The sequence below is a fragment of the Elaeis guineensis genome, chromosome 12 (assembly GCF_000442705.2).
Source record: "Elaeis guineensis isolate ETL-2024a chromosome 12, EG11, whole genome shotgun sequence".
NCBI lineage: Eukaryota > Viridiplantae > Streptophyta > Magnoliopsida > Arecales > Arecaceae > Elaeis > Elaeis guineensis.
In genome coordinates, this window is record NC_026004.2 from 46,844,397 (window position 1) to 46,916,485 (window position 72,089).

Below are 72,089 nucleotides of genomic sequence, written 5' to 3' on the forward strand. Positions count from 1 at the left end.
GATCTCCTTAAAGATGTTTCTACAATAGGTTCCGAATTTGATCAAATCAAGTCCAACTCTATGGGTTTACTAGATTGTGTCAGTTTTTCTACTGATCGAACTTCATCAAATTCAAACTTTGAGGCATTAGTTCCTTCACCAAAGAACTCTTTTTCTAAAATGACTGTCCTATTACTGACGAACACCTTCTGTTTGTAAGCAAGGTAGAAGTAATATCTCCTGATCTCTTTTGGGTACCCTACAAATAGACACTTATCAGACCTAGGTCCAAGCTTATCAGTTTTCAAACATTTGACATAAGCCAGACATCTTCAGACCCTAAGGTGAGAGAGTGCTAGCTTATGCCCTGTCCACGTCTCATGTGATATTTTACTTACAGACTTACTCGAAACTTTATTTAAAATATAACAAGCTGACTCGAGTGCATATCCCCAAAAGAAGATCGACAGACTTGCAAAGCCCATCATGGATGGAACCATATCTAATAGGATTTGATTTCTCCTTTCTGATACACCATTATGCTGTGGTGTTCAAGGAGAGATCCATTGTGAGAGAATTCCATTTTCTTCTAAGTATGTCAGAAACTCACTGGAGAGATATTCTCCTCCTCGATCGGATCAAAGAATTTTAATACTCTTTTCAGTTTATTTCTCTACTTCATTACAGAATCATTTGAACATTTCAAATGATTCTGACTTATGTGTCATTAAGTAGATATGCTCATACCTCAATAGATCATCTGTAAACATAATGAAATAATAATATCCATCTCTGGCACTAGTGTTCATCAGTCCACATACATCAATATGTATCAGACCTAGAACTTCACGGCTCGCTCATCTTTTTCAGTAAAAGATGACTTGGTCATTTTTTCAAGAAGACAGGACTCACAGGTTAGGAGTGATTCACAATCACTGACTTCGAGGATTCTCTCTTGTGTCAACCTGTTTATTTTGATTTTGTTAGCATGACCTAACTTATAATGCCAAAGATTGATATCGAAGACATCACTAATTCTAGGGTGTTTGCTAGACGTGTACATTACACTAACTGGTTGTGATAATATGTAAATACCATTGTTCAGTTGTCCATTCATCACATTAATACCATTCATAATGATATTAAAATTATTTTTTTTTATTAAAATTTTATAATCGTACATGGCCAAAAGGTCTATAGAAATAATATTCAATAAAAAGGAAGGACAAAAGTGATATTTACTTAGAACAATTACATTAGACTTGAATACAAGCTTAATAGTCCCTAACACTTGAACTGAAATTGATCTTTCATCTCCAACATTAAGGAACCTTTCACCTTCTTCAAATCTCCTACTGACTTGTAGATCCTACAATGAATTATAAATATTAAAAGGACTTCTGATATCTTATACCCAAGTAGTAGAATCATAAATTAAGAAATTACAAGGTGTTATTATATAATTACCTTGTCCAGTAATAACTTGCTTCTTTCTCAACCTGTTCAGATCCAGAGAGGCAATGTATTGAGGATAATTTTTCTTCAATGCCCCTACTTCTTACAGTAGAAGCATTCTGCCTGACTCTAGTTGGACTTGAGTTTCTTGATCTGACAGGGCTTGGGTGCCCCAGTACTTTGCAACATTTTTTTATTCTTCTTGTTCTTCTTCCATTTCTTAAAAAATTGACATCCAGAAGAAGACCCTCCAACAACATTCACTGACTCCTTATGGAGCTGGTGATCCTTCTCAAAGTTCTACAGTAACCCCAACAAATCATGGAAATTGATTGCAGACTTTGTCATTCAAAAATGAGTAAGAAAAGAGAGTTCAGAATAGCATCTTTCCCCAACTGCTCATGCACAAGAAAGTCGAGCTTGCTTAGGTACTCAATCATCTCGATCATGTACAATACATGATCAGTGACTGATGCTCTTTCTCTCATTCGAGCATTGAAGATGGCACAACTAATCTTGTGCCTCTCAATATCGTCGGGTATGTCAAAAGACTCATTCAATATTTACAACATATCTTATGGCAGAGCATTCTCAAAATGATGGCTGAACTCATCATTAATTACTGCCAGTATATTATAAACAATTATGGTTCAATCGTTGAGCCATTTTTGATAAGTGTCTTTGACCGTGCTACGTGCATTCGGAGCTGGCTCCTCGGGTGCTAGATCTGTCAACACATACAAGATCTGTTCGTGCTCCAGGATAATTTTGAGCTTTCGATACCAGCTATTGAAATTTGATCCCATCAATTTTCATTATCTAATAGTGATTGGAGCGACAAGGTGGTCGCAATAACTGCAAAAGGAAAACTAGAACCCAATTAGTATATGAATTGATTAAGTCTAAAGATATAGATTTTAGTCCAAAGGTTCTCTCACTATTTTATTCAAATTGATAGCCTCTATCTTCAATTCAAAAAATTACACTAATTCTTTAGTGGGTACTAGAATCCACATGGACTGCACATGGGCCTGAGTGTGGCTCAGCCAATCCTTGTGCACCCATGGGTAGGTTCTTAACAAATTATTTCACCAAATAATTTTTAATATTTAATTTTATCTCAGACACTTTTTCAGCAGGTGTGTGGCACCTCTAGTGAAAGTTCTGATTAGGTCTAACCATTAACATGCCAGAATTTAGTACATCCAACAAATGAGTGAGAGTGTGGCTCGACCAACCTGACCATCATTGGAAAGATAACTAAATCAATATATTATGAATGATAATTCTGACAGTCAGATGAGCACCAGGTGTGTGGTACCTTTAATGATCATTTAAACTGTTGAACTCATTATCACCCAACTTAATAGGAGGCTATGATCTAGTTATCACTATAACTATTTCATTTTTAAGGACCTAATAATTTTAAAAGATTTAATTAGTTGAATTAAGAGAAGAGAAAAAATTTGATCAGTTAATCTTAATCCTCCCACTGACTTCACCAAGTCAGATTAAAGAAGATTAGACAAAAGCTGGTCCAGCCAACCAGTCATAAATCCTCCCATGGACTTCATCAAGTCATGAAGAGGACTCAAGATAAGTTGAACTAGGGGCACCTAAATCAATCATACTAATTTTCTAGTTAGTATGGGTCCACTCCGATCATTAAGTGATCTAACCAAAACATAATTTACCATATTAGTCAGGTAAGTCAGATCGGTGGGAGGGATATGCCATTAACTTGACATAGACTCAATCTATGTGAGTGGCTCCCAATTAATAACCATCGATCAAAGCTGCCATACTTATCTTAGATACCAACTGGTTAGTCATTTTCAATTTGATCAACTTATAGATTTGATTCGACCATGGAGCTACAATCAAAGTGAAGTAAATTTTAGTGCAGGGGTAAAATGATAATTTTAAAATTTTTTCAAAATTATAATTTTACAGTAAAAATTATTAATTAATCTAATTAACTAACATATATTAACTCTACATAAGGATCTAAATATGATATATATAGCATGCATTTAAATTTGAAATTCAAACTTCTACAGTAAATATTTTACTATTATGTGTTCAGAACACATTACCTTCGTGCGAGTAGTCGATCGCCGCAATCTGATCACTGTCGGAAGGGTCTGATCATAGCAATACAGCCACACAGTGTGTCTAGCCTCTGTAGATCACCCACACGAAGCTCCTGGTCTGATCGGCTCCTCACGAATGCTAGTTCATTGCAGAACCCTTTCGACGGTCGATGTTGATCGAACTCCTTCGATCTTGATCTGCTGACTCCTCGGATGCTCCAGATCATCAACAGATGTACTTGAGAGGTTGATGAAGCTCTTTCTAAAATCTTGTGGTCTCACAATACTCGTAGCTTACTTTCTCACTTCTCGAACCCTATGCAGAAACCCTAGGGTGCTCTCAGAAAACTCTGTGCCCACTCTCTTTCTTTTCTTTCCTCTCGAAATTTTTGAACTTTTCAAAATCATGCAAAAAGCTTCCTCACACCCACTTTTCTTTTTCAAAAATCTCTTATGCATGCCCCATCTTCTTCACTCTTTTAAAACAATGCAAGACGCATCTTAAACACGTGAGAGGATAAAGCTAGATGGTTGCTCATTTGAATTCAAATTGAATTTGAATTTAAATGCCAACCAACCCATCCTTATCCACTCTTGGCATGAGAAGAGAAGGGCGTGGGCTCCCTTGTGCATGGAGAGTTTACATGAGAAACTCTTTCTCGTGTAAAGCAAATGGCGCACAAATGGATAAGGCTAGGTGGCGCATGGATTAGTTGCCCATTCAAATTCAATCTTCATTTGAATTTGAATGGCCAACCAACCATCTTTATCCACCCAAATGGTGCACAAATGGAGGGGCATGGAAGGCTTCTTCGTGGGAGAAAATTTATGAGAAGTTGTTTCTCGTGAATTGAAATGGGCGCAGATGAGTGAGGTGGCGCAGGGAGAGAATTCAAAAGGTGGTTTCAATCTAATTGAGCCAATCTAATCAAAATAGATTAGGCACAATTAGACTAAGTTAAATCTAACTTAATTAGACTTAATAAAATCTTAATCAAATCAAGAATTGACTAAGCCCAACCCCTGATTAGATCAAGGACCAAACCACCTTAGCGATTAGGTCAACACTTAACCTAATCGAGTCAAACCCAACTGAATCCAATTCAATTGGACTTGATCCAAAAATAATTACTCAATCAAATTGAGTTAATTAGTGATCAAATCACTAATTAAATCTCTCATAAATACTGAGTCCAAATCCGTTGGGCAATCGGGCATCAGAGTCCATCGATATGAATCCCTGATAAAAAAGTCTCAAACCAGTGAGACTCTTGACCCCGGTACCCAAAATGTGTGAAACTCATGATTAGAGAATCCTAATTCTCGATCACAGAGTTTCAGACACGTAGGACTCAAAGTCCATGAGCATTAGGACTCTTCACCAGCCATCAGATCAAATAGGAACCTCTAATGTGTGTGACCCCGCAGGTCGAACCTAAGCCGGTAGCACAGGAACCAATTTCTATACTAATCGAAGTGACCATCTAGCAATGGTACCCAACATCTGGATAGGTTGAATAGTCATAATCGCAACACTCAGAACCTACGCGAATATGGTTACTGTATAATTCATCCCTTTTGACCCTTATGTTTAGGATGACTCAAGGTTAAACTGTCAACCCTGATTAGATCATCCAAATCGTGCTCAACTCAAACAGTCCTATGACTCCTCACTAGGACTACCCTGACCAAGATTTTGCTAAATTAAAATATGACTGTACACAGCTTCTGAACTGGAGTGGTCAATCCCATCGTGACACACGCACCGACAAGTTAAGTACTTGACTACACCCAACAACCTTCCATCACTGAATTATAAATTCAGGTAGTCCAGTGCCTAAGTGCAGTGAGTTGATTGCAAGTCACCGTGGCGGTCTCAGATCGGAGAGATAGTTATACCCATATCCCATCGGAGCAAATCTTGACAGCAGAAAAAAGCTCTGAAGTCGGTCACGTTCAGTGCAAATGTACCCTTACATCTCACATGTATGCCATACCAGTGTCTCCACACTCCTTGGTTAAGAGGATAACCAACCCATATGGCACACAACGACCTATACTTGATAAACGTTGTTATCCTTGGTAACAACGTATCATTTGGTCGCGAATAGATTTAAGGACTAAAAGATAAATCCTCCTTTGTCGAGTCTAAATAGTCCTAAAGACTTCACCACAACATAGGAGTTCATTAGAAGATGAAACAATTTGTGATGAAAAATTTCAAAATAATTTTTATTTATTTATAACTCATATACTAATACAAGAAAGAGCATAATCGTCAACAGGCTGATGATTGGCTTTAGGACACTATTCCCAACAATCTTCCACTTGGCCTAAAGTCAATTGGTGCAGTATCTAATACCCATCTTTGACTTGAAGTCATCGAACTCCTTCACCGCAATGGCTTTAGTGAATAGGTCGGCCAGGTTCTCCTTTCTGTCGATCATCTGAAGGTCGACGTCACCTCAATCCACGATTTCCCGGATGAGATGGTAGCGGTGCAGAATATGCTTCATCCGCTGGTGTGCCTTCGGTTTCTTCGCCTGAGAAATGGCTCCAGAGCTATCACAGTAGAGCAGAACTGGACCAACAAGGGAGGGTGCTACTCCGAGCTCGGTGATGAATTTTCTCAGCCACACCGCTTCTTTGGCAGTATCTGATGCAGTGACATACTCTGCCTCGCAAACTGAATCAGCCACTGTGTGCTGCTTGGAACTCTTTCAGCAGACAGCCCCACCATTAAGGGTAAAAACAAATCCCAACACACTCTTGCTGTCATCATGATCAGACTGGAAACTAGAGTCTGTAAACCCTATATGTCTCAAGTCTGATTCACCATAAACAAGCCACTGGTCCTTAGTATTTCTTAAATACTTCAGGATGGTTTTAACAAAATTTCAGTGATTCTCTCCTAGATCAGATGGTATCTACTCACTACCCCTAGTGAGTATGCCACATCTAATCGTGTACATGTCATGGCGTACATGATAGATCCCACTGCCGAAGCATATAGAATTCTACCCATACGCTCTCTCTCTTGAGGTGTTGTCGGACAATCCCTCTTCGAGAGAGAAATTCCATGGCCTATCGGTAGATAATCTTTTTTGAAATTCTCCATGCTGAACCTCTTCAGCATAGTATCAATGTACGTAGACTGGGATAAGCTAAGCAACCTTTTAGATCTATCCCTATAGATCCTCATCCCTAGGATGTAGAAAGCTTCTCCCAGATCCTTCATGGAGAATTGTGATGACAGTCAAATCATTATTCCCTATAATGCAGGGACATCATTCTTGATTAAGAGAATTATGGGGAAAATCAGTGTAGGGGTAAAATAGTAATTTTATTTTTTTTTAAATCACTATTTTATAGTAAAAATTATTAATTAATCTAATTAATTAATAAGAATTTAGCCTGCACTAGGATCTAAATATGATATCATGTATGCATTTAAATTTGAAATTCGAATTTGAACAGTAAATACTTTACTGTAATGTGTTCAAAACACAATACCTTTGTGCGGGTAGTAGATCGCTACAATCTGATCACCATCAGAAGAGTCTGATCATTGTGATATAGCCACACAGTGTGTCTGGCCTCTGCAGATCATCCACACAAAGCTCTCGATTTGATCGACTCCTAACGAGTGCTAGCTCATTGTAGAGACCTTTCGACGGTCGATGCTAATCAAACTTCTTCGATCGATGTTTGTCGATTCTTCAGATACTCTGGATCATCAGCAGACATGCTTGAGAGGATGTTGAAGATCTTCCTAAAATTTGGTGGGCTCACGACATTCGTAGCTCACCTTCTCACTTTCAGAACTCCAAGCTGAAACCCTGAATAACTCACTGAAACCCTGCGCACACTTTTTCTTTCCTTTCTTTCTTTTTCTCTCGGAAGGATATTGACCTTCACCTTGCACACAAGGATTCCCCACACCTAGATTTTCTCTCCAAAATTTTTTCTTGCACACGCCCCCCTCTTCTCCACCTTTTAAAAAAATGTCAAACGTCTTGACCACATGAGAGGATAAAGATGAGTAATTGCACATTTGAATTCAAATCAAATTTTGAATTCAAATGGAAATAAATTTATCCCTATCCATTAAGGGTATGAGAAGAGGAGGGCGTGGCTTAATTTGTGCATGAGTGATTTCATGAAAAATATTTTCTCGTGTAATAAATGGGACATTAAAAGAGGATAAGGTCAAGGTGCTAAGATTGGTTGCTCATTCAAATTCAAACTTTGTTTTGAATTTGAATGGCCAACCAATCATCCTTATCCACTCATAAGGTGCATTAAAGTAGGGCGTGAGGAGGGCTTTGCGTGAGGAAAAATTCATGAGAACTTCCCTCTCGTGAATTCAAATGGGCGCAGTGGAAGTGAGGTGGCGCAGGGAGAATGGGTCAAGGTGGTTTCATTATTTAAACCAACCTAATTGAACCAAATAAGTTAGGCCCAATTAGACTAATTTAAACCCAAATTAATTAAGCTTAATTAGGTTCAATAAAATTTTAATCAAATCAGAAATTAATTAAGCCCAACCCCTAATCATATCAGGGACCAAACCATCTCGACGATTAGGTCAACTCTTAACCTAATCGAGTCAAACCCAACTGAATCCAATTCAATTGGACTTGATCCAAAATTAATTACTCAATTAAATTGAGTTAATTAGCGATCAAATTATTAATTAAATCTTTCATAAATATTGAGTCCAAATTCGATGGGTAATCGGGCATCATAATTCATCGATATGTAACCCTGATCAAAGAGTCCTAAACCAGTGGGACTCTTGACCCCGGTACCCAAAATGTGTGAAATTCATGATCAGAGAATCCTGATTCTTGATCATAGAATCTCAGACATATAGGACTCTTCACCAGCTATCAGATCAGATAGGAATCTCTAATGTGTGTGACCCCACAGGTTCGAACCTAAGCCGGTAGCACAGAAACCAATTTTTGTACTAATCAAAGTGACCATCTAGCAATGATACCCGATGATCGGATAGGTCGAATGGTCGCAATCGCAACACTCAGAACCTACGTGAATATGGTTACTATATAATTCATCCTTTTGACCTCTGTGTTTAGGACGACTCAGGGTTAAACTGTCAACCCTGATTAGATCATCCGAATCATGCTCAACTCAAACAGTCCTGTAACTCCTCACAAAGACTACCCTGGCCAAAGTTTTGCTAAATTGAAATACAACTGTACATAGCTCCTAAACTAGAGTGGTCAATCCCATCTTGACACACGCACCGACAAGTCAAGTACTTGACTACACCCAGCAGCCTTCCGCCACTGAATTAGAAATTCAGGTAGTCTAGTGCATAAGTGCAGTGAGTTGCTTGCAAGTCACCGTGGCGGTCTCAGGTTGGAGAGATATTTATACCCATATTCCATCAGAGTAAATCTTGACTGCAGAAATAGCTCCGGAGTCGGTCACGTTCAGTGCAGATGTACCCTTACATCTCACCTATATGCCATACCAGTGTCTCCACACTCATTGGTTAAGAGGACAACCAACCTATATGGCACACAACGATCTATACTTGATAAATGTTGTCATCCTTGGTAACAACATATTATTTGGTCGTGAACAGATTTAAAGACTAAATGACAAATCTTCCTTTGTCGAGTCTAAATAGTCCTAAAGACTTCACCACAACATAGGAGTTCATTAGAAGATGAAATATTTTGTAATGAAAAATACCAAAATAATTTTTATTAATTCATAATTCATGTACATATACAAAAATGAGCACAACCATCAACAGGCTGACGATTGGTTTTGGGACACTATTCCCAACAATCTTTCACTTGGCCTAAAGCCAATCGGTGCAGTATTTAATACCCATCTTCGACTTGTAGTCGTCGAACTCCTTCATCGCAATGACTTTAGTGAATGGGTTGGCTAGGTTTTCTTTTCCATCGATCTTCTGATGGTCGACGTCACCTCGATCTACAATTTTTTGGATGAGATGGTAGCTGCACAGAATATGCTTCGTCCCCTGGTGTGCCTTGGGTTCCTTCGCCTGAGCAATGACTCTAGAGCTGTCACAGTAGAGCAGAACTGGACCAACAAGGGAGGGTGCTACTCTGAGCTCAGTGATAAATTTTCTCAGCCACACCGCTTCTTTGGTAGCATTTGATGCAGCGACATACTTCACCTCGCAAACTGAATCAGCCAATATGTGTTGCTTGGAACTCTTCCAGCAGATAGCCCCACCATTAAGGATAAAAATAAATCCCGACATACTTTTGCTGTTATCATGATCAGACTAGAAACTAGAGTCTGCAAACCCTTTAAGTCTCAAGTCTGATTCACCATAAACAAGCCACTGGTCCTTAGTATTTCCTAAATACTTCAGGATGATTTTAACAACCTTCCAGTGATTCTCCCCTGGATCAGATTGGTATCTACGCACTACCCCTAGTGAGTATGCCACATCTGATCGTGTACATGTCATGACATACATGATAGATCCCACTATCGAAGCATATAGAATCCTACCCATACGCTCTCTCTCTTGAGGTGTTGTCGGACAATCCCTCTTCGAGAGAGAAATTCCATGGCCTATCGATAGATAGCCTTTCTTGGAATTCTCCATGCTGAACCTCTTCAGCATAGTATCTATGTACATAGACTGGGATAAACCAAGCAACCTTTTAGATCTATCCCTATAGATCTTCATCCCTAGGATGTAGGAAGCTTCTCCCAAATCCTTCATGGAGAACTGTGACGACAGTCAAATCTTTATTCCCTATAATGCAGGACATCATTCTCGATTAAGAGAATATCATCCACATACAATATAAGAAATACTACTACTGGACCATTAGCCCACTTATAAATGTAGGACTCTTCTCCATTCTTAACGAAGCCATACATCTTGATCATCCTATCAAAATGTATGTTCCAACTCTGGGATGCCTGCTTAAGTCCATAAATAGATCTCTGTAGTCTGCACACCTTAGACTCATCAGTGGATGTGAATCCTTCAGGTTGTATCATATACACCTCTTCATCTAGCTCTCCATTTAGGAAAGCTGTCTTCACATCCATCTATCAGATTTCATAGTCCAGATGGGCAGCTATCGCAAGCATAATCCGAATGGATTTGAGTATTGCCACAGGAAAAAATATCTCGTCATAGTCTATACCATAACGTTGACGATATCCCTTGGCAACCAGACGGGCTTTATAGGTTTCCACCTTTCCATCTGCGCCCCTCTTCCTCTTAAAGACCCACTTACACCCTATGGGTTTTACTCCTTCGGGTGGGTCAACCAATGTTCACACATCGTTGACCTTCATGGACTCCATTTCAGATTTCATGGCCTCTAGCCATTTCTCAGAGTCGGACCTCTGCATTGCATCCATGTAGGTGATCGGATCCTCATCATTTTCATCAAGTTCGATAGGATCATCATCCCGGATCAAGAAATAATAGTATCTGTCTGGTTGACGTGGTACTCTACAAGATCGTCTTATGGGTGCTTGAATAATGGGCTCCGGATCTGATCTAATCAAATTCGATTCAGATTCAGCAACTTGTGTCGATTTTTCCACCTGTCGAACTTTGTCAAGCTCGACCTTAGAGGAAACAGTCCCTTCATCAGGAAACTCTTTTTTCAAAAAGATTGCCTTATGGCTGACAAACACCTTTTGCTCATCAGCCAGGTACAAATAATACCCTTTGGTCTCTTTTGGATATCCTATAAAATTATACTTGTCAGACCTAGGTCCTAGCTTGTCTGTAATTAAATTTTTAACATAAGTTGGACACCCTCAAACCCTAAGATGCGAGAGTACTGGCTTACGTCCTATCCATATCTCATATGGCATTTTGGTTACAGACTTACTCGGAACTCTATTTAGAAGATAACAAGCCGATTCGAGCACATATCCCCAGAGGGAGATCGGCAGACCAGCAAACTCCATCATGGATCGAACCATGTCCAACAAGGTCTGATTTTTTCTTTCAGACATACCATTATGCTGTGGTGTTCTAGGAGGAGTTCATTGAGAGAAAATTCTATTTTCCCCAAGATATGTCAGAAACTCATTGGAAAGGTATTCACCTCCTCGATCAGATCAAAGAGTTTTAATACACTTCTCAATTTTTTTTTCTACCTCATTTCAGAATAGTTTGAACATTTCAAACGACTCCAACTTATGCTCCATTAAATAGACATACACAAACCTTGATAGGTCATCTGTGAAGGTTATGAAGTAGAAATATCCACCTCTTGCACTTAAGCTCATGGGTCCACATACATCAAAATATACCAGACCCAAGAGTTCACTGGCTCGCTCACCTTTTTCAGTAAAAGGTGACTTCGTCATTTTACCAAGAAGATATGACTCACAGGTTGGAAGTGATTCACAATCACCTACTTCAAGAATTCCTTCTTGAGCCAACCTGTTTATCCTGTTCTTATTGATATGACCTAGCCTACAGTGCCAAAGGTAGACTTCTGACATATTATCTATTCTAGGATGTTTATCGGAGGTTTGAACCACATTAATAGGTTGTGATAGAAAGTTGTCCAATAAATATTGAAACACCATTCAAAATGATATTGCAAATATTTTTTTATTAAAAATTGATAACCGTTCATTGCCAAAAGGCCTACAGAAATAATATTTAATAAAAAGCTTGGACAATAGTGATATTCACTCAGAATTATATTTTGAGAATTGATTACAAGGTTCATGATTCCTAATGCTAGAACTGAAACTTTGCATCCATCTTCAATGTTCAGGAATCTCTTGCCTTCATCAAATCTCCTACTGACTTGCAGACCCTGCATCGAATTGCAAATATGATAAGGGCTTCCAGTATCCAATACCCAGGTCGTAGTATCACAAATGAAAAAGTTGCAAGGTGTTATCATATAAGTACCTTGCTTCTTCTTCGGCCTGTTCGGGTCTAGTGAGGCAATGTATAGAGGACAGTTCCTCTTCCAGTGCCCCTGCTTCTTGCAAAAGAAGTACTCTACCTGGCTCTGGTTGGGCTGGCACTTCTTGGTCTGACCCTGTGCAGACATCCCAGCATATGGCTGCACCATCTTATTCTTCTTCTTCTTGTTCTTCTTCTCCTTCTTAAAGGGTCGGTGACCAAAAGAAGACCCTCCCACAATATTTACCGACTCCTTATGGAGCTGGTGGTCCTTCTCAAAGTTCTGCAGCAACCCCAACAAGCCGTGATAGTTCACTGCAGGCTTTGTCATTCAAAAATGAATAAGGAAGGGAAGGTAGGACTTGGGCAGAGAATTAAGGATCGCATCCTTACCGAGCTGCTCATGTAGGGGAAAGCCCAGTTTACTTAGGCGCTCAATCATTTCGATCATGTACAGTACATGATCAGTGACTGAGGCTCCATCCCTCATCCGAGCATTGAAAATGGCACAACTAGTTTTGTGCCTTTCAACATCGTCAGGCGTGCCAAAGGAGTCATTCAACATTTGAAGATCTCCTGTGGTTGGGCATTCTCGAACCTGTGGCTGAACTCATCATTCATTGCTGCCAACATAATGCATCGAATGGTGGTGCGGTCGTTGAGCCACTTCTAGTAAGTATCTCGGACCACCCCTCTTGCGTTCGGGGGTGGCTCCTCAGGTGCCAGATCCGTTACTACATAAAGGATCCGCACATGCTCAAGGACGATTTTTAATTTTTGATACCAGCTATCAAAATTAGGTCCCATGAGCTTGTCATTATCTAACAATGACCGAAGCGAAAGGGTAGTGGCCATAGTTGCATAAAGAAAAACCAGACCTATATTAGTACATAAATTATTAATACTAAAGACTTGGACTTTAGTCTAAAGTTTCTCCCAGTATTTTTACGAACTGGTAGCCTCAACCACCAATTCGAGGAATTACTTTAATTCCTTAGTGGGTACTAGAATCCACACAGACTATACACGAGCCCAACTTTGGTTGGTCAACCCATGTGCATCTATGGGTAGGTTCATAACTAGTTGTTTCTCTAAACAACTTCTAGTAATTGATTTTGCCCCAGAACCTAATCAGTAGGCTTTGGCCTCCACTAAAAAGATCTAGTTAGGTCCAACCATTAACATGACTTGATTTGGTGAATCGGACCAATAAATGATCAGGCCCGACTTTGGCCGGCCAACCTGACCACCATCAGAAAGACTCAAACTAAATTATCATATTATGAATGATAATACCATTAGTCAATAAACACCAGGCCTTTGAGCCTCCAATGATTATTAAACTAATGGACAGATTATCACTCACTTAATGGGAGGCTATGACTTAGTTATCACTATAACTTAATCATTTTAGGGACCTAATAATTTTGAGGATTTTGTTAAAGGATAGATGAGAAGAAAATATCATATCTAGCCAATTTCAATCCTCCCACTGACTTCACCAAGTCAGATTAAAAAAGATTTAATTAAAGCCGGCATTAGGAGCAACTAAATCAGTCACACTGATTTACCTAATGACATGGGTGAGCCCTAATCACCAAGTGATCTAATCAAAACCTAATTCACCAGGTTGGCCAGATAAGTGAGATCAGTAGTGGGGATAAGTCATTAACTCATCAGAGATTGAATCACTGCGAGTAGTGTGAGAAAATTCAGTGCAGGGGTAAAATGATAATTTTAAAATTTTTTCAAAATTATGATTTTATAGTGAAAAAATATTAATTAATCTAATTAATTAATATAAATTTATCCTACACTAGGATCTAAATATGATATACAGCATGCATGCATTTAAATTTGAAATTCGAATTTGAACAGTAAACACTTTACTGCAATGCGTTCAGAACACAATACCTTTGTGCGAGTAGTAGATTGCCATAATCTGATCATCATCGGAAGAGTCTGATCATCGTGATACAGTCACATAGCATGTCTGGCCTCTGCAGATCATCCACACAAAGCTCCCGATCTGATAGACTCCTCACGAGTGCTAGCTCGTTGTAGAGCCCTTTCGACGGCCGATGCTGATCGAACTCCTTCAATCGATGTCTGTCGATTCTTTGAGTGCTCTGGATCATTAGCAGATTTGCTTGAGAGGATGTTGAAGATCTCTCTAAAATTTGGTGGGCTCACAACACTCGTAGCTCACCTTGTCACTTCCCGAACTCCAGGCTGAAACCCTGAAGAACTCACTGAAATCCTGTGCATACTTTTTCTTTCTTTTCTTTCTTTTTCTCTCAGAAGGATATTGACCTTCACCTTGCACACAAGGATTCCACATGCCTAGATTTTCTCTCCAAAATTTTTCTTGCACACGCCCCACTCTTCTCCGCCTTTTAAAACAATGTCAAACATCTTATCCATGTGAGAGGATAAAGATCAGTAATTGCACATTTGAATTCAAATCAAATTTTGAATTCAAATGAAAACCAATTTATCCCTATCCACTAATGGCGTGAGAAGAGGAGGGTGTGGGTTAATTTGTGCATGAGTGATTTCATAAGAAACATTTTCTCGTGTAATAAATGGGGCGTTAAAAGAGGATGAGGTCAAGGCGCTAAGATTGGTTGCTCATTCAAATTCAAACATTGTTTTAAATTTGAATGGCCAACCAATCATCCTTATCCACTCATATGGTGCATTAAAGTAGGGCATGAGGAGGGCTTTGCATGAGAAAAAATTCATGAGAACTTTCTTCTCGTGAATTCAAATGGGCGCAGTGGAAGTGAGGTGGCGCAGGGAGAATGGGTCAAGGTGGTTTCATTATTTAAACCAACCTAATTGAAACAAATAAGTTAGGCCCAATTAGACTAATTTAAACTCAACTTAATTAGGCTTAATTAGGCTCAATAAAATCTTAATCAAATTAGAAATTGATTAAGCCCAACCTCTGATCATATCAGGGACCAAACCATCTCGACGATTAGGTCAACTCTTAACCTAATCGGATCAAACCCAACTGAATCTAATTCAATTGGACTTGATCCAAAATTAATTACTCAATCAAATTGAGTTAATTAGTGATCAAATCACTAATTAAACCTCTCATAAATATTGAGTCCAAATCCGATGGGTAATCGGGCATCAGAATTTATCGATATGTAACCCTAATCGATGAGTCCTAAACCAGTGAGACTCTTGACCCCGATACCCAAAATGTATGGAATTCATGATCAGAGAATCCTGATTCTCGATCACAGAACTTCAGACATGAAGGAATCTTCACCAGCTATCAGATCAGATAGGAACCTCTAATGTGTGTGACCCCGCAGGTTCGAATCTAAGCCAGTCGCACAGGAACCAATTCCTGTACTAATCGAAGTGACCATCTAGCAATGGTAACCGATGATCAGATAGGTCGAATGGTCACAATCGCAACACTCAGAACCTACGTAAATATGGTTACTGTATAATTCATCTTTTTGACCTCTGTGTTTAGGATGACTAAGGGTTAAACTGTCAACCCTGATTAGATCATCTGAATCATGCTCAACTCAAACAGTCCTGTGACTTCTCACAAAGACTACCCTGGCCAAGATTTTGCTAAATTGAAACATGACTGTACATAGCTCCTAAACTGGAGTGGTCAATCCCATCTTAACACACGCACCGACAAGTCAAGTACTTGACTACACCCAGCAGCCTTCCATCACTGAATTAGAAATTCAGGTAGTTCAGTGCCTAAGTGCAGTGAGTTGCTTGCAAGTCACCATGGCGATCTCAGGTCGGAGGGATATTTATACCCATATTCCATCGGAGCAAATCTTGACAGCAGAAATAGCTCCAGAGTCGGTCATGTTCAGTGCAGATGTACCCTTACATCTCACCTGTATGCCGTACCAATGTCTCCACACTCATTGGTTAAGAGGACAACCAACCTATATGGCACACAATGACCTATGCTTGATAAACATTTTCATCTTTGGTAACAATGTATCATTTGGTCGCGAACAGATTTAAGGACTAAATGATAAATCCTCCTTTGTCGAGTCTAAATAGTCCTAAAGACTTCACCACAACATAGGAGTTCATTAGAAGATGAAATATTTTGTGATGAAAAATACCAAAATAATTTTTATTAATTCATAGTTCATGTACATATACAAAAATGAGCACAACCGTCAATGGGCTGACGATTGGCTTTGGGACACTATTCTCAACAATCTTCCACTTGGCCTAAAGCCAATTGATGCAGTATCTAATACCCATCTTCGACTTGTAGTCATCAAACTCCTTCACCGCAATGGCTTTAGTGAATGGGTCGGCCAGGTTCTCCTTTCTGTCGATCTTCTGAAGGTCAATGTCACCTCGATCCATAATTTCTTGGATGAGATGGTAGCGGCGTAGAATATGCTTCATCCGCTGGTGTGCCTTCAGTTCCTTCGCCTGAGCAATGGCTCCAGAGCTGTCATAGGAGAGCAGAACTGGACCAACAAGGGAGGATACTACTCCGAGCTCGATGATAAACTTCCTCAGTCACACCGCTTTTTTGGCAGCATCTGATGCAGCGACATACTCTACCTCGCAAACTGAATCAGCCACAGTGTGTTGCTTGAAACTCTTCCAGCAGATAGCCCCACCATTAAGGGTAAAAATAAATCCCGACATACTTTTGCTGTCATCGTGATCAGACTGGAAACTAGAGTCTGTAAACCCTATAAGTCTTAAGTCTGATTCACCATAAACAAGCCACTGGTCCTTAATATTTCTTAAATACTTCAGGATGGTTTTAACAACCTTCCAGTGATTCTCCCCTGGATCAGATTGGTATCTACTCACTACCCCTAGTGAGTATGCCACATCTGGTCGTGTACATATCATGACGTACATGATAGATCCCACTGCCGAAGCATATGGAATCCTACCCATGCGCTCTCTCTCTTGAGGTGTTATCGGACAATCCCTCTTCGAGAGAAAAATTTCATGGCCTATCGGTAGATAGCCTTTCTTGAAATTCTCCATGCCGAACCTCTTCAGCATAGTATCTATGTACGTAGATTGGGATAAACCAAGCAACTTTTTAGATCTATCCCTATAGATCCTCATCCCTAGGATGCAGGAAGCTTCTCCCAAATCCTTCAAGGAGGACTATGACGACAGCCAAATCTTTATTCCCTGTAATGCAGTAACATCATTCTCGATTAAGAGAATATCATCCACATGCAATACAAGAAATACCACTACTGGACCATTAGCCCACTTATAAATGCAGGGCTCTTCTCCATTCTTAATGAAGCCATACGTTTTGATCATCCTATCAAAATATTTGTTCCAACTCTGGGATGCCTGCTTAAGTCCATAAATGGACCTCTGTAGTCTGCACACCTTAGACTCATCAGTGGATGTGAATCCTTCAGGTTGTATCATATACACCTCTTCATCCAGCTCTCTGTTTAGGAAAGCTGTCTTCACATCCATCTGCCAGATTTCATAGTCCAGATGGGCAGCTATCGCAAGCATAATCTGAATAGATTTGAGCATTGTCACAGGAGAAAATATCTCGTCATAGTCTATACCATAACGTTGACGATATCCCTTGGCAACCAGATGGGCTTTATAGGTTTCCACCTTTCTGCCTGCGCCCCTCTTCCTCTTAAAGACCCACTTACACCCTATGGGTTTTACTCCTTCGGGTAGGTCAACCAATGTCCACACATCATTGACCTTAATGGACTCCATTTCAGATTTCATGGCCTCTAGCCATTTCTCAGAGTCGGGTCTCTGCATTGCATCCATGTAGGTGATCAGATCCTCATCATTTTTATCAAGTTCGATAGGATCGTCGTCCCGGACCAAGAAACCATAGTATCTGTCCGGTTGACATGGTACACTATCAGATCGCCTTAAGGGTGCTTGATCAATGGGCTCCGGATCTGATCTAATCAAATTCAGCTCAGTAACTTGCGTCAGATTTTTCACCTGTTGAATTTCGTCAAGTTCGACCTCAGAGGCAACAGTCCCTTCACTAAGGAACTCCCATTCCAAAAAGATTATTTTAAGACTGACAAACACTTTGTGCTCATCTGCTAGGTAGAAGTAATACCCTTTGGTCTCTTTTGGGTACCCTATAAAATTATACTTGTCAGACCTAGGTCCAAGCTTGTCCGTAATTAAACATTTAACATAAGCCAGACATCCCCAAATCCTAAGGTGTGAGAGTACTGGCTTACATCCTATCCATATCTCATATGGCATTTTGGTTACAGACTTACTCAGAACCCTATTTAGAAGGTAACAAGCTGATTCGAGTGCATATCCCCAAAGGAAGATCGGCAGACCTGCAAACCCCATCATGGATCGAACCATGTCCAACAAGGTCTGATTCCTCCTTTCAGACACACCATTATGCTGTGGTGTTCCAGGAGGTGTCCACTGAGAGAGAATCCCATTCTCCTGAAGATATGTCAGAAAATCATTGGAAAGGTATTTACCTCCTCGATCAGATCGAAGAGTTTTAATACACTTTCCAGTTTATTTTTCTACCTCATTTCAGAATAGTTTGAACATTTCAAACGACTCCGACTTATGCTTTATTAAATAGACATATCCATACCTCGATAGGTCATCTGTGAAGGTTATGAAGTAGAAATATCCACCTCTTGCACTTGAGCTCATGGGTCCACATACATCAGAATGTACCAGAGCCAAGAGTTCAATGGCTCGCTCACCTTTTTCAGTAAAAGGTGACTTGGTCATTTTATCAAGAAGACAGAACTCACAGGTTGAAAGTGATTCATAATCACCTACTTTAAGAATTCCTTCTTGAGCCAACCTATTTATCCTGTTCTTATTGATATGACCTAGCCTACAGTGCCAAAGGTAGACTTCTGACACATTATCTATTCTAGGACGTTTACTGGAGGTTTGAACCACATTAACAGGTTGTGATAGAAAGTAAATTTTATTATTAAGTTGTCCAACAAATATTGTAACACCATTCAAAATGATATTGCAAATATTTTTTTTATTAAAAATTGATAACTGTTCATGGCCAAAAGGCCTACAGAAATAATATTTAATAAAAAGCTTGGACAATAGTGACATTCACTCAGAATTATATTTCGAGAATTGATTACAAGGTTCATGATTTTTAATGCTAGAACTGGAACTTTGCTTCCATCTCCAACGTTCAGGAATCTCTCGCCTTCATCAAATCTCCTACTGACCTGCAGACCCTGCATCAAATTACAAATATGATAAGGGCTTCCAGTATCCAATACCCAGGCAGTAGTATCACAAATAGAAAAGTTGCAAGGTGTTATCATATAAGTACCTTGCATCTTCTTTGGCCTGTTCGGGTCCAGTGAGGCAATGTATAGAGGACAGTTCCTCTTCCAGTGCCCCTGCTTCTTGCAAAAGAAGCACTCCACCTAGCTCTGATCGGGCTTGCACTTCTTGGTCTGACCCTGTGCAGACATCTCAGCATGCGGCTATACCTTCTTATTCTTCTTCTTCTTGTTCTTCTTCCCTTTCTTAAAGGGTCGACGACCAGAAGAAGACCCTCCCATAATATTTACCGACTCCTTATGGAGCTGGTGGTCCTTCTCAAAGTTCTACAGCAACCCCAACAAGCCGTGGTAGTTCACTGCAGGCTTTGTCATTCAAAAATGAGTAAGAAAGAGAAGGTAGGACTTGGGCAGAGAATTAAGGATCACATCCTTACCGAGCTGCTCGTGCAGGGGAAATGTTGCTCCTTAGATTGATTTTGATGATTACAAAATATTTGAAGGGGTACCAATGTTTCTCACTTAAAAAAAAAGCCTTATTGCTCTTCAGAGGCAAAATTGTAATTTTACCAAAATCCTGATTTGATAGTATCAAATGATAGAGCAAAAGATTTGTGATCCAATAGTGAAAATTTTATTGATTTTGGACTTGTATTTTGAAAGATATGCATGATTGAAAATCATGAGTCGACTCATGAGTCGACTCATAGCACATGAGATGACTGGCACGTTGAAAATCCTGACCGGCACTGTCTTGGCACTCCTTGTGAGTCGACTCAATGAGTCGACCCCCAAGGCATGAGTCGACTCATGAGTCGACCTCTGTGGGTCTTTTTGCCAGTTTTACAGAACCTCAGATCCTGCTCGATTCTGTGATATTTTCCACAGAGGTCAACCCATGAGTCGACCCCCAGGCATGAGTCGACTCATGAGTCGACCCCTGTGACGGGATTCTTCCACAATGGCTAGTTTTTAACCCATTTTAAATGCTCTTAGTGCTCATTTAATGCAGTCTAACGGCTCTTTTTCAGTCTAGAATGATTTCCTCTATCTCTTAAAGCTATAAAAAGGAACAAAAAGGTGGGAATCAATAGTGTATCCAAGAAGAGAGATTTTGAAAAAAGAATTTCAAGCCAACTTTTCAGCCCTAAGCAAGAGCTCATTCAAAGCTTTCAAGAGCCTTCAATCCAAGCTCACCAACTCCTCAAGTGCACAATCAAGTCTCCATTCACCTTGAGAAAATTCAAAAAGGGTCTTCTTCTCTTAAGTAAAGTGTATTTAAAGTTATACTTGCTCGTTGAAGGAGCTTTCTTTATGCTTAATTGTACTATAAATTGTTATACTTAGTTTGAGTGATTGGTTTTGTTTTGGAGGGGTTCCAAAACAAGGGAAGGTTGATCCGAACCTTGAATCGGAGTGTATAGGGTTGGCTTGTACCCAGGAAACAAGTGGTCTAGCTTGGGATAGCTAGAGTCGGAGTTTTTGACATTTGTATTCGGGTTGGATACAAGATTAGTGGATTGGATTTCTCAAGTAGGAGCTTGGGGAGTGGATGTAGGTGCAAGGTTGGCACCGAACCACTATAATTTTTTGTTTGGTGTGTGTCTAATTGCTCTTCTTTATCTCTTCATTATTTTCTTGCATTCTTGCTCTTGCTATTAGCTTTGAATTAATTCTACTCACTCTATCTATTTAGCTTTGTCAAATATTTCTCATAAGTCATTAGTTAAGCCTAAAATTTTTAGAAACCCAATTCACCCCCCCTCTTGGGTTGCATAGCTGGGCAATAAGTGGTATCAGAGCCCGATGCTCTAGCCCTTCTTTGATCTAAACAATCAAAGAGCAAAAGATCTATGGCAACTCATGTCGGCACTTCTCTAGCCGAGGGGCAATCCACCAACCGACCTCCACTTTTCAATGGGTCTAATTACACCTATTGGAAGACTTGGATGAAAATATTTATTCAAGCACTCGACTATGATATGTGGAGTATCATAGTGAACGGTCCTCACACACCCACTAAAATTATAGATGGTGAGGAATCAACCAAACCCGAGAAAGAATGGGATGAGGTTGATAAGAAGATGGCCCAATTAAATGCTAAAGCAATGAATGTTCTTTATTGTGCTCTTGATGCAAACGAATTTAATCTCATTTCTACTTGCTCATCTGCTAAAGAAATATGGGATAAGTTAGAAGTAACCCATGAGGGAACCAATCAAGTAAAGGAGTCTAAAATCAACATGCTTGTGCATAAGTATGAATTGTTTAAAATGGAGCATGATGAGTCCATAACCAGAATGTTTACTCGCTTTACTGATATTATTAATGGTTTAAAGAGTCTTGGTAAATCCTATACTAATAGTGAGCTTGTAAGAAAGATTCTCAGGTCTCTACCAAGAACTTGGGAAGCTAAAGTGACCGCCATCCAAGAAGCTAAGGACTTGAACATTCTACCCTTGGAAGAGCTTCTTGGATCATTGATGACTCATGAGCTGAGCATGAAGCAACATCAAGAGGAAGAAGTCAAAAAGAAAAGAACCATTGCCCTTAAATTCACAGCTCCACCAGATGAAGAAACTGATGACACTGAAGACGAAGAACAGGATGAAGAAATGGCACTCATTACCCGAAGATTCAAGAAATTTTTGAGAAAAAGGAAACAGGGGATGAGGAAGAGGCCATTCACAAAAGGGGAATAGAGCAAAGAAAAAGAGAAAGACCAACCCCTTATCTGTTACGAATGCAAGAAGCCGGGACACTTCAAATCTGAATGCCCACAATTGAAGAAAGGTCCCAAGAAGTACAAGAAGAAGGCCATGATGGCTACTTGGAGTGCGAGTGATGACTCAAGCTTCGATGAAGAAAACTCAACCGAACAAGCCAACCTGTGCCTTATGGCACACGGAAATGAGGTAATTTCTGAAACTCTTAGTGACTTTATATTTGAAGAATTACATGAAGCTTTCTATGATTTAATTGATGAATTAAAGAAACTAGGAATGAAGAACAAAGAGCTAAAATTAAAAAATCAATCTTTATTGAAACAAACTGAAAACATTTCAATTGAGAAATCCACCCTGCTTCAAGAAAATTAAAGCTTAAAGAATGAAATTGCCAAGCTAAAACTAATAGTAGAAAAGTTCACCTTGAGTTCAAATAAACTCAATATGATTCTTGATAATCAAAAGGCCGTGTATGATAAGGCTGGACTTGGGTATAACCCCTTGAAGAAACAAAAATATCTAAAAAATATGTATGTAAACTCTTTAAGTAACAAGTCTTCCAATATTACTTGCTTCAAATGTGGTAGAGTAGGACATAAGTCATACACTTGCTTCTCTAACAAGTCTGCAAACTCAACTATAAAGAAAATATAGGTTCCAAAAGGAACCATTATGACTAACCAAAAAGGACCCAAGAAAGCTTGGGTACCTAAAACAAAAACTTGACTTTTGCTTGTAGGTGTGTCTAGCATCCCAAGGAGGAAACAGGAAATGGTATCTTGACAGTGGATGCTCGAGACACATGACTGGTGATGAATCCCAATTCATCACTCTTGATGCTAAGGATGGAGGGATGGTCACCTTTGGAGATAATGGCAAAGGAAAGATCATCGGTATAGGTAACATTGGTATCACTCCCTCCAAATATATTAAAAATATTTTGTTAGTAGATGGTTTAAAGGATAACTTACTAAGCATTAGTCAATTCTGTGATAAAAGATATAAGGTTGTTTTTGAATCATCTGTTTGCATTGTAACTAGTCCAATTAATAATGGCATTAAATTTATTAGACATAGACATGGTAATGTTTATATGGTAGATTTAAATGATTTAGCCAAAATAAACATGCAATGCCTAGTATCCTTGAATGCTAAAGTTAATGAGACTAGTTGGCTTTGGCATTGCAGACTTGCACACATTAGCATGCATTCTCTTTCAAAATTAATTAAGAAAGAATTAGTTCTTGGTTTGCCAAAATTGAATTTTGAAAATGATAGAATTTGTGATGCATGCCAACTAGGTAAACAAACAAGAGTTTCATTTAAATCCAAAAATATTGTTTCTACCTCTAGACCTTTAGAGCTTTTGCATATGGACTTATTTGGACCTACTAGAACCACTAGTCTAGGAGGAAAAAGATACGGTTTTGTAATTATAGATGATTACTCTCATTTTACTTGGATTTTCTTTTTAGCACACAAAGATGAAACTTTTCATGTTTTCACTAAATTTTACCGAAAAGTCACTAATGAGAAAGAATTTTCAATTCAAAATATTTGAAGCGATCATGGAACTGAATTTGAAAATCAAGACTTTGAAAACTTTTATGATGAAAAGAGAATTGACCATAACTTCTCTGCTCCTAGGACTCCCCAACAAAATGGGGTAGTAGAAAGGAAAAACAGAACCTTAGAAGAAATGGCCCGTACCATGCTTTGTGAAAGCAACCTTCCAAGATATTTTTGGGCGGAAGCAATCAACACAGCATATTACATTTTAAATCGTGCTTTGATTAGACAAATTTTAAAGAAAACCCCCTATGAGCTTTGGAAAGAAAGAAAACCTAATATTTCTTATTTTCATATTTTTGGTTGCCGATGTTTTGTGTTAAATAATGGTAAAGAAAGACTTGGAAAATTTGATGTAAAATCAGATGAAGCAATCTTTCTTGGTTACTCCTCCACTAGTAAAGCTTTTAGAGTTTTTAACAAAAGAACCTTAGTAGTAGAGGAGTCCATACATGTTGTCTTTGATGAATCTAACGATCTTCCTTCAAGGAAGAATGAAAGTGCTGATGATGCAGATCCTCTTATAGAAGGAATAAAGGAGATCACTCTGAAAGATTCAACAATTCAAGAGGATAAGGAACATGAAGACAAACAGGATGAGGGAAGTGAAGAACATCAAGAACAACCTCAAGGTACAAATGACCTACCCAAAGAATGGAGGTATGTTCACAATCACCCTAAGGAGCTAATTATTGGTGATCCTATGCATGGGGTAAAAACTCGTTCTTCACTTAGAGAAGTATTTAATCATTGTGCTTTTGTATCTCATCTTGAACCAAAAACTATTGAAGAAGCTGAAAATGATTATAATTGGATTAATGCAATGCAAGAGGAACTTAATCAATTTGAAAGAAATAATGTATGGACCTTAGTATCAAGACCTAAAAATCATTCAATAATTGGCACAAAATGGGTCTTTAGGAACAAATTAGATGAACATGGAAATGTAATAAGAAATAAAGCAAGGTTGGTTGCTAAAGGTTATAATCAAGAAGAAGGAATTGATTTTGATGAGACCTTTGCACCTGTTGCTAGATTAGAGGCTATTAGACTTCTACTTGCATATGCTTGCTTTATGAAATTTAAACTATTTCAAATGGATGTCAAAAGTGTATTTTTGAATGGATATATTGCTGAAGAAGTCTATGTAGAACAACCCCCAGGATTTGAAAATCATGCTTTTCCTAATCATGTTTTTAAATTAAATAAAGCTCTATATGGATTAAAACAAGCACCTAGGGCTTGGTATGATAGACTAAGCAAATTCTTACTAAATAATGGTTTTTCAAGAGGTAATGTAGACACAACCCTCTTTATTAAAAGAAATCAAAATGATATGTTAGTTATACAAATTTATGTTGATGACATAATTTTTGGGTCTACTAATGAATCTCTTTGTCAAGACTTTGCTAAGCTCATGCAGGGGGAGTTCGAGATGAGCATGATGGAAGAACTTACTTTCTTCCTCGGACTCCAAATCAAACAAACAAAAGAGGGAATCTCCATCACCCAAAGCAAGTACACCAAGGAATTACTCAAAAGATTTGGAATGGAGAACTCTAAACCAATTGGCACACCCATGAGTCCCTCATGTAAGCTTGACAAGGATGAAGAAGGTAAATGTGTAGACTTAAAATACTATAGAGGTATGATTGGCTCTCTATTATATTTAACTGCAAGTAAGCCTGATATCATGTTTAGTATTTGTTTATGTGCTAGATTTCAATCTAATCCTAAAGAATCTCACTTGAATACTGTTAAAAAAATCCTTAGATATTTAAATGGTACTCAAACTCTAGGATTATGTACTCTAAGGACTCACTGATTGATTTATTAGGATATTCAGATGCTGACTTTGCTGGATGTAGATTAGACAGAAAGAGCACTAGTGGAACTTGCCAATTTCTTGGAGTTAACCTAATCTCCTGGTTTAGCAAGAAACAAAATTCGGTAGCACTGTCTACGGCTGAGGCCGAATACATTGCAGCCGAAAGTTGTTGTGCTCAAATCTTGTTGATTAAGCAACAACTCGAAGACTTTGGTATCAAACTTAATGAAACACCAATAAGATGTGACAACATAAGTGCCATAAATCTATCTAAAAATCCAATTCAACATTCAAAGTCTAAACATATTGAAATAAGACATCATTTTATAAGAGAACATGTTCAAAACAAAAATATAATTCTTGAATATGTTTGCACTGAAAATCAATTAGCTGATATCTTTACAAAGGCCCTTAGTGAGGATAGATTCTGTGAAATTAGGAGAAATCTAGGAATTCTTGATCCTTTTGCCTAAATGTTTCTCTAATTTCAAGAAATCGATGTCAAAATTTCTTTGAGCTCAATTTTCATCATCTCTCTTAGACCTAAATGCTCAAGATTATCATTTTCACAACTTGTCATTGAGCAAAATTTCTTCTCTCAAAATTTTAAATTTTTTTGAAATTTATTCATATTTTTTCTGAATTTTTGTGATTCATGAGTCGACCCCCTAGGGTCGACCCAATGGCATACTTGAAATTATTGTCAACTTCCCACGGGTTCTTTTCTTTTTAACTTGAAGCCCGTTCATGAGCCGACTCATTCTTCTTCTTCGTCTTCCTCCCTCCAAGACTCATCGTCCTCATCATTCGTTCTCTCCAAAACCAAGGATTTAGCCCAAGATCATTTTAGCCCAAGATCATTCTCCCTTCACATCTCCACCTCAAATCACCCCTTGGGAAAGGAGCTTCTCGCATCTTTCTTCCTTGATTGAAGCAGTTGGAGCGTGCCCTAGCTTCCACCGTTCTTCTCAAAATCATCATTTCTCTCCGCCAAAATCTCTTTCCATCCTCTAGTAACCTTCCTTCTCCTCACCCATTTGATCTTCCGAGTCTCTCTGCCTGCTCTTGTGGTGAGAATGGCCCCAAAGATGAAACTCCCTCAAAGAAGGAAATCAGTCCGTGCACTGGAAGAAGGCATCCACAGAAAAAGGCAAGCTTCTCAGACTTCCTCTGCACCCATTCCAACTTCAGCGTCTGCACAAGGTCCCTCTCAGTCTCCTCTTAGCCCTAGCAAAATCCCTCTCTCTGACAGAAAGGTAGAAACCGGCAAGAATGTGGACTTTAGATTCTTTGAAAAAAAAGGTTTCTCCTTTGGGACAAAGATCAAAAACCAAGGTTGGGGATTTTACTGTTCTCTCAAGGAAGTTACTTATGTAGACTTGGTTAGAGAGTTTTATCTAAATCTACACTATGGCAATGGAACAGTAACCTCTACTGTTAAGGGAATTGATATCTGTCTGGATCCTATTATTTTGGGAGAGATTCTACATTTGCCCTGTGAGGGATATTCTTACATGGAACTCCCAGTGAAGGAAGAGGGGATCAATGTAATTTTAGGAGGAACCTACTCAGGAAGTCTGAATAAATTAGAAGCCAAAATCTTGTCAATTGAAATGAGAATCCTACATCAATTAGTGACAAAGCTTTTCTTCCCAAGGAGTGGTAGGCATGATCTCCTTTCTGACCGAGATATTTGTATAATATTTCATGTGATCACTCAAACCCCCCTAAACCTCCCTGCTTTAATGATTGAGGCCATGAGAGAGACACTGAACAGATCCAAGGCACATCTGCCTTTTGGTATGGCCCTCACACTAGTTTTCAAGAGATTTGGAGTCAGTTTTGAGGGGGAGGCATCTGCTAAGCTTTCCCATGCAGACACCATCAACCAACACACTCTACACCGCATGGGATTCACTAGGATTGATGGTGGTTGGATCAAGGGTACAGAAGAAAGAGCTGAGGATAGAGTTGAGGATAGAGCTGAGGAAGAAGGTCCCTCATCTCCTCTCCATGACTTCAGGGCAGCATCTCCAGATATCCAGTTTATTTCAGACCCAGAGGCTGGCCCTTCAGAGTTCACCAGGAGGCACACACCAGTTCAGCAGCCAGACAGTAGAGCACCTCCCTCAGAGTACAGATTGGCTGATGACCAGATTGAGCAGATTTCTCAGTGTGTGGCTTCCTCGCTTTCTCGTCAGTGGAGCACTTCTGCATTTGCATCGGGATCCACATCATTGGATACATCTGATCAGACCTTGATCCCCCATATCTCCACTGTATTTCAGATGATCACAGATCAGTCAGTTCGGATTCAGCAGCTTGAGGATTGTATTTTGAGACTGACTGGGAGAGTACTTGACTTGCAGGGGCAAGTCTTAGCTTTGGCCCATCCTCAGCCACAGGAGTCCACTATTGAGGTCACAGACCTTACTGCGAAGGCTGGCAGGCTCAGAGGTGCATTAGAGGGTGGTTATGAGTTCTTGAGGAGGGAGATCAGAGGCTCGAGTGAGCATGCATCTACACAGTTCACTGCTCTGCTTCAGTCTGTTTCGAGAGCACTGAACGTTCTTGATTCCATCAGGCTCACTCTTACTGTCCAGTCTTTGGCCTCTGAACATTCTCAGCCTTCATCATCTCGCCCACCTACTCGTGCCAGCACCTCCACTCGTGGCAGAGGCAGACGGGGTAGAGGACGAGCTCTTGGTCGTGATCCATCATCTCCCCACCCCATCTCTGATACATCTGATTCTGATCCATAGAGTCGTGTGTTCTACTAGATCCTTGTTGTTAGTCATGTCTGTTGTTCTTTCTAGGATCTATCTTTTGGGCCATGTAATGATAATTAACTGGTTGTCTTTTGGTATTGAAACAACTATGGTATTAATCATCTTTTAATTATATATCTACTCTTTGTAATGGTATCAATCATCCTTTGATTATATATCTTCTCTTTGTTGCTAATTCGTATCTATGGTACTCTATGGCATTTTTTTGTTTTATGATTGCTGTATTTAGGGGAAGTAAACATTAATGATTAGCACAAGAAGTTTGAAGACACACTAAAGAGAAAATGTATTCAAAAAAGGGAGGGGGAGTTAACAATGTTTGATGATGTCAAAAAGGAAGAGAAATTAAAGAAAAATTGCTAAGCAATGATTATTAAAAGACTTAAAAATAAAATGAGTGAATTGGGAGAAAGTAAAATATCAAAAATAAGATTGCTAACAAAATGGATGAATTGCTAAGCACAAAGCAAATGAGCAACCTTTAAAATTACTTCTTAGATATGCTCTAATATGCTTTAAAATTAGACATGCTCTGATATACTTTACAATAAATTCTTAGACATGCATTGATACACTTAATTGTTAAACTTGCTCTGATACCAAAATCACATAATCAAATGAGCAAATTTTCAAATCATTAAGCAATGGGCAAATTATTTATGCAAATGGGCACATGTATCACATGCCAAAAGAATCAATCTTCTTTTCAAGCAAATGCACTTATAAGTTGATAGTAAATTTCCTATTTATCTTTAAAACCACCTATAATGCATTTCATTCCTTTGAAATTTATGATCATTGATTCATATAAATACTTTTGTTCAAATATTTTATCATCATCAAAAAAGGGGAGATTGTTGCTCCTTAGATTGATTTTGATGATTACAAAGCAGTTGAAGGGGTACCAATGTTTCTCACCTAAAAAAAAAAAAAAGCCTTATTGCTCTTCAGGGGCAAAATTATAATTTTACCAAAACCCTGATTTGATAGTATCAAATGATAGAACAAAAGATTTGTGATCCAATAGTGAAAATTTTATTGATTTTGGACTTGTATTTTGAAAGATATGCATGATTAAAAATTATGAGTCGACTCATGAGTCGACTCATAGCACATGAGATGACTGGCACGCTGAAAATCCTGACCGGCACTGTCTTGGCACTCCTTGTGAGTCGACCCCCAAGGCATGAGTTGACTCATGAGTCGACCTCTGCGGGTCTTTTTGCCAGTTTTACAGAACCTCAGATCCTGCTCGATTCTGTGATGTTTTCCATAGAGGTCGACCCATGAGTCGACCCCCAGGCATGAGTCGACTCATGAGTCGACCCCTGTGACGGGATTCTTCTGCAATGGCTAGTTTTTAACCCATTTTAAATGCTCTTAATGCTCATTTAATGCAGTCTAACGGCTCTTTTTCAGTCTAGAATGATTTCCTCTATCTCTTAAAGCTATAAAAAGGAACAAAAAGGTGGGAATCAATAGTGTATCCAAGAAGAGAGATTTTGAAAAAGGGATTTCAAGCCAACTTTTCAGCCCTAAGCAAGAGCTCATTCTAAGCTTTCAAGAAGCCTTCAATCCAAGCTCACCAACTCCTCAAGTGCACAATAAAGTCTCCATTCACCTTGAAAAAATCCAAAAAGGGTCTTCTTCTCTTAAGTAAAGTGTATTTAAAGTTATACTCGCTCGTTGAAGGAGCTTTCTTTGTGATTGGTTTTGTTTTGGAGGGGTTCCAAAACAAGGGAAGGTTGATCCGAACCTTGAATCAGAGTGCATAGGGTTGGCTTGTACCCAAAAAATAAGTGGTCTAGCTTGGGATAGCTAGAGTCGGAGTTTTCGATGTTTGTATTCAGGTTGGATACAAGATTAGTGGATTGGATTTCCCAAGTAGGAGCTTGGGGAGTGGATGTAGGTGCAAGGTTGGCACCGAACCACTATAAATCTTTTTGTTTGGTGTGTGTCTAATTGCTCTTCTTTATCTCTTCATTATTTTTTTGCATTCTTGCTCTTGCTATTAGTCTTGAATTAATTCTACTCACTCTATCTATTTAGCTTTGTCAAACATTTCTCATAAGTCATTAGTTAAGCCTAAAATTTTTAGAAACCCAATTCACCCCCCCCCTCTTGGGTTGCATAGCTGGGCAACAGGAAAGCCTAGTTTACTTAGGCGCTCAATCATTTCGATCATGTACAGCACATGATCAGTGACTGAGGCTCCATCCCTCATCCGAGCATTGAAAATGGCACAACTAGTTTTGTGCCTTTCAACATCGTCAGGCGTGCCAAAAGAGTCGTTCAACATTTGAAGCATCTCCTGTGGTTGGGCATTCTCGAACCTGCGACTGAACTCATCATTTATTGCCGCCAGCATAATGCACCGAACGGTGGTGCGGTCATTGAGCCACTTTTGGTAAGTATCTCGAACCACCCCTCTAGCATTCTGGGCTGGCTCCTCAGGTGCCGGATCCGTTACTACATAAAGGATCCACTCATACTCAAGGATAAATTTTAATTTTTGATACCAGCTATCGAAATTAGGTCCCATAAGCTTGTCATTATCTAATAATGACCAAAGCGAAAGGATAGTGGCCATAGCTACATAAAAGAAAATCAGACCTATATTAGTACATAAATTATTAATTCTAAAGACTTGAACTTTAGTCTAAAGTTTCTCTCAGTATTTTTATGAATTGGTAGCCTCAACCTCTAATTCGAAGAATTACTTTAATTCCTTAGTGGGTACTAGAATCTACACAGACTACACACGAGCCCAACTTTGGTTGGTCAACCCATGTGCATCTATGGGTAGGTTCATAACCAGTTGTTTCTCTAAACAACTTCTAATAATTGATTTTGCCCCTGAACCTAATCAGTAGGCTTTGGCCTCCACTGAAAAGATCTGGTTAGGTCCAACCATTAACATGATTTGATTTGGTGAATCAGACCAATAAATGATCAGGCCCGACTTTGGCCGGCCAACCTGACCACCATCAGAAAGACTCAAACCAAATTATCATATTATGAATGATAATTCCATTAGTCAATAAGCACCAGGCCTTTGGGCCTCCAATGATTATTAAACTAATGGACTCATTATCACTCACTTAATGGGAGGCTATGATTTAGTTATCAATATTACTTAATCATTTTTAGGACCTAATAATTTTTTTTTGAGAATTTTATTAAAGAATAGATGAGAAAAAAATATCCAGTCAATTTCAATCCTCCCACTGACTTCACCAAGTCAGATTAAAAAGGATTTACTTAAAGCTGGCATTAGGAGCACCTAAATAGTCAAACTGATTTACCTAAAGACATGGGTGAGCCCTAATCACCAAGTGATCTAATCAAAACCTAATTTATCAGGTTGGCCAGATAAGTGAGATCAGTGGTGAGGATAAGCCATTAACTCATCAGAGATCGAATCACTGCAAGTAGCTCCCACTTAAAAACCACTGGTCAAACTGCCAAACTTACCTTAGACACCAATCGATTTATTAGTTTTAATTTGATCAACTTAGTAAATAGGGTTCCACCGCGTAGCCATGAATTAAGTCCATCTTGGTCTAGTTAAAGACATGGACCCATTCAACTACAACTATTGGAGTTGAGTCTAGAGTATCCTTGACCTAATCTAATTCAACTTTTGATTAGATTTGATCAATTACTCTAATTTAGTCTATTTCTTTAAGCTAACCTTAGGTTTAACCCAATTATGGATCTAATCCATCTAACCCATTGATCCACAAGTTTATGCAATTGTCTTAGGTCTTAATTCACAATTCTAGACCTACTAGACAACACTTAATTCTTTTAATTAAGTATTTGGGCTGATAGGTCAGGGTTTGGCATTTCGAAAAATAATTTTCTAATTTGAAAAGTTTTATTTTCTATTCACCAAATATGTTGACTCATTTTACAAATAGATCAGCACATTTCATAAATAGCAATCCTATTGCTAATTACATAACAGAAAATAACTTAATCAAAAAAAATCATGAATATTTCTTTAGATCTAATCTAACACATTCATGATAAATTTCACAATTGAATCTTTACAAATAATTTCTTTCACTACTTCATCTGCATTGAATATAATTACAACGAAATCCCTACCGCCATAGGAGACCCCATCGAATGAGAGGAGAGGGCCTTTAAACCCTACTTTTCTCCTATGACCGGATGGCCATGGCAACCAACCCAATTCGATTACTTGCTACTTGGATCAAGTATATCTAAATATATCAATTTCAAAATTTAAATTTTAAATTTCAAATTTTAAATTTTAAATTTCAAATTTCAAACAAATTTCAAATTTCATATTTTTGAATTTCAAATTTTGAATTTTGAATTTTGAATTTTAAATTTTGAATTTCAAATTTGAAATTTCAACCAAATTTTAAATTTCAAATTTCAAATTTTGAATTTTAAATTTTAAATTTCAAATTTGAAAATTTAAATTTTAAATTTTTAAATTTTGAATTTCGAACAACTTTCAAAATTCAAATTTCAAATTTTGAATTTCAAATTTTAAATTGTAAACTTTTAAATTACAACTTAATCTACACATGTAAATATACATATAATATCTAAGAACCTGCTCTGATACCATTTGTGGAAAAATTCAGTGCAGGGGTAAAATGGTAATTTTAAAACTTTTTCAAAATTATGATTTTACAGTGAAAAAATATTAATTAATCTAATTAATTAACATAAATTTATCCTGTACTAAGATCTAAATATGATATATAGCATGCATGTATTTAAATTTGAAATTCGAATTTGAACAGTAAACACTTTACTGTAATGTGTTCAGAATACAATACCTTTGTGCGGGTAGTAGATCGCCGCAATTTGATCACCGTCGAAAGAGTCTGATCATCGTGATGCAGCCACACAGTGTGTCTGACCTCTGTGGATCATCCACACGAAGCTCCCGATCTGATCGACTCCTCATGAGTGCTAGCTCATTGTAGAGCCCTTTCGATGGCCGATGCTGATCGAACTCCTTCGATCGATGCCTGTCGATTCTTCGGGTGCTCTAGATCATAAGCAAATGTACTTGAGAGGATGTTGAATATCTCTCTGAAATTTGGTGGGCTCATGACACTCGTAGCTCACCTTCTCACTTCCCGAACTCCAGGCTGAAACCTTGAAGAACTCACTGAAATCCTGTGCACACTTTTTCTTTTTTTTCTTTATTTTTCTCTCAGAAGAATATTGACCTTCACCTTGCTCACAAGGATTCCTCACACCAAGATTTTCTCTCCAAAATTTTTCTTGCACATGCCCCACTCTTCTCCGCCTTTTAAAATAATGTCAAACATCTTATCCATGTGAGAGGATAAAGATGAGTAATTGCACATTTGAATTCAAATCAAATTTTGAATTCAAATGAAAACTAATTTATCCCTATCCACTAAGGGTGTGAGAAGAGGACGGTGTGGCTTAATTTGTGCATGAGTGATTTTATGAGAAACATTTTCTCATGTAATAAATGGGGCATTAAAAGAGGATAAGGTCAAGGTGCTAAGATTGGTTGCTCATTCAAATTCAAACTTTATTTTGAATTTGAATGGCCAACCAATCATCCTTATCCACTCATATGGTGCATTAAAGTAGGGTGTGAGGAGGGCTTTGCATGAGAAAAAATTCATGAGAACTTCCTTCTCGTGAATTCAAATGGGCATAGTGGAAGTGAGGTGGCGCAGGGAGAATGGGTCAAGGTGGTTTCATTATTTAAACCAACCTAATTGAACCAAATAAGTTAGGCCCAATTAGACTAATTTAAACTCAACTTAATTAGGCTTAATTAGGCTCAATAAAATCCTAATCAAATTAGAAATTGATTAAGCCCAATCCCTGATCATATCAGGGACCAAACCATCTCGATGATTAGGTCAACTCTTAACCTAATCGGGTCAAACCCAACTGAATCCAATTCAATTGGACTTGATCCAAAATTAATTACTCAATCAAATTGAGTTAATTAGCGATCAAATCACTAATTAAACCTCTCATAAATATTGAGTCCAAATTCGATGGATAATCGGGTATCAGAATTCATCGATATATAACCCTGATCGAAGAGTCCTAAACCAGTGGGACTCTTGACCCCGGTACCCAAAATGTGTGAAATTCATAATTAGAGAATCCTGATTCTCGATCACAGAATCTTGGACATGAAGAACTCTTCACCAACTATCAGATCAGATAGGAACCTCTCATATGTGTGACCCCGCAGGTTCGAATCTAAACCGGTAGCACAAGAACCAATTCCTGTACTAATCGAAGTGACCATCTAGCAATGGTACCCAACGATCGGATAGGTCGAATGGTCGCAATCACAACACTCAGAACCTACATGAATATGGTTACTATATAATTCATCCTTTTGATCTCTGTGTTTAGGATGACTCAGGGTTAAACTGTCAACCCTGATTAGATCATCCGAATCGTGCTCAACTCAAACAGTCCTGTGACTTCTCATAAAGACTATCCTGGCTAAGGTTTTGCTAAATTGAAACATGACTGTACACAGCCCCTAAACTGGAGTGGTCAATCCCATCTTGACACACGCATCGACAAGTCAAGTACTTGACTACACCCAGCAGCCTTCCGTCACTGAATTAGAAATTCAGGTAGTCCAGTGCCTAAGTGCAGTGAGTTGCTTTCAAGTCACCATGGCGGTCTCAGATCAAAGGGATATTTATATCCATATTCCATCGGAGCAAATCTTGACAGTAGAAATAGCTCCAGAGTCGGTCACGTTCAGTGCAGATGTACCCTTATATCTTACCTGTATGCCATACCAATGTCTCCATACTCATTGGTTAAGAGGACAACCAACCTATATGGCACACAACGATCTATGCTTGATAAACATTGTCATCCTTGATAACAACGTATCATTTGGTCACGAACAGATTTAAGGACTAAATGATAAATCCTCCTTTGTTGAGTCTAAATAGTCCTAAGGACTTCACCACAACATAGGAGTTCATTAGAAGGTGAAATATTTTGTGATGAAAAATGCCAAAATAATTTTTATTAATTCATAATTTATGAACATATATGAAAATGAGCACAACCGTCAACAGACTGATGATTGACTTTGGGACACTATTCCCAACAAGTAGCTCCCGCTTAAAAACCACTGGTCAAACTACCAAACTTATCTTAGACACCAACCGGTTCATTAGTTTTAATTTGATCAACATAGTAAATAGGGTTCCACCATATAGCCATGAATTAAGTCCATCTTGGTCTAGTTAAAGACATGGACCCATTCAACTACAACTATTGGAGTTGAGTCTAGAGTATCCTTGACCTAATCTAATTCAATTTTTGATTAGATTTGACCAATTACTCTAATTTAGTCCATTTCTTTAAGCTAACCTTAGGTCTAACCCAATTATGGACCTAATCCATCTAACCCATTAACCCACAAGTTTGTGCAATTATCTTAGGTCTTAATTTATAATTCTAGACCTACTAGACAACACTTAATTCTTTTAATTAAGTATTTGGGCTGATAGGTCAGGGTTTGGCATTTCAAAAATAATTTTTAAATTTGAAAGGTTTTATTTTTTGTTCATCAAATATGTTGACTCATTTCACAAATAGATCAGCATATTTCATAAATAGCAATCCTATTGTTAATTATATAACAGAAAATAACTTAATAAAAAAAAAATCATGAATATTCCTTTAGATCTATTCTAACACATTCATGATAAATTTCATAATTAAACTTTTACAATTAATTCCTTTCGCTGCTTCATCTGCATGGGATATAATTACAGTGGCACCCCTACCACCATAGGAGACCCCATCGAATGGGAGGAGAGGACCTTTAAACCCTACTTTTCTCCTATGACCGGACGGCCATGGCAACCAACCCAATTTGATTACTTGCTACTTGGATCAAGTATATCTAAATATACCAATTTCAAAATTTAAATTTCAAATTTCAAATTTCAAATTTCAAATTTTAAATTTTAAATTTTAAATTTCAAATTTCAAAAAAATTTTAAATTTCAAATTTCAAATTTTTAAATTTTAAATTTTGAATTTCAAATTTCAAATTTTAAATTTTGAATTTCAAATTTGAAATTTCAACCAAATTTCAAATTTCAAATTTTAAATTTTGAATTTCAAATTTTAAATTTTGAATTTCGAACAACTTTCAAAATTCAAATTTTAAATTTAAACTTTTTTAGATTACAACTTAATCTACATATGCAAATATATATATCATATCTTAGAACCTTGCTCTGATACCATTTGTGGGGAAAATCAGTACAGGGGTAAAATGGTAATTTTAAAACTTTTTTAAAATTACTATTTTATACTAGAAATTATTAATTAATCTAATTAATTAATAAAAATTTACTCTACACTAGAATCTAAATATGATATCATGCATGTATTTAAATTTGAAATTCGAATTTGAACAGTAAACACTTTACTGTAATGTGTTCAAAACACAATATCTTTATGCGGGTAGTAGATCACCGCAATCTGATCACCATCGAAAGAGTCTAATCATCATGATGCAGCCACACAGTATGTCTGGCCTCTATGGATCATCCACACAAAGCTCCCGATCTGATCGACTCCTCACGAGTGCTAGCTCGTTGTAGAGCCCTTTCGATGGCCGATGCTGATCGAACTTCTTCGATCGATGTCTGTTGATTCTTTGGATGCTTTAGATCATTAGTAGATGTGCTTGAGAGGATGTTAAAGATTTTTCTAAAATTTGGTGGGCTCACGACACTCGTAGCTCACCTTCTCACTTTCCGAACTCCAGACTGAAACCCTGAAGAACTCACTGAAACCCTGCGCATACTTTTTCTTTCTTTTCTTTCTTTTTCTCTCGGAAGGATATTGACCTTCACCTTGCACACAAAGATTCCTCACGCCCAGATTTTCTCTCCAAAATTTTTTCTTGCACACGCCCCACTCTTCTCCTCCTTTTAAAAAAATATCAAATGTCTTATCCATGTGAGAGGATAAAGATGAGTAATTGCACATTTGAATTCAAATCAAATTTTGAATTCAAATGGAAATCAATTTATCCCTATCCACTAAGGGTGTGAGAAGAGGAGGGCGTGGCTTAATTTGTGCATGAGTGATTTCATGAGAAATATTTTCTCATGTAATAAATGGGGCATTAAAAGAGGATAAGGTCAAGGCGCTAAGATTGGTTGCTCATTCAAATTCAAACTTTGTTTTGAATTTGAATGGCCAACCAATCATCCTTATCCACTCATAAGGCACATTAAAGTAGGGCATGAGGAGGGCTTTGCGTGAGGAAAAATTCATGAGAACTTCCTTCTCGTGAATTCAAAGGGGCGCAGTGGAAGTGAGGTGGCGCAGAGAGAATGGGTCAAGGTGGTTTCATTATTTAAACCAACCTAATTGAACCAAATAAGTTAGGCCCAATTAGACTAATTTAAACCCAACTTAATTAGGTTTAATTAGGCTCAATAAAATCTTAATCAAATTAGAAATTGATTAAGCATAACCCCTGATCATATCAGGGACCAAACCATCTCGACGATTAGGTCAACTCTTAACCTAATCGGGTCAAACCCAACTGAATCCAATTCAATTGGACTTGATCCAAAATTAATTACTCAATCAAATTGAGTTAATTAGTGATTAAATCACTAATTAAACTTCTCATAAATATTGAGTCCAAATTCAATGGGTAATCGGGCATCAGAATTCATCGATATGTAACCCTAATCGAAGAGTCCTAAACCAGGGGGACTCTTGACCCCGGTACCCAAAATGTGTGGAATTCATGATCAGAGAATCCTGATTCTTGATCACAGAATCTCAGACATGAAGGAATCTTCACCAGCTATCAGATCAGATAGGAACCTCTAATATGTGTGACCCCACAGGTTCGAACCTAAGCCGGTAGCACATGAACCAATTCTTGTACTAATTGAAGTGACCATCTAGCAATGATACCCGACGACCGGATAGGTCGAATGGTCGCAATCACAACACTCAGAACCTATGTGAATATGGTTACTGTATAATTCATCCTTTTGACCTCTGTGTTTAGGATGACTCAGAGTTAAACTGTCAACCCTGATTAGATCATCCGAATCGTGCTCAACTCAAACAATCCTGTGACTCCTCACAAAGACTACCCTGGCCAAGGTTTTGCTAAATTAAAATATGACTGTACACAGCTCCTAAACTGGAGTGGTCAATCCCATCTTGACACACGCACCGACAAGTCAAGTACTTGACTACACCCAGCAGCCTTCCGTCACTGAATTAGAAATTCAGGTAGTCCAGTGCCTAAGTGCAGTGAGTTGCTTGCAAGTCACCGTGGCGGTCTCAGGTTGGAGGGATATTTATACCCATTTCCATCGGAGCAAATCTTGATAGCAGAAATAGCTCCGGAGTCAGTCACATTCAGTGCAGATGTACCCTTACATCTCACTTGTATGCCATACCAGTGTCTCCACACTCATTGGTTAAGAGGACAACCAACCTATATGGCACACAACGATCTATGCTTGATAAATGTTATCATCCTTGGTAACAACATATCATTTGATCGTGAGCAGATTTAAGGACTAAACGATAAATCCTCCTTTGTCGAGTCTAAATAGTCCTAAAGATTTCACCACAACATAGGAGTTCATTAGAAGATGAAACATTTTGTGATGAAAAATATCAAAATAATTTTTATTAATTCATAATTCATGTACATATATAAAAATGAGCACAACCGTCAACAGGCTGATGATTGGCTTTGGGATACTATTCCCAAAAAGAATGTCATCCACATACAATATAAGAAATACCACTACTGGACCATTAGCCCACTTATAAATGCAGGGCTCTTCTTCGTTCTTAACGAAGCCATACGTCTTGATCATCCTATCAAAACGTATGTTCCAACTCCGGAATGCCTGCTTAGGACCATAAATGGACCTCTATAGCCTGCACACCTTAGACTCATCTGTGGATGTGAACCCTTCAGGTTGTATTATATACACCTCTTCATCCAGCTCTCCATTTAGGAAAGCTATTTTCACATCCATCTGTCAGATTTCATAGTCTAGATGGGCAGCTATCACCAGCATAATCCGAATGAATTTGAGCATTGCCACAGGAGAAAACGTCTCATCATAATCTATACCATAATGTTGATGATATCCCTTGGCAACCAGACGGACTTTATAGGTCTCAACCTTTCCGTCTGTGCCTCTCTTCCTCTTGAAGACCCACTTACACCCTATGGGTTTTACTCCTTCGAGTGGGTCAACCAATGTCCACACATCGTTGACCTTCATGGACTCCATTTTGGATTTCATGGCCTCTAGCCATTTCTCAGAGTCAGGTCTCTGCATTGCATCTATGTAAGTGATCAGATCCTCATCATTTTTATCAAGTTCGATAGGATCGCCATCCCGACCAAAAATTCATAGTATCTGTCCTGTTGACGTGGTACTCTACCAGACCGCCTTAAGGGTGAAGTGAAATTTGAGTGCAGGGGTAAAATGGTAATTTTAATTTTTTTTTCAAAATCACTATTTTACAGTAAAAATTATTAATTAATCTAATTAATTAATATATATTTATCCTACACTAGGATCTAAATATGATATATAGCTTGCATGCATTTAAATTTGAAATTCAAACTTCTACAGTAAATAATTTACTGCTATGTGTTCAGAACACATTATCTTTGTGTTGGTAGTCGATCACCATAATCTGATCACCGTCGGAAGGGTCTGATCATCACAATACAGCCACACAGTGTATCTGGCCTCTGTGGATCATCCATACGAAGCTTTTGATCTGATCGGCTCCTCACGAATGCTAGTTTGTAACTGCACCTTTTTGATGGTCGATGTTGATCGAACTACTTCGATCGATGTCTGCCGACTCCTCGGATACTCTGGATCATCAGCAAAGATGTTAAAGAGGTTGATGATGCTCTCCCTAAAGTTTGGTGGGCTCACAACACTCGTAGCTCATATTCTCACTTCCCGAACCCTAAGCCAAAACCCTAGGGTACACTCCGAAGAAACTAGCGCCTACTTGTTTCTTTCTTTTCTCTCCTTTTCTTTTCTTTTCTCACACAAGAAACCTCCCTCATGCCATTTTTTTTTCTTAGATATCCCGTACGCACACCCTCTCTTATCTCCTTTTTAAAACGATGCAAGACCGCATCTTTACCGTGTGAGAAGATAAAGATAAGTGGTTGCTCATTTGAATTCAAATCGAAATTGAATTCACATGCCAACCAACTCATTCCTATCCACTTTATGCATGAAAAGAGAGGGGCGTGAGCTCTCTTGTGCATGGAGAGCTTACACAAGAAACTCTTTCTCGTGTAAAGAAAATGGCGCACAAAAGGATAAGGACATGGTGCAAGGGATTAGTTATCCATTTAAATTCAAACACCCTTTGAATTTGAATGGCTAACAAATCATGTTTATCCAAATAATTGGTGCACAAGTGTGAGCGTGGGAATGCCTTTGCATGGGAAAAAATTTATGAAAAGTTATTTCTCATGAATTCAAATGGGCGCAGAAGAAGTAAGGTGGCGCAGGGAGTTGATGTCAAGGTGGTTTCTAATTTTAAATCAACCTAATTGAACCAACTTAATTAAAATAAGTTAGGTCCAATTAGACTAATTTAAACCCAACATAATTAGGCTTAATTAGGCTCAATAAAATTCTAATCAAATCAAGAATTGACTAAGCCCAACCTCTGATCAAATCAGGGACCAAACCACTTCGACGATTAGGTCAACACTTAACCTAATCGGGTCAAACCCAACTGAATCCAATTCAATTGGACTTGATCCAAGAATGATTACTTAATTAAATTGAGTTAATTAGTGATTAAATTACTAATTAAACCTCTCATAAATATTGAGTCCAAATTCGATGGGCAATCGGGTATCAAAGTCCATCGATATGAAACCTTGATCGAAGAGTCCCAAACCAGTGGGACTCTTGACCCCGGTACCCAAAATGTGTGGGACTCATGATCAGAGAATCCTGATTCTCGATCACAGAGTTTCAGACACATACGACTCATAGTCCACGAGCATTAGGACTCTTCATCAGCCATCAGATCAGATAGGAACCTCTAATGTGTGTGACCCCGCAGGTTCGAACCTAAGCCAGTAGCATAGGAACCAATTCCTGTACTAATCGAAGTGACCATCTAGCAATGGTACCCGACATCTGGATAGGTCGAATAGTCACAAATCACAACATTCAAAACCTATGTGAATATGGTTACTGTATAATTCATCCCTTTTGACCCCTGTGTTTAGGATGACTCAGGGTTAAACTATCAACCCTGATCAGATCATCCGAATTGTGCTCAATTCAAACAGTCTTGTGACTCCTCACTAGGACTACCCTGGCCAAGGTTTTGCTAAATTAAAATATGACTATACACAGCTCCAGAACTGGAGTGGTCAATCCCATCTTGACACATGCACCGACAAGTCAAGTACTTGACTACACCCAGCATCCTTCCATCACTGAATTAGAAATTCAGGTAGTCTAGTGCCTAAGTATAGTGAGTTGCATGCAAGTCACCGTGGCGGTCTCAGGTCGGAGGGACAGTTATACCCATATCCCATCAGAGCAAATCATGACAGCAAAAATAGCTCCGGAGTCGGTCACGTTCAGTGCGGATGTACCCTTACATCTCACCTGTATGCCATACCAGTGTCTCCACACTCTTTGGTTAAGAAGACAACCAACCTATATGGCACACAACGATCTATGCTTGATAAATGTTATTGTCCTTGGTAACAACGTATCATTTGGTCGCAAACAGGTTTAAGGACTAAACGACAAATCCTCCTTTGTCGAGTCTAAATAGTCCTAAGGACTTCACCTCAACACAAGAGTTCATTAGAAAATGAAACAATTTGTGATGAAAAATACCAAAATAATTTTTATTGATTTATAATTCATATACTAATACAAAAAAGAGCACAATCATAAACAGACTGACGATTGGCTTTGGGACACTATTCCCAACAATCTCCCACTTGGCCTAAAGCCAATCGGTGCAGTATCTAATACCCATCTTTGACTTGAAGTCGTCAAACTCCTTCACTGCAATGGCTTTAGTGAATGGGTCAGTCAGGTTCTCCTTTCCATCGATCTTCTGAAGGTCGATGTCACCTCGATCCATAATTTTCCGGATGAGATGGTAGCGACGCAGAATATACTTCGTCTGCTGGTGTGCCTTCGGTTCCTTCACCTGAGCAATGGCTCCAGAGCTGTCATAGTAGAGCAGAACTGGACCAACAAGGGAGGGTACTACTCTGAGCTCGATGATAAACTTCCTCAGCCACACCGCTTCTTTGGTAGCATCTGATGCAGCGACATACTCCACCTCGCAAACTGAATCAGCCACTATATGCTGCTTGAAACTCTTCCAACAGACTGTCCCATCATTAAGGGTAAAAATAAATTCTGACACACTCTTGCTGTCATCGTGATCAGACTGAAAACTAAAGTTTGTAAACTCTATAAGTCTCAAGTCTGATTCACCATAAACAAGCCATTGGTCCTTAGTATTTCTTAAATACTTAAGGATGGTTTTAACAACCTTCCAGTGATTTTTCTCTGGATCAGATTGGTATCTACTCACTACCCCTAGTGAGTATGCCACATCTGATCGTGTACATGTCATGACATACATGATAGATCTCACTGTCGAAGCATATGAAATTCTATTCATACGCTCTCTCTCTTGAGGTGTTGTCGGACAATCCCTCTTTGAGAGAGAAATTCCATGGCCTATCGGTAGATAGCCTTTTCTTGAAATTCTCGATGCTGAACCTCTTCAGCATAGTATCAATGTACGTGGACTGGGATAAGCCAAGCAATTTTTTAGATCTATCCCTATAGATCCTCATCCCTAGGATGTAGGAAGCTTCTCCCAGATCCTTAATGGAGAATTGTGACGACAGCCAAATCTTTATTCCCTATAATGCAGGGACATCATTTCCGATTAAGAGAATGTCATCCATATACAATATAAGAAATACTACTACTAGACCATTAGCCCACTTATAAATGTAGGGCTCTTCTCCGTTCTTAACGAAGCCATATGTCTTGATTGTTCTATCAAAATGTATGTTCCAACTCCGGGATGCCTGCTTAAGTCCATAAATGAACCTCTGTAGCTTGCACACCTTGGACTCATCTATGGATGTGAATCCTTCAGGTTGTATCATATACACCTCTTTGTCTAGCTCTCCATTTGGGAAAGCTATCTTCACATCCATCTGCAAGATTTCATAGTCCAGATGGGCAGCTATCGCAAGCATAATCCGAATGGATTTGAGCATTGCCACAGGAGAAAACATCTCGTTATAGTCTATACCATAACGTTGACGATATCCCTTAACAACCAGACGGGCTTTATAGGTCTCTACCTTTCCGTCTGTGCTTCTCTTCCTCTTGAAGATCCACTTACACCCTATGGGTTTTACTTCTTCGGGTGGGTCAACCAATGTCCACGCATCGTTGACCTTCATGGACTCCATTTCGGATTTCATGGCCTCTAGCCATTTCTCAGAGTCAGGTCTCTGCATTGCATCCATGTAGGTGATTGGATCCTCATCATTTTCATCAAGCTCGACAGGATCACCATCCCGGATCAAGAAACCATAGTATCTATCCGGTTGACATGGTACTCTACCAGATCGCCTTAAGGGTGCAAAAATAATGGGCTCCAAATTTGATCTAACCAAATCCGATTCGAGTTCAGCTACTTGTGTCGATTTTTCCACCTGTCGAACTTCCTCAAGTTCGACCTTAGAGGCAACAGTCCCTTCATCAAGGAACTCATTTTCTAAAAAGATTGCCTTAAGGCTGACAAACACCTTTTGCTCATCAGCTAGGTAGAAATAATACCCTTTGGTCTCTTTTGGGTACCCTATGAAATAACACTTGTCAGACCTAGGTCCAAGCTTATCCGTAATTAAACGTTTAACATAAATCGGACACCCCCAAATCCTAAGGTGCGAGAGTACTGGCTTACGTCCTATCCATATCTCATATGGCATTTTGGTTACAAACTTACTCGGAACCCTATTTAGAAGGTAACAAGCCGATTCGAGCGCATATCTCCAGAGGAAGATTGACAGACCAGCAAACTCCATCATGGATCGAACCATATCCAACAAGGTCCGATTCTCCCTTTCAGATACACCATTATGCTGTGGTGTTCCAGGAGAAGTCTACTGAGAGAGAATCCCATTCTCCCCAAAATATGTCAGAAACTCATTGGAAAGGTATTCACCTCCTCGATCAGATCGAAGAGTTTTAATACACTTTTAGTTTATTTTTCTACCTCATTTCGGAATAGTTTGAATATTTCAAACGACTCCGACTTATGCTTCATTAAGTAGACATACCCATACCTCGATAGGTCGTCTGTGAAGGTTATGAAGTAAAAATATCCACCTCTTGCACTTGAGCTCATGGGTCCACATACATCAGAATGTACCAGATCCAAGAGTTGTCTGGCTCGCTCACCTTTTCCAATAAAAGGTGACTTGATCATCTTTCCAAGAAGACAGGACTCACAGGTTGGAAGTAATTCACAATCACATACTTCAAGAATTCCTTCTTGAGCCAACCTATTTATCCTGTTCTTATTGATATGACCTAGCCTATAGTGCCAAAGGTAGACTTCTGACATATTATCTATTTTAGGATGTTTACGGGAGGTTTGAACCACATTAATAGGCTATGATAGTAAGTAAATTCCATTATTTAGTTGTCCAACAAATATTGTAACACCATTCAAAATGATATTGCAAACATTTCTTTTTATTAAAAATTCATAACCGTACATGGCCAAAAGGCCTACAGAAATAATATTTAATAAAAAGTTTGGACAATAGTGACATTCACTCAGAATTACATTACGAGAATTGATTACAAGGTTCATGATTCCTAAAGCTAGAACTGGAACTTTGCTTCCATCTCCAATGTTCAGGAACCTCTCGCCTTCATCAAATCTCCTACTGACCTGCAGACCCTGCATCGAATTACAAATATGATAAGGGCTTCTGGTATCCAATATCCAGATAGTAGTATCACAAATAGAAAAATTGCAAGGTGTTATCATATAATTACCTTGCTTCTTCTTCAGCCTGTTCGGGTCCAAGGAGGCAATGTATAGAGGACAGTTCCTCTTCCAGTGCCCCTGCTTTTTGCAAAAAAAGCACTCCGCCTGGCTCTGGTCGAGCTTGCACTTCTTGGTCTGATCCTGTGCAGACATCCTAGCATGCGACTACACTTTCTTATTCTTCTTCTTCTTGTTCTTCTTCCCTTTCTTAAAGGGTCGACGACCAGAAGAAGACCCTCCCACAACATTCACCGACTCCTTATGGAGCTGGTGGTCCTTATCAAAGTTTTGCAGCAACCCCAACAAGCTGTGGTAGTTCACTACAGGCTTTGTCATTCGAAAATGAGAAAGGAAGGGGAGGAAGGACTTAGGCAAAGAATTAAGGATCGCATCCTTACCGAGCTGCTCGTGCAAGGGAAAGCCCAGTTTACTTAGGTGCTCAATCATTTCGATCATGTACAGTACTTGATCAATGACTGAAGCCCCATCTCTTATCCGAGCATTGAAAATGGCATAACTAATTTTGTGCCTTTCAACATCATCAGGCGTGCCAAAGGAGTCGTTCAACATTTGAAGCATCTCCTGTAGCTAGGCATTCTCAAACCTACGACTAAACTCATCATTCATTGCCGCCAGTATTATGCATCGAACGGTGGTGTGGTCGTTGATTCACTTCTGGTAAGTGTCTCGGACCGTCCCTCTAGTGTTCGAGGCTGGCTCCTCGGGTGCCAGATTCGTTACTATATAAAGGATCCACTCATGCTCAAGGATGATTTTCAATTTTTGATACCAGCTATCGAAATTAGGTCCCATGAGCTTGTCATTATCTAATAATGACCGGAGCGACAGGGTAGTGGCCATAGCTGCATAAAGGAAAACCAGACCTCTAATAGTATATAAATTATTAATACTAAAGACTTGGACTTTAGTCTAAAGTTTCTCCCAGTATTTTTACAAATTGGTAGCCTTAACCTCCAATTCGAGGAATTACTTTAATTTCTTAGTGGGTAATAGAATCCACATAGACTACACACGAGCCCAACTTTGGTTGGTCAACCCATGTGCATCTATGGGTAGGTTCATAACCAGTTGTTTCTCTAAACAACTTTTTGTAATTTATTTTGCCCCAGAACCTAATCAGTAGGCTTTGACCTCCACTGAAAAGATCTGGTTAGGTCCAACCATTAACATGACTTGATTTGGTGAATCGAACCAATAAATGATCAGGTCCGACTTGGCCGGCCAACCTGACCACCATCAGAAAGACTCAACCACATTATCATACTATGAATGATAATTCCATTAGTCAATAAGCACCAGGCCTTTGGGCCTCCAGTGATTATTAAACTAATGGACTTATTATCACTCACTTAATGGGAGGCTATGACTTAGTTATCACAATAACTAAATCATTTTAGGGACCTAATAATTTTTGAGGATTTTATTAAAGGATAGAAGAGAAAAAATTAATCAGCCAATTTCAATCCTCCCACTGACTTTACCAAGTCAGATTAAAAAGGATTTAATTAAAGCCGACATTAGGAGCACCTAAATCAGTCACACTGATTTACCTAATGACATGGGTGAGCCATAATCACCAAGTGATCTAATCAAAACCTAACTCACCAGGTTGGCCAGGTAAGTGAGATCAGTGGTGGGGATATGCCATTAAATTGTCAGAGATCGAATCAATGCGAGTAGCTCCCACTTAAGAACCACTAGTCAAACTACCGAACTTACCTTAGACACCAACTGATTCATTAGTTTTAATTTGATCAACTTAGTAAATAGGGTTCCACCGCATAGCCATGAATTAAGTCCATCTTGGTCTAGTTAAAGACATGGACCCATTCAACTACAACTATTGGAGTTGAGTCTAGAGTGTCCTTGACCTAATCTAATTCAACTTTTGATTAGATTTGATCAATTACTCTAATTTCGTCTATTTCTTTAATCTAACCTTAGGTCTACCCCAATTATGGACCTAATTCATCTAACAAATTGACCCACAAGTTTATGCAATTATCATAGGTCTTAATTCACAATTCTAGACCAACTAGACAACACTTAATTCTTTTAATTAAGTATTTGGGCTGATGGGTCAGGGTTTGGTATTTCGAAAATAATTTTTAAATTTGAAAGGTTTTATTTTCTGTTCATCAAATGTGTTGACTCATTTCACAAACAGATCAGCACATTTCATAGACAGCAATCTTATTGCTAATAACAGAAAATAACTTAATCAAAATAAATCATGAATATTCCTTTAGATCTAATCTAACATATTTATGATAAATTTTACAATTAAACTTTTATAATTAATTTCTTTTGCTGCTTCATCTGCATGAGATATAATTGCAGTGGCACCCCTACCGCCATAGGAGAATCTCATCGAATGGAAGGAGAGGGCCTTTAAACCCTACTTTTCTCCTATGACCGAATGACCATGGCAACCAACCCAATTAGACTACTTGCTACTTTGATCAAGTATATCTAAATATACCAATTTTAAAATTTAAATTTCAAATTTTAAATTTTAAATTTTTAATTTTTAATTTCAAACAAATTTTAAATTTCAAATTTTGAATTTTTGAGTTTCAAATTTTGAATTTTAAATTTTGAATTTCAAATTTAAAATTTCAACCAAATTTCAAATTTCAAATTTTGAATTTCAAAATTTTGAATTTTGAATTTTAAATTTCAAATTTCAAAATTCAAAATTCAAATTTTGAGTTTCAAATTTTTGAATTATGAATTTTAAACAACTTTCAAAATTCAAAAATCAAATTTTAAATTTTAAATTTCAAATTTAAACTTTTAGATTATAACTTAATCTATGCATGCAAATGTATATCATATTTTAGAACCCACTCTGATACCATTTTAAGATGAATTTGAGTACAGGGGTAAAATGATAATTTTAAAACTTTTTTAAAATTATTATTTTACAGTAGAAATTATTAATTAATTTAATTAATTAATATGTGTTTATCCTACACTAGGATCTAAATATGATATATAGCATGCATGCATTTAAATTTGAAATTCAAACTTCTACAGTAAATAATTTACTGCTATATGTTCAGAACATATTACCTTTGTGCGGGTAGTCGATTGCTGCAACCTGATCATTGTCAGGAGAGTTTGATCATCACAATGCAGCTACACAATATGTCAGCCTCTGCGGATCATCCACACGAAGCTCCCGATTTGATCGGCTCCTCACGAATGCTAGTTCGTGACTGCACCTTTTTGATGGCCGATGTTGATCAAACTCCTTCGATAGATATCTGCTGACTCCTCGGATGCTCCAGATCATCAGTAAAGATGGTAGAGAGGTTGATGATGCTCTCTCTAAAGTTTGGTAGGCTCACGACACTCGTAGCTCACGTTCTCACTTCCCGAACCCTAAGCCAAAATCTTAGGGTACACTCTGAAGAAACTAGTGCCCACTTGTTTCTTTTTTTTCTCTCCTTTTCTTTTCTTTTCTCATGCAAGAAACCTCTCTCATGCCACCCTTTTTTCTCAGATATCCCATACACATGCCCTCTCTTATCTCCTTTTTAAAACGATGCAAGACCGCATCTTTGCAGCATTTTTACCGCGTGAGAGGATAAAGATAAGTGGTTGCTCATTTGAATTCAAATCGAATTTGAATTCAAATGCCAACCAACTCATTCCTATCCACTTTATGCATGAGAAGAGAGGGGCGTGAGCTCTCTTGTGCGTGGAGAGTTTACGTGAGAAACTCTTTCTCGTGTAAAGAAAATGGCGCACAAAAGGATAAGGACATGGCGCAAGGGATTAGTTATCCATTTAAATTCAAACACCCTTTGAATTTGAATGGCTAACAAATCATGTTTATCTAAATAATTGGCGCACAAGTGTGGGCGTGGGAAGGCCTTTGTGTGGGAGAAAATTCATGAGAAGTTATTTCTCATGAATTCAAATGGGTGCAGAAGAAGTAAGGTGGCGTAGGGAATTGATGTCAAGGTGGTTTCTAATTTTAAATCAACCTAATTGAATCAACTTAATTAAAATAAGTTAGGTCCAATTAGACTAATTTAAACCCAACATAATTAGACATAATTAGGCTCAATAAAATCTTAATCAAATCAGGAATTGACTAAGCCCAACCCCTGATCAAATCAGGGACCAAACCACTTCGACGATTAGGTCAACACTTAAGCTAATCGGGTCAAACCCAACTGAATCCAATTCAATTGGACTTGATCCAAAAATGATTACTCAATCAAATTGAATTAATTAGCAATCAAATCATTAATTAAACCTCTCATAAATATTGAGTCAAAATCTGATGGGCAATCGGGTATCAAAGTCCATCGATATGAAACCTTGATCGAAGAGTCCCAAACCAGTGGGACTCTTGACCCCGATACCCAAAATGTGTGGGACTTGTGATCCAAAAATTTTGATTCTCGATCACAGAGTCCCAAACATGTAGGACTCATAGTCTACGAGCATTAGGACTCTTCATCAACCATCAGATCAAATAGGAACCTCTAATGTGTGTGACCCCGCAGGTTCGATCCTAAGCTGGTAGCATAGGAACCAATTCCTGTACTAATCGAAGTGACCATCTAGCAATGGTACCCGATGTCCAGATAGGTTGAATAGTCACAATCGCAACATTCAGAACCTACGTGAATATGGTTACTGTATAATTCATCCCTTTTGAACCCTATGTTTAGGACGACTCAGGGTTAAACTGTCAACCCTGATCAGATCATCCGAATCATGCTCAATTAAAATAGTCCTATGACTCCTCACTAGGACTACCCTGGCCAAGATTTTGATAAATTAAAACACAACTATACATAGCTCCAGAACTGGAGTGGTCAATCCCATCTTGACACACGCACCGACAAGTCAAGTACTTGACTATACCCAACATTCTTCCATCACTGAATTATAAATTCAGATAGTCCAGTGCCTAAGTATAGTGAGTTGCTTGCAAGTCATCGTGGAGGTCTCAGGTCGGAGGGATAGTTATACCCATATCCCATCGGAGCAAATCATGATAGCAGAAATAGCTCCAAAGTCGGTCACATTCAGTGCAGATGTATCCTTACATCTCACCTGTATGGCATACCAGTGTCTCCACACTCCTTGGTTAAGAGGATAACCAACCTATATGGCACACAACGACCTATGCTTGATAAACATTATTGTCCTTGGTAACAACGTATCATTTGATCGCGAACAGGTTTAAGGACTAAACGACAAATCTTCTTTTGTCGAGTCTAAATAGTCCTAAGGATTTCACCACAACACAGGAGTTCATTAGAAGATGAAATAATTTATGATAAAAAATATCAAAATAATTTTTATTAATTTATAATTTATATACTAATACAAAAAGGAGCACTACCATCAACAGACTGATAATTGGCTTTGAGACACTATTCCCAACAAAGAGTGCATGAACAATGGGCTCCAGATCTGATCTAACCAAATCCGATTCAGGTTCAGCAACTTGTGTCGGTTTTTTCATCTGTCAAACTTTCTCAAGTTCGATCTTAGAGGCAACAGTTCCTTCACCAAGGAACTCAATTTTTAAAAAGATTGCCTTAAGGCTGACAAACACCTTTTGCTCATCAACTAGGTAGAAATAATATCCTTTGGTCTCTTTTGGGTACCCTATGAAATAATACTTGTCAGACCTAGATCCAAGCTTGTCCATAATTAAACGTTTAACATAAGTGGGACACCCCCAAACCCTAAGGTACGAGAGTACTGGCTTACATCCTATCCATATCTCATATGGCATTTTGGTTATAGACTTACTCGAAACCCTATTTAGAAGATAACAAGCCGATTCGAGTGCATATCCCCAGAGAAAGATCGACAGACCAGCAAACCCCATTATGGATCGAACCATATCCAACAAGGTCTGATTCCTCCTTTCAGACACACCATTATGCTGTGGTGTTCCAGGAGGTGTCCACTGAGAGAGAATCTCATTCTCCCCAAGATATGTCAGAAACTCATTGGAAAGGTATTCACCTTCTCAATCAGATTGAAGAGTTTTAATACACTTCCCAGTTTATTTTTCTACCTCATTTCGAAATAGTTTGAATATTTTAAACGACTCTGACTTATGCTTCATTAAGTAGATATACCCATACCTCGATAGGTCGTTTATGAAGGTTATGAAGTAGAAATATCCACCTCTTGCACTTGAGCTCATGGGTCCACATACATCAGAATGTATCAGACCCAAGAGTTCACTGGCTCGCTCATCTTTTTTAGTAAAAGGTGATTTGGTCATCTTCCCAAGAAGACAGGACTCACAGGTTAGAAGTGATTCAACATCACCAACTTCAAAAATTTCTTCTGGAGCCAACCTGTTTATCCTTTTCTTATTGATATGACCTAGCCTATAGTGCCAAGGTAGACTTCTGACACATTATTCATTCTAGGGCGTTTACCAGAGGTTTGAACCACATTAACAGGCTGTGATAGTAAGTAAATTTTATTATTTAGTTATCCAACAAATATTATAACATCATTCAAAATGATATTGCAAATATTTTCTTTTATTAAAAATTCATAATTATACCTGGCCAAAAGATCTACAGAGATAATATTTAATAAAAAACTTGGACAATAGTGACATTCACTCAGAGTTACATTACGAGAATTGATTACAAGGTTCATGATTCCTAAAGCTAGAACTGGAACTTTACTTCCATCTCCAACGTTCAGAAACCTCTCACCTTCATCAAATCTCCTATTGACCTGCAGACCCTGCATCGAATTACAGACATGATAAGGGCTTCCGGTATCCAATACCCAGGCAGTAGTATCACAAATGAAAAAGTTGCAAGGTATTATCATATAATTACCTTGCTTTTTCTTCGGCCTGTTCGGGTCCAGGGAGGCAATGTATAGAGGACAGTTCCTCTTCCAGTGCCCCTACTTCTTGCAAAAGAAGCACTCCGCCTAGCTCTGGTCAGGCTTGCGCTTCTTGGTCTGACCCTGTGCAGACGTCCCAGCATGTGGCTGCACCTTCTTATTCTTCTTCTTCTTGTTCTTCTTCCCTTTCTTAAAGGATCGACGTCCAGAAGAAGACCCTCCCACAACATTCACCAACTCCTTATGGAGCTAGTGGTCCTTCTCAAAGTTCTGCAGCAACCCCAACAAGCCATGGTAGTTCACTGCAGGCTTTGTTATCCGAAAATGAGTAAGGAAGGGGAGGAAGGACTTGGGCAAAGAATTAAGGATCGCATCCTTAGTGAGCTGCTTGTGCAAGAAAAAGCCCAGTTTACTTAGGCGCTCAATCATTTCGATCATGTACAGTACATGATCGGTGACTAAGGCTCCATCCCTCATCCGAGCATTGAAAATGGCATAACTAGTTTTACACCTTTCAACATCGTCAGGCATGCCAAAGGAGTCGTTCAACATTTGAAGCATCTCCTGCGGCTGGACATTCTCGAACCTGCGGCTGAACTCATCATTCATTGCCGCCAGCATTATGCACCGAACAGTGGTGCGGTCGTTGAGCCACTTCTGGTAAGTATCTCGGACTACCCCTCTAGCGTTCGGGGCTGGCTACTCAGGTGCCAGATCCGTTACTACATAAAGGATCCGCTCATGCTCAAGGATGATTTTTAATTTTTGATACCAGCTATCAAAATTAGGTCCCATGAGCTTGTCATTATCTAATAATGATCGGAGCGACAGGGTAGTGGCCATAGCTGCATAAAGAAAAATCAGACCATTATTAGTATATAAATTATTAATACTAAAGACTTGGACTTTAGTCTAAAGTTTCTCTCAGTATTTTTACAAACTGGTAGCCTCAACCTCCAATTCGAGAAATTACTTTAATTCCTTAGTAAGTACTAGAATCCATACAGACTATACACGAGCCCAATTTTGGTTGGTCAACCTATGTGCATCTATGGGTAGGTTCATAACCAGTTGTTTCTCTAAACAACTTCTAGTAATTAATTTTGCCCCAGAACCTAATTAGTAGGCTTTGGCCTCCACTGAAAAGATCTGGTTAGGTCCAACCATTAACATGATTAGATTTGGTGAATTGGACCAATAAATGATCAGGCCCGACTTTGGCCGGCCAACCTGACCACCATCAAAAAGACTCAACCAAATTATCATATTATGAATGATATTTTGAGAATTTTTATTAAAGGATAGAAGAGAAAAAATTATCCAACCAATTTCAATCCTCCCACTGACTTCACCAAGTCAGATTAAAAAGGATTTAATTAAAGCCGACATTAGGAGCACCTAAATCAGTAACACTGATTTACCTAATGACATGGGTGAGCCCTAATCACCAAGTGATTTAATCAAAACCTAACTTACCAGGTTGGCCAGGTAAGTGAGATCAGTGGTGAGGATAAGCCATTAACTCATCAGAGATCGAATCAATGCGAGTAGCTCCTACTTAAAAATCACTGGTCAGACTGTCGTACTTACCTTAGACACCAACTGGTTCATTAGTTTTAATTTGATCAACTTAGTAAATAGAGTTCCACCGCATAGCCATGAATTAAGTCCATCTTGGCCTAGTTAAAGACATGGACCCATTCAACTACAACTATTGGAGTTGAGTCTAGAGTATCCTTGACCTAATCTAATTCAATTTTTGATTAGATTTGACCAATTACTCTAATTTTGTCTATTTTTTTAAGCTAATCTTAGGTCTAACCCAATTATGGACCTAATCCATCTAACCCATTGACCCATAAGTTTATGCAATTATCTTAGGTCTTAATTCACAATTCCAGACCAACTAGACAACACTTAATTCCTTTTATTAAGTATTTGGGCTGATGGGTCAGGGTTTGGCATTTCAAAAATAATTTCAAATTTGAAAGGTTTTATTTTCTGTTCATCAAATATGTTGACTCATTTCACAAACGGATCAGGATATTTCATAAACAGCAATCCTATTGCTAATTACATAATAGAAAATAACTCAATCAAAATAAATTATGAATATTCTTTTAGATCTAATCTAACACATTCATGATAAATTTCACAATTGAACCTTTACAATTAAGTCCTTTCGCTACTTCGTCTGCATGGGATATAATCGCATCGGCACCCCTACCGCCATAGGAGAACCCCATCGAATGGAAGGAGAGGGCCTTTAAACCTTACTTTTCTCCTATGACCGGACGACCATGGCAGCCAACCCAATTAGACTACTTGCTACTTGGATCAAGTATATCTAAATATACCAATTTCAAAATTTAAATTTTAAATTTTAAATTTTAAATTTTAAATTTTAAATTTCAAATTTCAAACAAATTTTAAATTTCAAATTTTGAATTTCAAATTTTGAATTTTAAAATTTGAATTTCAAATTTGAAATTTCAAACAAATTTCAAATTTTAAATTTTGAATTTTAAATTTTGAATTTCAAATTTCAAAATTCAAATTTCAAATTTTGAATTTCAAATTTTTGAATTTTGAATTTTGAATAAATTTCAAAATTTAAATTTTAAATTTTGAATTTCAAATTTCAAATTTAAACTTTTAGATTACTACTTAATCTATGCATGCAAATGTATATCATATTTTAGAACCTGCTCTGATACTATTTGAAGTGAATTTTAGTGCAGGGGTAAAATGATAATTTTAAAACTTTTTCAAAATTATAATTTTACAGTAGAAATTATTAATTAATCTAATTAACTAACATATATTAACTCTACATAAGGATCTAAATATGATATATATGGCATGCATTTAAATTTGAAATTTAAACTTCTACAGTAAATATTTTACTATTATGTGTTCAGAACACATTATCTTTGTGCGGATAGTCGATCATCATAATCTGATCATCGTTGGGAGGGTCTGATCATAGCAATACAGTCACATAATATGTCTGACCTCTGTGGATCATCCACATGAAGCTCCCGATCTGATCAACTCCTCATGAATGCTAGTTTGTTGCAGAACCCTTTCAACGGTCGATGTTGATCGAACTCCTTCGATCTTAATCTATCGACTCTTCAAATATTTTGGATCATCAGCAGATATACTTGAGAGGTTGATGAAGCTCTCTCTAAAATCTTGTGGGCTCACAACACTCGTAGCTCACTTTCTCACTTCCCAAACCCTAGGCAGAAACCCTAGGGTGCTCTCAAAAAACCCTGCACCCACTCTCTTTCTTTTCTTTCCTCTTGGAATTTTTGAATTTTTTAAAATCATGCAGAAAGCTTCCTCACGCCCACTTTTCTTTTTCAAAAATCTCTTACGCACGCCCCACCTTCTTCACTCTTTTAAAACAATGCAAGACGCGTCTTAAACGCGTGAGAGGATAAAACTAGGTGGTTGCTCATTTGAATTCAAATCGAATTTGAATTCAAATGCCAACCAATCCATCCTTATCCACTCTTGGCATGAGAAGAGAAGGGTGTGGGCTCCCTTGTGTGTGGAGAGTTTACACGAGAAACTCTTTCTCATGTAAAGCAAATGGCGCACAAATGGATAAGGCTAGGTGGCGCATGGATTAGTTGCCCATTCAAATTCAAACTTCATTTGAATTTGAATGGCCAACCAACCATCTTTATCCACCCAAATGGAGGGGTGTGGAAGGCTTCTTCATGGGAGAAAATTCATAAGAAGTTGTTTCTCATGAATTCAAATGGGTGCAGATGAGTGAGGTGGCACAGGGAGAGAATTCAAAAGGTGGTTTCAACCTAATTGAGCCAACCTAATCAAAATAGGTTAGGCACAATTAGACTAAGTTAAACCCAACTTAATTAGATTTAATTAGGCTTAATAAAATTTTAATCAAATCAGAAATTGACTAAGCCCAACCCCTGATCAGATGAGGGACCAAACCACCTTGGCGATTAGATCAACACTTAACCTAATAGGGTCAAACCCAACTGAATCCAATTCAATTGGACTTGATCCAAAAATAATTACTCAATTAAATTGAGTTAATTAGCAATCAAATTACTAATTAAATCTCTCATAAATATTGAGTCCAAATCTGATGGGCAATCGGGCATCAGAGTCCATCGATATGAAACCCTGATCAAAAAGTCCCAAACCAGTGGGACTCTTGACCCCGGTATCCAAAATATGTGGAACTTGTGATTAGAGAATCCTGATTCTCGATCATAGAGTTTCAGACATGTAGGACTCAAAGTCTATGAGCATTAAGGATTTTCACCAGCTATCAGATCAGATAGGAACCTCTAATGTGTGTAACCCCGCAGGTTCGAACCTAAACTGGTAGCACAGGAACCAATTCCTGTACTAATCGAAGTGACCATCTAGTAATGGTACCTGATATTCGGATAGGTCGAATAGTCACAATCGCAACACTCAGAACCTACACGAATATGGTTACTGTATAATTCATCCCTTTTGACCCCTGTGTTTAGGACGACTCAGGGTTAAACTGTCAACCCTGATTAGATCATCCAAATCGTGCTCAACTCAAACAGTCCTGTGACTCCTCACTAGGACTACCCTGGCCAAGGTTTTGCTAAATTGAAATACGACTGTACACAGCCCCTAAACTGGAGTGGTCAATCCCATCTTGACACACGCACCGACAAATCAAGTACTTGACTACACCCAGTAACCTTCCATCACTGAATTAGAAATTCAGGTAGTCCAGTGCCTAAGTGCAGTGAGTTGCTTGCAAGTCACCGTGGCTGTCTTAGGTCAGAGGGACAGTTATATCCATATCCCATCGGAATAAATCTTGGCAGCAGAAAAAAGCTCCAGAGTCGGTCACGTTCAGTGCAGATGTATCCTTACATCTCACCTGTATGCCATACCAGTGTCTCTACACTCCTTGATTAAGAGGACAACCAACCTATATGGCACACAATGACCTATACTTGATAAATATTGTTGTCTTTGGTAACAACGTATTATTTGGTCATGAACAGGTTTAAGGACTAAACAACAAATCCTCCTTTGTCAAGTCTAAATAGTCTTAAGGACTTCACCACAACACAGGAGTTCATTAGAAGATGAAATAATTTGTGATGAAAAATATCAAAATAACTTTTATTTATTTATAATTCATATACTAATGCAAGAAAGAGCACAATCGTCAATAGGCTGACGATTGGCTTTGGGATAGTATTCCCAATACAAAGTCCATATTGGTCTTTAATATATATACTAATCATAAATCTGATTCGAAACAAAGCATATTTAACTCAACAGTTTTTGACTATGATCAATATTTAACCTCCATTGGTCGGGTCTACTAAGTACCAATATTTAACCTCTATTAGTAGGTTCCACTAAGTACTAATATTTAATCTCCATTGGTGGGATCCATTAAATATCAATATTTAACCTTCATTAACAAGATCTACTAAAATATACTTAGGCTGAGAGTATAAATTTGATCTATATTAAAGCACTTTTATAATATAACATATAAATATCAAAATTTCATTGAACATATATATATTTTATAATAAATTAATAAACCATAATATTTCAAAAATTATTTTTCTTTCAAAATATAATTTCATAAATTATATATAATTTTAAAAATTAATTATTTACTTTCAAAATAAATTATAAAATATCTCAAGAAGATGGTTTATTACTTACCTCTATAGAATATTGAATGAATAGGTTCAATCGATTCTAAAAGCATCCTTCAAAATCTATTATTCAAAATATATTTTTCTATCAGTCTTAAGCTACAACCAATAGAAATTTTAAGTTTTGACACTCTCATAAGGCTAGCAAAAGCAGTAGTGTTCAACATCCCAATCAGTCCAATCAAAATAATTTTATTAGATTTTGTTCAGATTAGAAAGCAAATGATTCAATAGAGATCAATGATGATCATATCAGTAGTGTTTGACAAAAGTTAAGACAGAGATCGATACATCGATTAACCATCAGGAATCAATTTAATCAAATAATTTCATCTAATTAGAGACTTAAAATATAATGATTTGATAGACATTCACAAGGATAAGATCTTCTGATGCTTGATAAAGGCTAGGATGTTGTGGACATATTGTCCGACTAACAAATCAATTCAAAACTTCCTACTAAAATCAATTTGGATTCAAAATAATAGGTGGATTTACTAGATTCATACATCATGTAGGGAGAGAATATTAGAACAGAGAGAAATCAATAAGATGGAATAAAGTTAATGAAGTGATACTATCTGATAATCCAATCAATCTTGTTGGGTACAAAATACCCACGGTCGAAGTTCTCAACAGAATCGGCTCTGAGAGGACTCCGCCCGGACTCCTACGGGAGCCGGGCTCCGCCCACGACTTCAACTCCGAGAGGACTCCGCCCAGACTCCTACGGGAGCCGGGCTCCGCCCATGACTCCAACTTCAAGAGGGACTCCGCCCGAACTCTTATGGGAGCCGGACTCCATCGCCAACCTCGACTGCCGGTAAGCTCCGTCCGGACTCCTATGGGAGCCGGACTTTGCGTCTGACTCTAATTGCAGGGGACTCCGCCTGGACTCCTACGGGAGCCGGGCTCCGCCCACGACTTCAACTCCGAGAGGACTCCGCTCGGACTCCTACGGGAGCCGGGCTCCACCCACGACTCCAACTTCAAGAGGGACTCCACCCGGACTCTTACAGGAGCCGGACTCCGTCGCCAACCTCGACTGTCGGTAAGCTCCGTCCGGACTCCTATGGGAGCCGGACTTTGTGCCTGACTCTAATTGTAGGGGACTCCGCCCGGACTCCTACGGGAGCCGGGCTCCGCCCGCGACTTCAACTCCGAGAGGACTCCGCCCGGACTCCTACGGGAGCCGGACTCCGCCCACGACTCCAACTTCAAGAGGGACTCCGCCCGGACTCTTACGGGAGCCGGACTCCGTCGCCAACCTCGACTGCCGGTAAGCTCCGTCCAGACTCCTATGGGAGCCGGACTTTGCGCCTGACTCTAATTGCAGGGGACTCTGCTCGGACTCCTACGGGAGCCGGGCTCTGCCCGCGACTTCAACTCCGAGAGGACTCCGCCCGGACTCCTACGGGAGCCAGGCTCCGCCCACGACTCCAACTTCAAGAGGGACTCCATCCGGACTCTTACGGGAGCCGGACTCCGTCGCCAACCTCGACTGCCGGTAATCTCCGTCCGGACTCCTATGGGAGCCAGACTTTGTGCCTGACTCTAATTGCAGGGGACTCCGCCCGGACTCCTACGGGAGCCGGGCTCTGCCCGCGACTTCAGCTCTAAGAGGACTCCGCCCGGACTCCTACGGGAGCCGGGCTCCGCCCACGACTCCAACTTCAAGAGGGACTCCGCCCAGACTCTTATGGAAGCCGGACTCTGTCGCCAACCTCGACTGTCGGTAAGCTCCGTCCGGACTCCTATGTGAGCCAGACTTTGCACTTGACTCTAATTGCAGGAGACTCCGCCCGGACTCCTACGGGAGCCAGGCTCCGCCCGCGACGTCAACTCCGAGAGGACTCCGCCCGGACTCCTACGGGAGCCGGGCTCCGCCGATAATTTCGACCGCAAGTAGACTCCACCCGGACTCCTGCAGGAGCCGGGCTCCGTCCTCAACATCAACTGTTGGTAAGCCCTGTCCAGACTCCTACGGAAACCAGACTTCACCTTCGACTTTAATTGTAGGAAGACTTCACCCGGACTCCTACGGGAGCCGGGCTTCGTCCTCAACTCCAACGGCTGCAGAAAGACTCCGCCCGAACTCCTACGGGAGCCGGGCTTCGCCCTCAACTCCAACGACTGCAGAAAGACTCCACCCGGACTCCTACGGGAGCCGGGCTTCGCCCTCGACCCCAACGACTGCGAATAGACTTCGTCCGGACTCCCATGGGAGCCGGGCTCCATCCACGACCCCGACTGCAAGTAGATTTCATCCGGATTCCTACAGAAGCCAGGCTCCGTCTTCTATTCCGACTGCGAGAAGACCTCGTCCAAACTTCTACAAGCACCAGACCTCGCTACCGTCTCTAACCAAACTTTGACCGACCAATCTGGACCCCCTGGTAGGCCACAGTAATGAACAACACTGCTCCACTCCCTGCGGCGAACCCTATGTAGCTCTATTACTCCCTGACAGACCGTATTAACGGCCATGATTCTGCTCCACTCCCTGCGGCGGATCCTGTGCGATTCCACCACCCCCGGATGAGTCACGACAGCAGATGTCGCTCCACTCTCCGTAACTGATCCCACGTGGCGAGCCACGGTGATAGCCACGACCCCACTCCATTACTCTCTGCAATAAATTCCTCCTGACTCTTGGCGGCCCACCACCAGACGGTTACAGGCGTCGCTATCAATCTGTTGCCCTCTCCGTCTATAAAAGGGAAACTCCAGATACGTTATTCTATAAGCTCTCACTTTTTATCTCAAAACTTTGCTAAATTCTCTGTTCGAGCACTCCATTCTTGTTGAGGCAGAGAACTGACTTGAGCGTCGGAGGGTCTTGCCGGAGCAACCCCATCTCCGATTTAGACTTCCTTTGCAGGTCCCGGCGGTGACCGCGACTCCCTCGACTCCAGTTTCTCCGATGCAAGCAGGTTTTTGCACCAACAGGATTGGCGCTAGAGGAAGGGGCGAACCTTCGCAGTACCCTTGTTCTTAAAGGAGCGCTCAACGGATCCACCTCTGGTCATCGTATCCGGCACCCACTCCTCCTTTCCTCCACTGGATCCTCACCTGATGCCTTCTCGTGAGACATTCGCACAACTACCCACGGCCTCTGCAGCCGTATCTCAGACCCCGATCTCGCCCCTGGTTTCCCAGGCCCCGCATCCTCCGGCTATGGTCACCGACATGGGGAGGCCGGACGATCGGCCTCTGACGGATTCCGTCAACACCATCTCGGGAGGACCCCAGCGAGAAACAACCAACATACCGACTGTATTCCCCAAGCGGCAAAAGGTTGAAGAACCCATAACCTTTACCGAAGAAGACACCCAGGGAGTCCAATTCCCTCATAATGATGCAGTCGTAGTTTCCTTGAATATAGCAAATTATGACGTCCGTCGTATTCTTGTCGATAATGAAAGTTCGACCGACATCTTGTTCTACGATGCCTTTTCAAGAATGTCCGCTCTTAACGGTCATCTAAGGCCGATTAGCTCCCCCTTGGTAGGGTTTACCGACGACGTCGTTCCGACGGAAGGGATGATAGCTTTGACTGTGGCCGCAGGTCAATATCCAAAGCAATCCAGGGCTCTGGTGAATTTCTTGGTGGTGAATGCGCCATCCGCCTATAATGCCATCCTCGGCCGACCTGGCCTCAATGCTCTCCGAGCTGTCATATCAACCTACCATTTGAAGTTGAAGTTCCCCACCAACCAGGGGATCGGAGAGGTCCGGGGAGACCAAGCCCTGGCCAGACACTGCTACAACATCGCCTTGCAAAGAAGCGATCAATCTGACCCCTGTCCCATCGATGGACTAGATGCTCGCGGTGACCTCACCGAAGAGAGGGGCGCCCCGATCGTAGATCTGGTACCGATCCCTTTGAATGATGGGAACGCGAAACATGTAGCGCTAATCGGCTCCAACCTAGGGGAGGAGGTGCGGACGCACCTCATTGATTTTTTATGAAGAAATGCGGACATTTTCGCTTGGGTTCCGGCGGACATGCCGGGGATTGACACGGAAGTCATGGAGTATCATCTGGCCGTCGATCCAAAGCATCGACCGACGAAAGAAAAAATCCGGAGTCATGCCCCGGAGAGGTAGAAGGCGATAGCCGAGGAAGTGGATAAGCTCCTCAAGGCCGGGTTCATTAAGGAAGTCAATTATCCTGATTGGATTTTCAATGTTGTCCTGGTCAAAAAGGCAAACGACAAGTGGAGGATGTGCATAGACTTCAAAAAGCTGAATAAGGCTTGCCCAAAGGATAGCTACCCCCTTCCCAGAATTGACCAGCTGGTGGACGCGACCTCAGGCCATGAGCTCCTCACCTTTATGGATGCGTTCTCCGACAATAATCAAATTAGAATGGCATCGGAAGATGAAGAGAAGACAGCTTTCATCACTAATCGTGGCCTTTACTGTTACAGGGTTATGCCTTTCGGCCTCAAGAATGCGGGCGCAACCTACCAACGGTTGGTGAACAAAATCTTCAAAGAGCAGATCGACCGAAACATAGAAGTCTACGTGGATGATATGCTCGTAAAAAGCAAGTCTTCCAGAAGTCATGTCGCCGACCTCGAGGAGACCTTCGACGCTCTCCAGAAATATAGAATGAAGCTGAACCCCACTAAATGCGCTTTCGGAGTAACCTTAGGAAAGTTCCTGGGCTTCATGGTATCAGGGTGTGGGATCAAGGCCAATCCAGAGAAAATTTACGCCATCCAGGAGATGGCCACCCCAAAGTCGATCAAAGAGGTTCAGCACCTCACGGGGAGGATAGCGGCCCTTAATCGCTTCGTCGTGAGGTCAGCCGAATGGTGTTTGCCCTTCTTTCAAACCCTCAAGCAGCCGAAGAACTTCTGTTGGACCTCTGAGTGCCAACAGGCATTCGAAGAGTTAAGAAGCTACCTTGGCTCACCCCCGCTATTGGCAAAGCCTGAACCTGGGGAGGAACTATTTTTATACCTGGCGATCTCTCCCATGGCCCTCGCGGCCGTCCTTCTCAAAGAAGAAGCGAAAGTCCAGCGACCAGTCTACTACATTAGCCGCACGCTGAGGGACGCCGAGACCAGGTACACCAAATTAGAAAAACTGACTTACGCCTTGTTGATTGCAGTTCGGAGGCTCCGACCCTACTTTCAAGGGCACACCGTGACGCTACTCACCAATCAACCGATCAAGGCAGTCTTGCACCGGGCGGACACCTCCGGGAGAATGGCAAAATGGGCAATCGAGCTCACGAAATTCGACATCAACTACCGACCCAGACCAGCAGTGAAGGCCCAAATACTGGCGGATTTCGTAGTAGAGTGCACCATCCCAGAGGAAGCTGAACCTGAGCAAAGCGAAGTTGACGACCTGAAGTCTCAACCGAACTCCCCCAACGAAGAGGCTAATCCCTCCGATCGCTTTTGGACCCTCTATGTGGACGGATCTTCCAACATGTCGGGCGCAGGCGCAGGCCTGATCTTGGTCAGTCCAGAGGGAGTCATCGCGGAGTACGCCCTGCGTTTCGAGTTCTCTGCAACAAACAATGGAGCAGAATATGAAGCTCTGATCACAGGACTAAGGATCGCCAAAGAGCTGAAAATAGGTCAACTCTGGGTACACAGCGACTCCCAACTAGTGGTGGGACAAGTCAGCGGGAGTTATGAAGCGCGGGAGGACAGTATGGCCAAATATCTTGAGAAAGTAAAGGAGCTTACCCCCGCCTTTAGCAGCTTCGACATTAGGCAGATTCCAAGGTTGGAGAATACCAGAGCTGACCTTCTCTCCAAGCTGGCAACGTTGGCTCCGTTCGAGTTGCCCAAAGGCGTTCTCTTTGAAGTTCTGAAGCATCCGAGTACAGAAGAGTCACGGCCCGTGATGGAGATTGACCACGAACCCAGCTGGATTGACCCCCTGATAATCTATCTCAGAGATGGAGTCCTCCTCCAGGATGCGTAAGAAGCTCGAAAGCTGTGAAATCAAGCCTCCAGATACCTCCTTTATAAGGGAAAATTATACAAGAGATCATACTCTTTACCCCTCTTAAAATGTCTCCGACCCTCGGAAGCTGACTACGCCTTGTGGGAAGTACATGAAGAAATTTGCAGAAACCATTTGGGAGCTAGATCTTTATCCCACAAGTTGCTCCGCCAAGGATATTACTGGCCAACGATGCATCATGATTCGATTGAATATGTCAAAAGTGTGATCGATGCCAGAGATACGCCAACGTCCAGAGGCAGCCCACCACCGAGCTCACACCCTTGAGTGCCCCATGGCCTTTTGCACAATGGGGGATGGATATCCTTGGCCCCTTTCCCATGGCGTCTGGGCAAAGGAAGTTCCTCCTTGTAGCGATCGACTACTTCACCAAATGGGTTGAAGCCGAACCACTAGCGAAAATCACAGAAGCAAAAGTGCAAGATTTCATCTGAAAGTCGATCGTGTGTAGGTTCGATCTGCCCAGATCCCTAATCACTGATAATGGACGGCAATTTGCGGGAGCAAAATTCATCGAATTCTGTGAAGATCTAAACATCTCCCACAACTTCACATCAGTAGCCCATCCCCAAGCGAACGGCGAAGCTGAGGTGACTAACAGAACCCTTTTGCAGGGGATTAAGACAAGGCTTGAAAAAGCGAAGGGAACTTGGGCGGACGAGCTTTATCATGTGCTGTGGGCGTATCGAACTACCCAGAGGCTACCTACGGGAGAGACCCCCTTCGCTTTAGCCTTCAGTATGGAAGCCGTCATCCCAATTGAGCTTAAACTCCCATCGGCACGGGTCGTGGCATTCGACGAACATCAAAATTCACAAAACCTTAGAGCCAACCTCGACCTACTGGAAGAAAGATGGGAGATTGCTCAGGTTTGAATGGCAGCCTATAGACAGAAAGTTGCTCGATATTACAACGCCCGGGTCAAGAACAAAGCCTTTAAAGCAGGAGATCTAGTGCTTCGATGAGCTGCTGTCTCGCAGCCTCAGGACCGGGGGAAACTCACCCCAAACTGGGAAGGACCGTATGAAGTCAAAGAAGTAGTCCGGCCAGGAACTTATTATCTTAAGGAACTCGGAGGAGCCGACCTCCCACGATCGTGGAGCTCGAAAAACTTACGGGTGTACTACCAATAACCTCATTTTAATCAAAAGTTGCATACCTGTATGTCTTTGAACAATTTGCACAAACTGTGTCAGAAATGAAAGGGAAACGTCGTCCCGACAAAGTCGAAGGCCCGATTCCATTTAGACCGGATGGGGGGAGAGGCCTTACAGTGCCCTAACGTGCCCCCACAGCCATGTCAGGAACAGGAGGAGGACCTCGTCCTAACATGAGCAAAGTCAAAGGCCCGGTTCTTTTAGACCGGATGGGAGGAGAGGCCCTACAACGCCCATATGTGCCCCCACAGCCCTGTTAGGGACAGGAGGAGAACCTCGCCCTAACTTGAGCAAAGTCAAAGGCCCGGTTCTTTTAGACCGGATGGGGGGAGAGGCCTTACAACGCCCATATGTGCCCCCACAGCCCTGTTAGGGACAAGAGGAGAACCTCGCCCTAACTTGAGCAAAGTCAAAGGCCCGGTTCTTTTAGACCGGATGGGGGGAGAGGCCCTACAACGCCCATATGTGCCCCCACAGCCCTGTTAGGGACAGGAGGAGAATCTTGCCCTAACTTGAGCAAAGTCAAAGGCCCGGTTCTTTTAGACCGGATGGGAGAGAGGCCTTACAACGTCCATATGTGCCTCCACAGTCCTGTTAGGGACAGGAGGAGAACCTCGCCCTAACTTGAGCAAAGTCAAAGGCCCGGTTCTTTTAGATCGGATGGGGGGAGAGGCCTTACAACGCCCATATGTGCCCCCACAGCCCTGTTAGGGACAGGAGGAGAACCTCGCACTAACTTGAGCAAAGTCAAAGGCCCGGTTCTTTTAGATCGGATGGGGGGAGAGGCCTTACAGCACCCTAACGTGCCCCCACAGCCATGTCAGGAACAGGAGGAGGACCTCGTCCTGACATGAGCAAAGTCAAAGGTCCGGTTCTTTTAGATCGGATGGGGGGAGAGGCCCTACAACGCCCATATGCACCCCCCAGGAGGAAAACCTTGTCCTAGCTTAAGCAACTTCAACCGGTGGTAAACCCAGCCCGGACCTCTACGGGAGCCGGGCTCCGTCGCCAAATTCGATTTCTGATAAATCCCGTCCGGACTCCCACGGGAGTCGGACTTCGTACCCTACTTTGATTGCAGGAAGACTACGCCCTGACTCCTACGGGAGTCGGGCTCTGTCCATGATGCCAAGGAAGACTCCGCCCGGACTCCTACGGGAGCCGGGCTCCGCCCGCAACATCAACTCCGAGAGGACTCTGCCCGAACTCCTACGGGAGCCAGGCTCCACCCACGACTCCAACCTCAAGGGGGACTCCGCCCGAATTCCTACAGGAGCCGGGCTCCATCGCCAACTTCAACCGCCAGTAAGATCCGTCCGGACTCCTATGGGAGTCAGACTTCACACCTAACTTTAATTGCAGGAGGACTCCGCCCGGACTCCTACGGGAGTCGGGCTCCGCCCACAACTCCAACTTCAAGAGGGATTCTCCGCTCGGACTCCTACGGGAGCCGGACGTCGTCACCAACTTCAACAGCTAGTGTTCTTCGTCCAAACTCCCACGGGAGCCGAACTTCGCCTCGGCTTCAGCGGAGAAAAACTCCAAGCGAAAAAGGAAGGCAATGGATCGCAACAGTGACGATTGGAAAACAAACAGCGCCCGAGGTACAGAAAACCTTGTCACAGCAAGGATTGGGACTCCCATCGGGAGTCCCAGCTTTCAAAGAAGCTTTCGATGCAAAATAGGACAACTTACTCAGGGTGACAGAAGCTCGGACCCCCGGACTCAAGCCCTAAGAGGGACCCCAAGCCCGAATGGCCCCGGGCGAGCATGCTGCCATTGACGGAAAAGATGGGTTGGTGCAATGGCAATCGGGTACCTTCGAACGGCGTAAAAATTAAAAAGGAGCTCGGCAAATGACAATCCAACATGAATAAAAGGGACCACGAATGACCTTAGGATGCCGTAAAAAAAAAAAAAGGAGAAAAAGAAAAAAGGGGAAAAAAGAAAAGGAGGAAGAGAGAAGAAAGAAGAATAAAGAAGTTCGACAAACAACTATTCGATGCAAGATGCGGGCGAAGTAATAAAATCTCCTTTTCATTTTTCAATTAACAAGACGTACGTTACAAGACCCGGTGGGCCAAGAAAAAAAATATACATCATTGCAAGTCTCGCGAACACGGTTTGGAAATGATACATCGGAGGCTGCTTCGAGCTGCAAACTTCTCTTCCCATTTCTGTCTTTCCCAGCCGTGTTGTCCAGTGCATGTGACGGGCTCATCGACTTTCGCCCTGCCTTGTTTCGCTCCACCTCCAAAGTCCCAACTTTATGGGGAAAAGGATGGGATAGATTCCCGGGGGCTGTAGGGGCGACGGCAGCAGCGATGAAGACCTGTTTCAAGAAGAACCAAAGTCACCCCGGGGGCAGCAGTGGCACCAGAGATATGCGTCATCATCGAATGCTCCGTGACAGCCACCGTCCAAAATGCTCCGGCAAGGTCGGCATGCGCTACTTCCACCGTCCCCGCAACGAGTTTCACTGCCCCACCATCGACGTCGACCACTTCTGGTCCCTCGACCCCGACGACATCAAGGATCCCGCCACAGCTTGTGACGACAGCTCTGCCCTCCTGACCGGTGTCACCCCGTCTTGCTACTCCAAAATTCTCAGGTAGAACGCCTTTACCGGCGATCCCCATTATTAAACCCCTGTTGTTGAAGGAATTCTTCCTCGAGCCCCCTTTGAAGCGACGGGGACCTTCAGTGGCCGCTCGATGACCGGTGAACTCGCAGACCGCCGTTCTCCTCCTTGCCTTCCTCCAAGCCCTTGGCATCCTCTTGAGGATGGCCTCCGGGGTGGAGGACTTGGTGGGGAAACCCCTTGGAGAGGAATAGGGGGACTGAAGACGGCAAGGACCAGCGTGGAGGACGCTCGGAGTTGGCAGGGGCACCAAGGAAGTGGCTGAGTAGCTAGGCTCTCAAACGGAAGAAAGGTGCCATCCTTTTGGCAGGATGAAGCCCCGAAGGAAGGGTAGGGGGTTTAAATAGGCAGCGGATCTTAGCGCAATTATGACGGTGGGTGTCCCTAGGCCAACCGGTGCTTACCACGTGTCCCGCGTGTCCCACTCGCCGCTATCGAGGATTGACTGTTCGCGAATTTCCATAGCGCGATGCTTGGGCTCGCATTTCGGTGAGAGTTCTGAAAAGACTCTTCAGGTCGCCCTAACCGGAAAAAGGGCTCTAGCGCGCGCATATTTAATGCAAAAATATATGAGGGCGGCCGTGCGCGAGATTCGAGGGGACAACTTCGGCTATATCTCTGTACTTCCTTCATTCAAAATTCAAACTTGGAAGTAGGGGAACTGGTGTTGGGTACAAAATACCCACGGTTGAAGTTCTCAACAGAATCGGCTCCGAGAGGACTCCGCCCGGATTCCTACAGGAGCCGGGCTCTGCCCGTGACTTCAACTCCGAGAGGACTCCGCCCGGACTCCTATGGGAGCCGGGCTCCGCCCACGACTCCAACTTCAAGAGGGACTCCGCCCGGACTCTTACGGGAGCCGGACTCCATCGCCAACCTCGACTGCCGGTAAGCTCCGTCCGGACTCCTATGGGAGCCGGACTTTGCGCCTGACTCTAATTGCAGGGGACTCCGCCCGGACTCCTACGGGAGCCGGGCTCCGCCCGTGACTTCAACTCCGAGAGGACTCTGCCCGGACTCCTACGGGAGCCGGGCTCCACCCACGACTCCAACTTCAAGAGGGACTCCGCCCGAACTCTTACGGGAGCCGGACTCCATCGCCAACCTCGACTGCCGGTAAGCTACGTCCGGACTCCTATGGGAGCCGGACTTTGCGCCTGACTCTAATTGCAGGGGACTCTGCCCGGACTCCTACGGGAGCCGGGCTCCGCCCGCGACTTCAACTCTGAGAGGACTCCGCCCGGACTCCTACGGGAGCCGGGCTCCGCCCACGACTCCAACTTCAAGAGGGACTCCGCCCGGACTCTTACGGGAGCCGGACTCCATCACCAACCTCGACTGCCGGTAAGCTCCTTCCGGACTCCTATGGGAGCCGGACTTTGCACCTGACTCTAATTGCAGGGGACTCCGGGCTCCGCCCGCGACTTCAACTCCGAGGGGACTCCGCCCGGACTCCTACGGGAGCCGGGCTCCGGCCATGACTCCAACTTCAAGAGGGACTCCGCCCGGACTCTTACGGGAGTCGGACTCCGTCGCCAACCTCGACTGCTGGTAAGCTCCGTTCGGACTTCTATGGGAGTCGGACTTTGCGCCTGACTCTAATTGCAGGGGACTCTACCCGGACTCCTACGGGAGCCGGGCTCCGCCCGCGACTTCAACTCCGAGAGGACTCCTCCCGGACTCCTACGGGAGCCGGGCTCCGCCTACGACTCCAACTTCAAGAGGGACTCCGCCCGGACTCTTACGGGAGCCGGACTCCGTCGCCAACCTCGACTGCCGGTAAGCTCCGTCCGGACTCCTATGGGAGCCGGACTTTGCACCTGACTCTAATTGCAGGGGACTCCGCCCGGACTCCTACGAGAGTCGGGCTCCACCCGCGACGTCAACTCCGAGAGGACTCCGCCCGGACTCCTACGGGAGCCGAGCTCCACCCATGACTCTAACTTCAAGAGGGACTCCGCCTGGACTCCTACGGGAGTCGGGCTCCGCCGATAATTTCGACCGCAAGTAGACTCCGCCCGGACTCCTGCGGGAGTCGGGCTCCGTCCTCAACATCAACTGCTGGTAAGCCCTGTCCGAACTCCTACGGGAACCAGACTTCACCTTCGACTTTAATTACAGGAAGACTTCACCCGGACTCCTACGGGAGCCGGGCTTCATCCTCAACTTCAACGGCTGCAGAAAGACTCCGCTCGAACTCCTACGGGAGCCGGGCTTCACCCTCAACTCCAACGGCTGCAGAAAGACTCCGCCCGGACTCCTACGGGAGCTGGGTTTCGCCCTCGATCCCAACGACTGCGAATAGACTTCGTCCGGACTCCCACGGGAGCCGGGCTCTGTCCACGACCCCGACTGCAAGTAGATTCCATCCGGATTCCTATGGAAGCCAAGCTCTGTCTTCTATTCCGACTGCGGGAAGACCTCGTCCAAACTTCTACATTATCGGACCTCGCTACCGTCTCTAACCGAACATTGACTGACCAATCTGGACCCCCTGGCAGGCCACAGTAACGGACAACACTGCTCCACTCCCTGCGGCGAACCCTACGCAGCTCCATTACTCCCTGACAGACCGTATTAACGGCCATGATTCTGCTCCACTCCCTGCGGCGGATCCTGTGCAATTCCACCACCCCCGGATGAGTCACGACAGCAGACGCCGCTCCACTCCCTGTAACTGATCCCACGTGGCGAGCCACGGTGATAGCCACGACCCCACTCCATTACTCTCCACAATAAATTCCTCCTGACTTTGGGCGGCCCACCACCAGACGGTTACATGCGTCGCTATCAATCTGTTGCCCTCTCCGTCTATAAAAGAGAAATCCCAGATACGTTATTCTATAACCTCTCACTTTTCATCTCAAAACTCTGCTAAATTCTCCGTTCGAGCACTCCATTCTTGTTGAGGCAGAGAACTGACTTGAGCATCGGAGGGTCTTGCCGGAGCAACCCCACCTCCGGTTTAGACTTCCTTTGCAGGTCCCGACGGCGACCGTGATTCCCTCGACTCTAGCTTCTCCGATGCAAGCGGGTTTTTGCACCAACAAATCTAATCAAGATGATTTAATCAAATCATGATCGAATTAGTGTATAGATGGTTCAATAAAAATCATAGATGATCAAATTTAGAGGTATCCGATCTGATCAAGATGAATGTTGGTATGCTGTCTGGCAATCACAGATCAGAACTTCTATGCTAAGATCAGATCAAAATTAATGAAACAAAACCCTTTACTCAATCAATCTTAGAGAGATAATCTCATAGAAAGAGAAATAATTTTAGAAAAAAAGTAGAGAGAGAAGATGGAGGGAGAAAGTCGGACTTTCTAGAGAAAGAAAGCAAGGATTCAAACTAAAGGAAAAGAGGGAAGAGAGAGAAACTCTTTTTTTTTTCTTTCTATTTTTTCTTCATGGAATAGAGGACCTACACGCTTTTCTTCCTCTCTTCTTTAATGGAACAAGGAACCTTTCTTCCCCTTATTCCCATCGCCAAGCGATCCCCCCTCCCAGTCAACAACACTCATGGCCGGAGGAGAAGGCCAAGATAGTGACAGCTGGCTTGGTTTGGTGATCGATGGTAGCCAACGATGTTAGAAAACAAGGTAAAATAGGCAATGGAAATAGGAGAACTAGAAACTTGACTTTTCAAGAAGAAATCTGGCGAGAGATCAGCTAGAATCCGAGACTTAGGGACTGCAAAAGAAGGAGAGGAGGCAAGTCAACAAAAAGTTGTGTTCTTAATTACCTGATTTTAGATGACATGCGGAGATGATTTCCCATGGCCATAGTGCTCGTGGGGGCTGACAATTAGGAAGAAACATGGAGACTTTGGCTGCTTGATGGGTCTTAGGATCACCGATAACGAGAATCATAGGGAGGTATGGGCTCTAGATAGAAGACGA